This window comes from Rhipicephalus sanguineus, chromosome 4 (assembly GCF_013339695.2).
Source record: "Rhipicephalus sanguineus isolate Rsan-2018 chromosome 4, BIME_Rsan_1.4, whole genome shotgun sequence".
In the NCBI taxonomy this organism is placed as follows: Eukaryota; Metazoa; Arthropoda; class Arachnida; order Ixodida; family Ixodidae; genus Rhipicephalus; species Rhipicephalus sanguineus.
The window spans coordinates 154,912,521-154,973,468 of NC_051179.1; the positions used below are offsets into that span (position 1 = coordinate 154,912,521).

At 46.5% G+C, this 60,948-nt stretch overlaps 2 protein-coding genes across 18 annotated transcripts; both read right to left on the reverse strand.

Moving 5' to 3' along the window:
* Window positions 1–26,850: 26,850 nt before the first annotated feature.
* LOC119390833 (mucin-1-like) lies at window positions 26,851–32,258 on the reverse strand. 17 transcript variants are annotated; one of them, XM_049414945.1, is made up of 3 exons: window positions 31,681–32,258; window positions 29,594–29,685; window positions 26,851–28,168 (listed from the first exon to the last, which is right to left on the reverse strand). In XM_049414945.1, exons 1-3 carry the CDS (start codon window positions 32,226–32,228, stop codon window positions 26,979–26,981), a joined length of 1,830 nt encoding a protein of 609 aa, XP_049270902.1. In that variant the 5' UTR covers window positions 32,229–32,258; the 3' UTR covers window positions 26,851–26,978. The 17 variants fall into 17 exon arrangements, with proteins under 17 accessions (XP_049270902.1, XP_049270903.1, XP_049270907.1 ...); XM_049414946.1 differs by lacking the exon at window positions 29,594–29,685 and adding an exon at window positions 28,454–28,531 and having other exon boundaries at window positions 31,667–32,258; XM_049414950.1 differs by lacking the exon at window positions 31,681–32,258 and adding an exon at window positions 31,111–31,266.
* LOC119391768 (uncharacterized) lies at window positions 32,246–44,519 on the reverse strand. Its single transcript, XM_049415390.1, has 6 exons — window positions 44,366–44,519; window positions 41,694–41,764; window positions 39,665–39,766; window positions 34,281–34,416; window positions 32,298–34,078; window positions 32,246–32,254 (listed from the first exon to the last, which is right to left on the reverse strand). The coding sequence occupies exons 1-6, from the start codon at window positions 44,427–44,429 to the stop codon at window positions 32,246–32,248; spliced, it is 2,163 nt and encodes a 720-aa protein (XP_049271347.1). The 5' UTR covers window positions 44,430–44,519.
* Window positions 44,520–60,948: the final 16,429 nt, after the last annotated feature.

The following is a 60,948-nucleotide window of genomic DNA, read 5'->3' on the forward strand; positions in this document are numbered from 1 at the left end:
ACAGAACCAGTGTTTGTAATTATTGGGACGAGGCCCACAAACTACGCTACGTTCCTTTTTACCTCAGGGAAGTAGCTAAAACCTGGTTCTACAACCATGAAAGTGACTTTCCTGATTGGGCAGCCTTCACGGCACTACTCCGTCAGATATTTGGTACATCTGCAGGACGCTCTGAGGTAGCGAAGCAGAAGCTCGCAACCCGCATCCAAGGGCCCGACGAATCATATACGTCGTATATTGAAGACGTTCTGGCTCTCTGTCGCCGTGCCCAAAGTGACATGACGGAGGCCGATCGCATCCGTCACATACTAAAAGGCGTGAACTCTGTGGCCTTCAATGCCCTCGTCATTCAGAGCCCAAATACAGTTCAGGACATAATCACCACATGCCAACGCCTGGACGTGCTCTATTCCATGCGCCTTCCACACGCCTCCTCTGACGCTCGTTTTGCTGGAGAACATGAATTGCGAGCCCTGATCCGCACCATTGTCAGAGAGGAACTTCACGGCCTTGTTCCGGGCAACACAGCCACTTCGCCTGTCCGCTCTCCTCCTCCCAACCTGCGTGAAATTATCAAGGACGAACTGGCATCGATGACAAGTGTCGCACGTGCCCCGTCTCCTGTACTCTTTCGCATGCCTTCGTACGCTGAAGTTGCATCACGGGCCCCTGCACCAATCTCATCTGCGCCTGCGGACGTTGGGTGCGACCATTTGGCGTCGATGGCAGCACAGGCACCAGTGCAGTCACACTACTCTACCTGGCGTCCTTCGCGCCCCGTCTGTTTCTACTGTGGCATACGGGGCCATATATCCCGTTTCTGCCGCCGCCGTCAGCAGGATGAACGACGTGGCTATTCTGCTTATGAAAGAGACTTTGCCCCAAGATCTGATGCCTACGCTCCAGCACCGTATCCATCCTCCTCACGTCGGTCGCCCTCACCTCCACTGTCCCAAGCCATGCCTCGTCCTTCTCGTTAACCTCGCCGCCGTTCTCCGTCACCATTTCGGCGTACGACATCACCCTTGCGTCCTGCTCCGATCTCTCTGGGCAGCCACTCGGAAAACTAGAAGCTGCAGTTTTTGGAGGGGAAACTGCTCGTTGTCGAAACGTCACAACTCCTCCGTCTCGCCCAGCAAATTTACTGCCTGTTTGTGTGGAAGGTGTTTGTGTTGACGCGCTTGTAGACACTGGAGCCGCAATTTCAGTCATTAACCGCGAATTGTGTTTTCGTCTACGGAAAGTGCAAACTCCTTATGTCGGTCCCCTGTTATGCGGCGCTAATGACAATACGATTTGCCCGACCGGACAGTGTACTGCGCGCGTTCTCATCGACGGAGTCCGCCATCATGTACAGCTGGCTGTGCTTTCTTCATGCGCTCATCAGATAATATTAGGCTGGGACTTCCTATCGGCTTCGTCGGCTGTCATTTCGTGGGGTCAACCTCTCATTCGTATTACGGACACTGAGCTTTCTTCTGCTGCCGATTTTTCACCGCCCAACCTTGTCACAGCTGCGGATTTTCTCCTGCCTTCAGGGCAAGAACGTATACTCACGATCAGGTCACGAGACATTATAGATGGCGACACGGTGGTTACACCTTGCCAGCGCTGTATTTCTCGAGGCATCGCCATCGCATCTTGTCTAGTGCGGTTCACACGTGGTTATGCAAGCATCACCGCCTACAACACGACGCCAGAAGCCCTACTGCTGCCAGAGGGGACTACTGTTGCCAGCATTACCGAAGACGCACCGGTATGTGTCGTTACTGTTTCAACTGACTCGTCATTTCCACAGTGTACGCCCGCGGAAGGTTCATCGCGTGCTCTAAAGGCCACTTTGAGTACAGATCTCAATCCGACCCAGACTGATGCCTTGCTGACCATATTAATGAAACACAACGCTTGCTTTGACGTTTGTTCCGATGGCCTGGGTCAAACAACAGTGGCCGCTCATCGCATCGACGCAGACGGATCTCTTGTCATTCGTCGCCGCCCTTACCGTGTATCAGCTTCTGAACGCAAAGTTATAGAAGAACAAGTCAACGATATGCTCGCACGCAACATTATCAGGCCTTCGGCAAGCCCGTGGTCTTCTCCTGTTGTGCTCGTTAAAAAAAAGGATGGCTCGGTGCGATTTTGCGTTGATTATAGAGCGCTGAACAATATTACTCGTAAGGACGTCTATCCTATGCCTCGGATCGACGACGCTCTTGATACTTTACAAGGTGCCGAGTACTTTTCGAGCCTCGACTTGCGCTCTGGTTATTGGCAGATCCCGATGCACGAGTCCGATAAAGAGAAGACTGCATTTGCCACACCTGATGGACTCTTTGAATTCGATGTAATGCCTTTTGGCCTCTGCAATGCCCCAGCCACATTCGAACGAATGATAGATACGGTACTGCGTGGATTAAAATGGAAGACCTGCCTTTGCTACCTGGACGACATCGTCATCTTTTCGCCCAGCTTCTCACAGCACCTGGAACGGCTAGACGAAGTTCTGACCTGTCTAGCTAAGGCCGGTCTCCAGCTAAACACTAAGAAGTGTCGGTTTGCCAGCCGCAGCATCAAGGTATTAGGTCACGTTGTCAGCAGACATGGCATTGAGCCCGATCCCGACAAGGTTGCTGCAGTACTGCACTTTCCTACACCAACCACACCTAAAGACCTTCGCAGCTTCCTCGGCTTAGCGTCGTACTTCCGCCGCTTTGTGCGTGATTTCGCCACTATTGCAGCTCCTTTGCACAAGCTTTTGACCGCGAGCGCAACTTTTGTCTGGTCGGATGAACGCGCAGCCGCTTTTCACACTCTCAAGCGATGCCTCACATCGCCGCCAGTGCTTCGGCATTTCGACCCTGCAGCGTCTACTGTCCTACACACTGACGCAAGTGGACATGGCATCGGTGCCGTCCTGCTGCAGCGGAACCAAGCTTCCGAAGAACACCTGATGTCGTGGCCTACGCGAGCCGCACTCTTTCTCCTGCTGAGCGAAATTACAGCATCACCGAACAAGAATGCCTCGCCGTCGTGTGGTCCGTACAAAAGTTTCGCCCTTATTTATACGGCCGGCATTTCACAATCGTCACTGACCATCATGCTCTGTGTTGGTTATCGTCTCTCAAGAATTTGTCGGGACGCCTTGGCCGTTGGGTACTGCGTTTGCAAGAGTATGACTACAGTGTCACATATAGGTCGGGTTGGCAACACCAAGATGCTGACGCTTTGTCGCGGTGCCCGCTCTCGCCAAGCGCCCAAGTGTCGCCTTCAATCTGTTCATCACCGACCAGCCAAGTGACCAAGCAGACGGCCGGTAGTCCGAAAGAGTCCGTTGCCTCAGTGGACATTCTTTCATCCACAGATCTCACCTCGCTCCAACATGCAGATCCATACTGCCGTACAATCATCGATCGGCTTACTGGCTTATCCCGTGCCCCCAACAGCCGCTTAAGACGACAGCTTGAACGTTTTAAACTTCGAGATGGAACGTTATGTAGGCACATTTACCACCCTCTCGGTAACCAATGGGTTCCAGTCGTCCCTCGTTCACTTCGTCTCCAGGTTTTACAAGCCCTGCACGACGACCCGACAGCTGGCCACTTGGGTTTTCACAAGACTTACGAGCGCATCAAAACTCGGTGCTTTTGGCCTGGCCTCTCAACAAGTGTGGCGAAGTACGTCGGTACCTGCGCGTCATGCCAACACCGAAAACGTACCACATCTCTTCCCGCAGGCCCTTTACAACCTCTGCCGTGCCCGTCCGCTCCCTTTGAATTCGTGGGCATCGACTTATACGGACCCCTCCCGCTTACGCCAGCCGGCCACCGCTGGATTGTTACTGCCGTGGACCACCTAACTCGCTACGCGGAGACGGCAGCTCTTCCCTCTGGTGCTACCTCGGAAGTAGCTGATTTTGTCCTGCGCGCCATTATTTTGCGCCACGGTGCCCCTCGTGTTCTCCTTAGTGACCGTGGCAAGACATTTCTTTCCCATGTTCTTGCTGAAGTACTCCAGGCCTCTAACACCGTACATAAGACCACATCAGCATATCATCCGCAAACAAATGGTCTTACAGAGCGTTTTCACCGAACTTTGTCCGACATGATATCCATGTATGTTCAGCCAGATCACAAAAACTGGGACACTGTACTCCCTTTCGTCACGTTTGCATATAATACTGCCATACAACGCACGACGAATTACAGCCCGTTTTTCCTCGTGTTTGGCCGTGAACCGACTTTTGTTCTGGACACCACATTTTTATCCACGCCCTCTGTTCTATCTTCGTCCCTTCCAGAAGAGTTCGCTGCCCGCGTCGCCCGCTGCCGTGAAATTGCCCGCGCCAACACTGCTACCATTCAGGACAAGAGGAAAGTCCGTTTTGACGCGAAACGTCGAGTTGTTTCGTTCCGTCCAGGCGACGAAGTCCTCCTGTGGACACCTGTTCGTACCCCTGGGCTCTGTGAAAAATTTCTTCATAGATATCTCGGTCCATACACCGTGCTGGAAAGGACATCTGCCGTGAACTATCGCGTCGCTCCAGCCAGCGCGGCTACTGATCGTCGTCGCCGCAGCACCGAGATCGCTCATGTCTCTCGCCTGAAACCATATATTCGGCGTTCCTACCCTTAACCTGCTGCCCGCTTTCGCGAAGGGGGAAAATAGTGTGAGCGCTGACTATATAGTTCATCTTCATCTGTACAGAAACCATTGTAATCATCATCTTCGTTTGTCACGCGGGCTGCGCCGCTTTGGACATTGAAATATAGCCTTTCGAATACTGAACTGGGCGTCGTCTCATAATATATATATATATATATATACATACTTATACATATACGGTGCATGACGGCGGCGACGGCGTCATGCACCGTCCATATAATTATTATCGCAATAAAAAAAGGTTTTCAGCTATTTCGATTCGTGAGGAGAATGACTTCGTCAAAGCCACTCTTACCCATAAACGGCAAAGCAGAGTGGCATCATTTCGGCGTAGTCCAGTCGGTGTCTGAATACGTAAAGTGGTCGGGCAGTGGTGGTGGTAGTTGTGCAGTCTGCTTGCTGTATTCCAAGTGCTTGGGACGAACACTGGAGAGTAGTTGATCCATCAGTATACACACGCACGTGATCAGCGTACATCTCGTGCAAAAGAATCATAGATAGCTATCCGGCCACTCAGTAGCATCACCCATTATCAAATATTAAACTCCAACCCAACTCATTAATATAGTAAGAACGTACCCATATGATAACGCGCTGTGAACTAGTCAAGCTGTGTAAAAAAGAGCTTTTTGCCACAGTTTTTTGCGTGGTCCTTCTCGTTCATCCTCCTCCTCATCTTTTTTTTTGCCACCACGCCGTGCCTATCATGTAGCTCATGCCGAGAGCTTGAGGGGCGAGTTAAAAAAACGCGCTCACGATCCTGGCTGGACCGGACGCTGCAGCCACCGCCGCTCCGCTTCAGCTGTTTTCCTTCTAATGAAGTGGTGAAAACGGCACGGCCACGTAGACCACCATCACGTCTCTCGCCTTGCTCACTACAGTGGTTACCCGGAGAGCCCGCCTTTCGCCGAGCGGCCGCTGCTCTGCTTCCGCGACTGTTCCCGCCAATGAGGCCGTTGAATCCGGGCTACAGTCGAGTATGGTTTCTAGATGCCATCATGGAACTGAGTGGCGTCACCGGACAACCGGTGATGTATGCCATCCTGCTCAACGTGCTCCCGGTTACACCGCCTGATCTCGCTGCCTCCAGCCCGCAGCCATATGAAAATATCTGCGCTGCTGTGCTGGCCTTCTTTGACAAAACATACCACCCCACTCCGTGGAGCCGCCACGAACTCCCCGTTTCCCCTCCGTCGGCGCGAGTGGTACCCGCCGGACCGCAGCCTTCACTCGGTCACGACGCGACTTCCCTGATTCCGACTATTTCTACCTCACGTCCGGCCAGAAGCGCATTGATTCCTGCGCCCGACCCCCCGCCCAACGAGGTAGAGCACGTTCCTGCTGCGGTCGACCTGTCCTTCGAGAGGTGTGTTTCTTCGACGCTCTCAGCCCATGGTCCATAACGCGTGCCCGCCATCAGCACGTCATCCCTGGTCTCGATGGCTCGCGATACCTCTGAGACGTCAGACTCCACGACGGCTGCCTTAACGCACGCCCTGGAGTCTGCCGAGGACATCGTCTCACCCGCTGTTCGCCCTTCAATTACGGAGGCTTCGCCGTCCACGCCTATCGACCAACACGACTTTTCATCGGCTTCGACACTGTGCGTTTTGCCAGCAGCGACCAGCAACGCCCTCAGTCCATCGCAGCCGAGTTTCGAGCTGAGTTTCGAGTTATGACCGAACATTGCCTGTGGACTGGCTGTAGTCGTGTCCAGCCGGCTTTCTTGGTTCGCCTCAGACGTATACGTCCCCGATGCATTCGCTCCTGCCTGTGGCGTGCATTCATCGCGACCCTCGCCCGCTGCGCAGCTGCCGTTGCCGCCAGCCTGAATAATCAAAGATCCTGTTGCTGACGACCAGGACTGCCCACAAACCCTCTTGTTTCGCGGGGAGTGGGGGGCGCAACCTGTAGCGTCGTCGTTTCCTTTCATCAACGTTATCGTCATCATTTCTCCCGTCACCGCACCGCGCCTTTCGCGCAGCTCATGGCGAGAGCTCGAGGCGCCAGTGAGAAAAGAACTCGTTCACGAACTCGGCAGGAATGGACGCCGCAGCCGCAGCAGCTTCGCTTCGGCTATCGCCTTCGCAATAAAGTGGTGAGAACTGCACGTGGCTGCGGTCACGTCTCTATCTCTCGCTACTGTATCAAACAACAAACCTAACGGGCTGCTATAAGTATTTCAAAAGCCTAACTTATGCAACGTACGATCCACCCTTCTATCCCTTATTAAGAATACGCCTCACTTCGGTGTGTACATTTGAATAACGAAACGTAATCACTCTCTCATAAAGCCATTTTGGTGATCTTAGTCTGTCTGTGCCCTGCATACGAATGTACCTATCATTGTAGGATCGAGGCAGTCTCATAGTCGCTGAGGAAAGACAAGCAAGCACAAATGTTAAAGTTTACCTCTCTTTATTAAAATTAGAGCTTACACCTAATTGTTTTCAATATGATTCGGCCTTTGCCTACATATCCTCGGCACTACAGAAAGTAGCTTTCCACCGAAGTACGCCAATATTTTCAGAGTACAATTACAATGAAACCTTTTAAAATGATCTCAGCTAAATCCTTTCACCGATCTGCGCTACACATACATATTTATTATATAGGAACATAACACAAGTGGTGTATGTAGATTCACTGACATTTTAACAACTTGCACCTAGTATTAAAGTTACCATGCACAATTCGTTCAACGAACTTAGCTTCCAAACACCTTCAACATGACGTGATAGTGATTACATTTGTCACATAAATGTTTTTTACCCTCTCTAGATCAAAGAATATTTATATGGTGGAATGTTCACTTCGTCACGAGCAATACACTGGCGAAACAGGACTACCAATTGTTAGATTAAACTGGCATCGCGCGAGCACTCCGAAGAAATTACCGAAACCAGTGGCACAGGACTTTTATTTGGCACGTCACAACTTCGATGAACTCAAATTTATACATGTAAGTCAAGCTGCCAATCCTCGAGGGACAAAAAGTATTAAGAATCATATCTGATTTACAAGTTTAACGTGCTCAAGTCAATAGATATAAAGGTTTTAAAGGAAGCTCTTGAGTCTGCCCGATATAATAGGTACATAACCTCAACCAGCCTTGTCTGTAACATCTTTTACCCGTTTTCACCATAGAATTCTCCTGTTCAGCTGCTACTCACGTGCGCTGTATTTTTGGGCGAAATACAGTGGAAGGATTTTCCGGCATTCGACCTGATTTGTGTCTAAGCGCAATACGCCCTGCCTCCATCTACGCTGTTGACGCGAATAAAACCCGTAAAATCCGGCTACCTCGCCTCTTGTTTTCGTTTTCTATTGATGTTTAGGCTACTATTCAACCCATTTGGCCAGCCTCTCTCAATAGCCCCCTTATTGCCTTTCTTTAATACCTGCCCCACACCGGCTATTTCGAACTTGCTTTGTACGTGTAAACAAAGCATACAAATGCACGATGCATGGGAAAGAAGTAGCAGCCTTGACCATGGGAATTCCAGTAGTCGAAGCGTTGGCTCCAGCGAGATTCCCTGCTTAAGGTTTCTCATCAGCAACTAAGGATAATAGTGTGAGGTGCGGTTGTTTTAAGTGATTTTTTGCACTGCGAGAATGGTTAGCGCTTGAACATGCTTCTGTAGCGGCGACATTATAACATGCATAGTTACATACAAGAGGGAAGCTTGCGAAACAGGTTTGATGCGATCGGCTGTTTTCGAATGAAGAATGTCGATGGAGCTATCGTTTAGACAGGGGCACTTTTCTTTAAGCCCTTTACTGTTTTCCACAGGAGCATTTTTACGTGCGCCTAGCTATCTCCTTTTTTCTCTATAAGCCTCAAAGGAGAAGGAGTAAGGCAGTAAGATGGAGTGCAAAGATGGTTTACTGAAGTCGGGGTCACTGAGGCTCGGTTGTGCTTTACGGAGAAACCTAGAAGTACATACCTGTTGTGAGAAAGACTGTTCGATAATTAGGGCCGATGGTCGCTATAGCTGAATGACCTGGCCCACTGGTTCACAGCAGAAAGAATGTGGGGGTGCTCGCACCCCCTGTAAGTTGCTTTCGCCGGTGCCAGCGCGTCCTGCGGGCTGGCTTCACTGCTGGACAAGTATATCATTATACCGTATGGCGAAGCAGTGCACTTTTGACGGGGACAAAAGGAACAAGACACGACACAGTGTCGAGTCTTTCTTATCCCCTTTGTCCCCGTGAAAAGTGCGATACTTCACCATGTATGGTATACTGATCAGTCACCATCTAGCCCAGCTCTCAGCCCTATTGGACAAGTAGATGTCGGAGTAGCTCGCGCAGTACACGCCGTACTGGAGATGGTGCTGTGTTCGCCCGGTTGTGCCGCCTGGCGCCAATGTCCTGCGGGGCCATGAGGAGCGGAGCTCTAGATCTTGAGTCCTTGGCGGTGCTCGTCGACGGTCGTCTCTCGTGGTTAGGTCTGTGGGGCGATTCCGCGGGTTGTGCTCCCGGATTCCCTGCCGTGGTGACCCGAACGTCATCGACTGAATCGAATCACCACGTGGGTGTGTTATGTTGTTTTGTGTGTGTGCGATGTTGGCAGTGTAATAATGTGTTGTTTGTGGTGTCATTTTAGCCATCTTGTTCATTCGGCTGTCGGGCTCGCGAAAGTGTAAAAGGTGCTAATAAATGGCCATGCGTTTGTTGCATTATGGTCTGTACTCTGTCCGGTGTTCTTCGAGCGATAAAGAGACCCACTGACGTGAATTCATAGGTAGTGGTCGCTGTCTCTATGTGGTGTGCTTTATGTTTGTATGAAACGCCCATACGTTTTCACATACACTGCAAGGAGAAAGTGAAATCTGAACAAGAGGTAGCTTTTATCCTACATATATTGCTTAGGATTTGAATGATTACGCTGAAGTGTTGAAGCTTTCAAGCGACATGAAGAACAGATATATTAGCACCGAAGCGCAAAGGTTAGTGCCATGTTTTGTGTAAGATAGATTGTTTCTTTGAGCAGGGGACAAGCACATGGGAGTCGGAAAGGAAGAGGCAAAAATGATGGATGTGCTTCTAGACATACCTGCCAGGAAGAGTGTTGTGGCCGGGGAGGAAAGAACCCCACCGAAATATAAGCACGCCAGAAGACCAGGATCAAAGCGGAACCCCCATTTGCCCAAGATAAAATACCACAAAAGGCGTCGAAAAACCAGCAACGGCCTTAATGGTACCAATCCACCATAACGCCTATGACATAAGCAAAGTACATATCCTGAAATAAACGGTGTAATTTCTGCGAAATTTAGAAGACATGAACTGCGATAAACGCCGAATTTTTGCTAGAAATAAACCCCGAAATGCACCATCCGAACTTCAAGAAAAATAACCTCCGAAAACACGGAGCCCTAGCTATAAGTGTTCACGAAACACGTGTTGAAGTATTGGATTATTAGGCGCGATGTTGCCGCTGGAAACACTGGCGCCGCTGTCGGCTTTAGGCGATGTGCGAGAGGACGTGACACCATTTGCTAGGGTGACGTCCGCATGGCTTCGGTGAGCAGCCTCTTGACGTTAGTCAGCGGGCACACTTCTGTATTTAACTACATGTGCACTAGTTTGGAGTCTTGTCGCTTATGTTAGTTGAGTATCATATTACCAGCAATTACATCGATTTCGTACCTCGTATTGCGACATCCTACAGCTTCGAGCGTTCCTCCCGTAGCGTCTATAGCTACTCAGTCCATACCGATGCGTGCGCTTCTTTTGGTCGCGGCTTATATATTTGGTACAAAAGGTAATCAGCCTGCTTAAAGGGCTCATGAACCACCCCTCGGGCTTGGTGAGAAAAGCCATGCAGCACAAAGCAGATGCTTCTATGAACAGCTCAGCCAAATCTTGCAGCCCCGCGCGCCAAAGACAGCTCAGAAGCGGAGAGCGAAACACACTCTTTTGATGTGGAGGCCCGTCCTCGCTCTCTTCGATGGACGGGGCGCCTGCTGTTTGACGTCGACCAACAGATAGCATGCTATTTGCCAATAGCCGACATAAATTAACAGCGGCGTTTGCATTAGATGCGCTTCTTGATACGCGGTGCCACCACATGCCGGCGCCGCGTTCCATATTCTGCCACCATTACAGAGTGACCCACACTCACGCCCACGAATTGCAGCGGGAGGGAGGAATCGCGTTTCATCACGTGCGTTCAAGGTCATGAGGCGCTGACGTAACTTCTTTCCCCCATGTCATCCCTCCCTCTGCCCCAGCCCACTAGTCATGACGAGAGAAGACAGCCAGTGCTTAAAAAAATGTGCGAGAAATTTCTGAGTAACAGCGCTTGTCATTGACGGATTCGAGAAATTTTTGCGGCATTTCGACAGATTTTCGACAGGTGTGCCGATGTATCAGCATGCACGTGTTACCTTTCGCGTACAATCGGCACTTGCAATGTGCCAAACCAAAATGAAAAACATTCTTCGAGGCTGCCGCGTGACGCGGTTACTTTTGATGACATCCTTCTCACTGCCGCCAATGATACGGAGCACTTTTCCAGTACCAAGGCAGTTCCTTCCCGACTTCAAGACGTTGAACTTAAATTGGATTTCCATAAAATCCACTGGTTTCCCATGCAGGTGGAGTAGCTAGTGTTAGATGCAAACGATGATTCGGGAGACGTGAGGGAAGGACTGGCAAAAACAACAGTTCCTTTAATAGAACAACGTTTATTTAGATAGAGTAAAGAGAACTGCTGGAGAGACAAGAATACGGCGTCTCTCCCCTTGCACAGCCGTCCCTCTTCTGCCTTCTCCCGGGACCCGCGCACAGTCGCACACGCGCGCTCGCCACACGGGGTTCACTTCGGTGTCACAATGCAGCTCCGGCCACCGGCCGGCTCGGCTGGCACAGTGGTCGTGCTCTGGCGCCATCTTTCGAGCCCCGTCTCGCACAACAAGAGCGCGTACACTAGGGAACTCGTAAACAAAGAAGGGATATCTTGAAGCATGATCAAGGTATCTTCTATACTTCAAGTAGCAACATATCATGCGGTATAGCAAATTGAAAGTTTTTTTAGCGCGTGAATTTTTTCGGGTGTTTTCTTGCGAACATATCTGGGTGCCACAGCTCTCGGCCTTCGCGTGTCATTCACAAGGAAAAACTCCTGTGTGTAGAAGATGCATTCGCTTCAGTTAAACAGTTGGTAGCAGGGTGTCGGAACGAAAGGTTTTTCGTTTCGGTTTTAGTTTCGTTCCACCGCAAAATTTCCGTCCCGTTTCTGTTCCGGAATGAAAAAGAAGTGTTCCGTAACGGTTCGTAACGGTTTTGTTTTGGTATGCAAAAATTTGAAGTTAAGGTAATCATAAAGAACATTGGATTTGTGATGTAGTTACTTGCGCTCCTCTTAAGAAAGTGGGTCAAGGGTAAAACACTTTCTTCAGAGGAGCGGTAGTAACTGTACCACGAATTCCTACCAACTAGCACAAACCAGTAATAATGTCGAAGTCATGGTATTTATTTTGCAAAAGACTAATACGATTTTTTTTTGTGGGCTCAATGCTTTGTTGCAAGGGAGTGAGCACCATCTCAGAAGCAGCATGTCATTGAATGTACTCTCTGATGTGCGAGACCGCTGTTCTGATAAAAAGATCGCCAGGCCTGCGCGGAACACGTAGCACAGTCCCAGCGAAATCTGGAAGAGCGGGCTTTGTAGATCCCGTTGTCGAGTCTCTTGGGGCAACTGATACAAGTAAACATGCAAGGTACCCACTATGCCATAAATCACTGCAATTTTTATGAAGTAGTGAAGTTCGCACTATGCCATTTTTCGTCTTTCTTTGGAGAATCGTGGTACACGCTACACATCTGTGAGGCATTATGCGCACTTTGTGCTGTGGTTGATGATGATGAAGCATTATGGCTGATCAATTTGCAGTGGGTGGGAAGCAGTTTTGCGGAATGGGCGCCTCCATTACATTCCATTTCCATTTCGGGGAATCAGAACTTGCCGCAATTCCTCGTAATGAAAATACTTGGCCAATTCGCAGTGTGGGAATGGCTGGGCAGTTCAATTCCATTCCTGTAATTCCTCGACGTAGGAAAGGCATCTTGATATAGGTTTATCTAGTTAAGAATGAACGCCCCATAAAGCTGATGTCATCAGATGCATTAAGAACTGCAAAAGTACGCAAAACACGTTACCATGGTCTAGGGATAGTAGCTTGGTGACATATCACGTGTGTACAACTACCCTACCGATTCCCATGGGGGCACTTCTCTCGCTATACCTATAGTATTTGCATGGTCAGCATGTTTTGAACGAATGGTGGTGTTTTAATATTGTTGAGGTTCAAATGTCTTAATGCTAAAATGACGACATAGCGTATTTTTATGCTGATAAAAGTAGTATTCAAGACGACCAAGCAGTTTTGCCACGCGTCTGGAGAGGTCGTGAATATGGAGAAAACTAAAATGTGGTTAATGGGGAACAAAACCGTTGCTTATAAATGTACCGTGCTTGTAATCAGCCAAGCCATTTCAAAAATACTGCTTTATTGTTAATTTTGAGGCTCTGACTTACTAATGTTTGAAGTTTGAAAAACAGAACATAGGGGAAAACGTGCTCTATTTTCGGAAAAAGACGTAATTCCATTGCCATTCCATTCCGTGCAAAGGCGCTTAATTCAATTCCCATTACATTCCTCCAAGCCTTGTCCCCGTTCCATTGCGGGTCGCGAAAATGTGGAATGATTCCGGAGTCATTCCAATTCTGGCGGGGCAACTCCGCAACACTTGTGGCAAGCATTAAACCACACACTCCTTGCGCTATTATCATTTTGTGATGGCTGGTTCTTGCTTTACTCTTCTGCCCTGCTATATTACGCATGTTAACACGATTCCTTGCCCGACATGACGCCCGTATAGAGTACTTTTGCGAGGGAGTTACAAGCACCAGCGTGGCACGGTGGTGGAAGACCCGACTGCCACGCAGAGGGCGCGGGTTAAAATCCCATTAGATCGCATGTTGCTCATTTAATTTTTTTCTTATATCATGCGATAGCGGTCACAGAAACAGGCGGCGCCGCACAAACTACGGCACCAAAATCAGCTGTTGTGATCTCATAAAAGCTCTCGCACCGAGAATGTGCTCTCCACTTTGGCCTGCGTGACAGGCGCGTAAAAGTCCACTTGCGGTAATATAAACATCTCTGGTTGCCACTGCTTTCGTTTTCTGGTACAATTTCAACATATCTTTGCTTTGGAATTCCTGCGTAAGGTACGCGATAATACTGTACCCTGAGATATGCTCACATTGCATGAGCTCACTTGTTCCGGATTGCGAAGTTTTCTCGCGAACCGAGAAACGATTGAAAAAATTTCGGTTTCACTCCGGAACGAAATAATAGATAACGTTTCGATTACGTTTTCGTTCCGGTCGAAACTATGAGTTTTTTCGTTTTTCGTTTTCGGTTTTCGTTCCGTTGCGACACACTGGTTGGTAGTAGTGAACTCCGGTAGCTAGCACACTGCGATCGGGAGAAAACGCTTTGCCTCATTGGAGACGCGTTTCCGTAATGGAAATGTAGTGATTCATTTCTATGATCAGTAGCGATTTTTTTGCGCGGTGAGAATGATAAATATTTTCAGTATCGATGGTCTCTCCTATGTTAAAGTAATAATCAGCTACCGTAAGAAATACAGGGGTCTCAAAAAGTGTTAGGGGGCCCCTTTAACTTGTTGCCTAATGATCTGGTCGCGCGGGAAGCTCGAAAATGATATCCTAAGCAGACGCGATCGCATTCCGCGCATATTAGCAATGACAATTACAAAATAATGTAACGCTTTGGTGGTGAAAAAACACAGGGCGACCTTCTACGCGGATATACACGTATTAGACACGCACAACTACCTCATGACGTGCCAGAGGTGCTCTGTCGCTTGTCTTTCAAAAATAGGCGCTCAATTTTTTTCCACCCCGCGTGTATTCCTACTCATCCAAATGCCAGATCTGATGCAACTACATTTTATAGGATAAATAGTGAAGAGCTTAGTGGTTGCCGAAGGAGCTATCTGCAATACCACTGCAGTGAATTCGGTTTCCTAACATTGCAATAGTTCTGGTACACCTAAAAAAGCTGTTCGGACGGTTGTCAATTAGTGGCGCCACGACACTAAACGTATTGTACACCTTTGCACACACTTTCACGGCGCACAAAGCGAGAAGAACGTTTGTGCATGGACCCGGCGCCGCGCGGCAGGCTCTCGCGGTGTCGAAGACGGTGCCGCTATCACGCCCGAGGGCTTGTCGTCGATGTGTGCAATACTAGAGTTTGAGAATTCGGGCCCGATGGAGCTCGTGGACACAATACATTTGCGAGCCGCCAGGGCACATGCGCAGAACCAAAGCCACTCTTGGGCTCTTGCGCTTGCGTTGACCTAAGGCCCAAAATCGAAAACTAGCATGGGTCATCAAGGCGTCTTGGTTCACCGGCGAGACGAGGCAGATGCACCGAGGGTCACGACGCAGTATGGCCCGCGCCTCGCATGTCTCGCAATTTTGCCACGTGCGGCGCCCCGTGCATTTGACCCAACGCAACTTGCGTGTGACGCAGTTCTCAAACTCCGCTGCTCCTCCGAACGCAAGAGTGGCCTACCCAATCGCAGCTTGGGAACCCAGTGTCTTGGGTCCCCAATTCTCAAGCTTTCTACTTCTGTAAAAGCACTTTACGTGCCCGTTGCAAGCAGTGGTGTAATATACTCGTAGCACAATACACAATCATGGCATGAAGAGGTGAAATGGTCCGTCGATACATTGTCATAATAAGCAGAACACTTCAGAATGAATAATTTTTAAACGAATGATAATTAATACATCAGTAAATGAAACTGAACTGTCAGTTTTTTTATAGCCCGTTTCTTCTGGCTGCTTATTTTTTCTTTGGAAGAAGAGAATACATAAGGATTTATACGACATTGTGTGTGGCCACTGCCAATTTGTGGAGCGCCGTATAATGCAGGCCAGGTTCGGAATGTTTTCGAACTAGTCGAAAGCATGCAACCAGCTCCAGCGTCAATATAGATCTCCTTACTACATACAGTTTAGGACAAAATGATCATTTCACTTAGAAACTTTTAGAGGAGCGTAGTTTTTGTACGCTGTGGGGTTCCCACGATTTTATCTGTAAACAGCACGCGAAGACTTATCATGTTTTTCTGTAGTGCTGGACGGGGCATACCTTTAGGGTGAGTAGAATAGGGCAATAAATAAAAACATGGCTGATCCCCCTTTCATAGGAATTGGTATCACATGAAAGTGGAGCGTGTCTTCACAGGGGTAGTTGAGCGATTATTGTGCATTGCTTCGCCACAAGGGCGAACGAATGTATGCTGTAGCAAGGAATTGTAATGCCTCGCGAAGAATGCCAAACAGCTGGAAACCTGCAGCGCGCTCTAAAGCAGAAAGGACGCACGAAAAGAACATACACAGGACGAGCGCGAACTAACAACTGTCACAATTGTTACTTATTTGTGTATGAGCAGCGCACTCCTTTCGAAAACGCGGTCGCTGGAGTGGGCGAAGTGGTCTTCGTGCTCTCTGTAACGTGAACGGAAACTTACGGTGAAAACACAAGACGTACAAACCGCCTCCATCACGAGATAAGCATGCACGCACAAGAGACACGCCCTGTAGAGGCGCGCTCGCATCGCAACTTGCGGAGCGGTGACCTTCAAAGCGCGCCGTCCGAGCCGTTCGTGCCATTTCGCTAGTGATGACAAGAACACGCTGAAGCCACCGAGCTCTGAGTACCGCCAACGGTAAATGGTGTACATGAATAGCTCGCCGTTAGTAGGCTGAATAACGTACGCTCTGTAGGCTTCCCAAGCATCGCTTAGTGGCGCTGCTGCTCTTGACAGGCAGCGCCATCTCTGGCAGAAAATTTCACCATTTCCCCCTAAAGTAGACACTGTGCGCCGGACCCAATATCACCGGCGGCGGCGCGCCGGTGTTTCCACCTCCGGCGGCGGCGCGTCAACGGCGCGGTGTTCATCGGGCCGGCGGCGGCGCGGCGCGGCGCGGGGGCGTGGGGGGGGGGTCGAAGCAGTAAATGCGATAAGTGCAAGCCGTAATGTTACATGAAGAAGGCTAGCAACTAAGTCTTTTTGCTCCGATATCACTTAACTCTACAAAACGCTGGTGTATGGCAATACGGGCGCTCCCAGGAGAGAAGCGGTTTTCGGTCAGCTTGTCGCATCAGTAGTGCGATCGCGAAGCAGTGAGATCACAGCGCTCACAGCGCGTAGAAGGTATACGAGCCGTTCGCTGGGGGATGCCTGCCAAAATAGCGAACGTGCGAGTGCTCTCGACCGCGTCCTTAGAGTCAAAGTTCACAGTTGCTGCTCGAGTTACGCAGTCCCTCTCGCCAGAGATCCCTTCCTGCTTTTTCGCCCAGTAAATGACGGGTGGGGCGTTTCCTTCTGCTTGAGGAGCAATCGACGGCAGGCCTCGCACGCGGGTTGATGTTATTCCGTGTGACGGAGATGGCCAGCTTGTTTCACGTCTGCTTTAGCCATGTTCCTTGCGAACGCTCGCGAGCTTTTACTGGCGGGTAGAACATACAATGCGCGATACAACATACAATTTAGAGTTGATGCGGAACATTACGGCGACGGTGAAAACATGTCCTGAGTGTCCATACAACTGGTAACGCAATAAAAAATATACAAAAAACCGTCGATGCGGGCTCGCCTTTTTCCTGAAAAGCTGCATCGTCTCCGCTGTAAAGAGTGCGTCCGTTGGAAGAATCATATAATCCGGCACCTTTTCCATTGGTTTCGTTCTCGCCTTCAATACCCTTCTTACAGGGGACATCTCCTCGCCACTTATTTCTTCATTTAGCACGCGTACAATGTCAGCACTAAGCGTTGAACCTATCATGATTTCGCGCTTGTCGGCTACAGTCTGTTATCTCTGCATGCGCGATCGCAAACGCACAAAATGGAGCGAAATCAGTTAATCGCGCAGGATAGTCCTGCTAGAGAAGCAAGAGCGGTTGGGCGGCATCATAGCAAAGCAGTATGGGGACAATTCACAACTGTTATTTCTCGTATATGGACCAGTCGAGAGTATGTACCCTGTAGATGTCACGCACGTGAATCACTGTTCTGGCATCACATTGTCAAAAGTTCGGCGCCTGCAATCGGCAAGGCTGGTTTATCACACCGGAAAACATGCTGTTCGTGCAGCACGTTTTATACGCCTGTAAAGTCGATATTCTCATAAAAAGAGAGTGCAAGCATGACGCGAGAGCCGAAAAAATGAGGCGAGCAGTTCAACTTTCCTCGCAGTGGTTAAAGCTTAGCTAGCTGCCTCGCGTCTAAAGCAGCGGGTGATGCTTCAGCGGCACGGAGAACTTGACTCTAACCTTCCCAGGTTTTTCTAGTACCATGGTCGTACAATTTCGGCACGCCGCGAACGTTTGTCCACGAAAGTACACGGCTGCTACTGCAAGCATGCCATATCAAAACAATATTCATATGCTTCATACTGCACAACGCTCAACATCGATAGCACCGAAAGACAAGAAATACCAAGAGAGAATAACGCGCTCGCTGTTTTTTGTTGTATTTTCAGAGGCTGTTAGGGGGCCCTTTATAAAAACAGGCCGTGCAAACACGGACACAGGAGAGTAGTCAAGACACCAGAAACGCCGCTAACAACGGAAAAATCAGACAGTGGCGGAACCGAAGGTAGACACAAATATTTATCTGCGCATTCCCACGTAAGGGGCCATATGCCTATCAATCAAGTGCGAGTAGTGGTCTACATGAAATATAGCCGTTCACTGTCTCGACATGTCTCTTATGTCCGTGTTTCCACGTGATGTCTTCTTAACATGAATACCTACCAACTAGCTCAGCTATATTCTAAGTTTTCCATTCTCTTTACTTCTGTATTTTTTATCGATTTACTCAAGTAAGAATGAAAGAAAATTGTGTACTAATGCACCAAGATATATACATTACTTATCTATTTTATTTTTTTATGCACAGTGTACTAAGTCCAAGACTTGAAGAAAATGCCATCCAGCGAGTTGGGTCGTCGCCCTTTAAGGCTGGACGGCGCGGCAGCGTTAAGGTCAGGCAGTACTCGATAGTTCTGGAGAATAAAAAGTTAGTAAAACTTCTGGGGAGCTATTCTCGATGCATTCATCCCAAAAAGATGTCCGCGGTCCATTTCGGCAGAGCGCATTCAGTGATTCGAAAAAGCGGTGAGCCGTGCTGTCAGCTCGCTCTTGACTACGTCGCCGCACCGAACCCGTCAGCACATTCCTAGCGTAAGCAGAGAGTGGAAATAAACAGGAATTTTTCAAGTCTGAATTTGCATATGAATGTCTCCCAGATGTGTGAGAACGATGCAGGGAATGTGTACCGACCTTACAGCTGCTTTAGACAAGCGGCCGCATTAAATCTAAATCGATGGCTAACACGATCAAAAGATATGTGCACCGAAAATCGGATCTCTGAGGGCTGCGTTCGTTGCATTGAAGCGCATTTCGTCCCTATCTTTTGTCCCGAGAGTGTTTGAAAGCTTGGTGATATCATGATAGCGCTGCAGAACATGAACCGGAAACAGGGGGCGCGCTTCTCGCCGAGCTCAGCGGTCGCTGAAATGGACAGTTCATTACATGGACACACTGAGAAGAGCTCCTCCGGCGAAGTGCTGTATTTTATTTCGAGATTCCCCATTCGAATTAAAAGAAAAGACTAACGGCGGTGCGCCGTAATTATTGCGCAGCGGCGGCGGCGGCGGCGGCGTAATCTCTCTTGGGATATCGGTGGCGGCGCAAGCGGCGTCACCAGAAACACGCGGCGGCGGCGGCGGCGCACACCTCTACCCTAAAGGGAACCATGTGGGGATGCGAAGGAGCGCATAGGTCGATTTAAGTTTCGTTCATAACGTGCACCTTGCCCGATGTTAACGCGTCCTTGCATGTGTAGCACACCACGAATTCACTGTAGTTGCTGTTGCTGTTACTCCTCCCGAACTCTTGTTAGAGCACGCCACGCGGGTTCATCGCGCGTCTGCAGAATCTCGTTCCCCGACGCCATCACATGATTACTGAGAGAGTGTAAGGGGGAGAGGCCACAGCGTCTTACCCAGCCCCTCACACAGGCCCAAACGCGCTAGCCAGTGCCAGCGCGTTCTCACTAGGATACAACGCGTCGATTCATCGCGCGTCTGCAGAATCTCGTTCGCCGACGCAATCACATGATTTCTGAGAGAGTGTAAGGGAGAGAGGCCACAGCGTCTTGCCCAGCCCCTTACATAGGCCCGAACGCGCTAGCGCGTGCCAGCACACGTGGTTTTGTCTACGTTACGCCAAGCTAGGAGAGCACACGGCAACCCGGACCCCTAAAGTGCTCTGCACGTATCATCATCAAGGTGGTCGAAGAACAAGACGAAGACTCCTCCTTGGCATGAGCGCGCGCTCAATATCTTACAGATGGCTATGGTAGGTTTCATAAAGTGGACGGTCGCCAATGGAACTACGGAAAAAGCCCAGCGCAAAAGCTGATTCGCATCTAAAATAGAAATTGGGAGCATGCAACGAGCGTTCTTCGCTCGCTTCCGCGCACGTCCAGAGCTCTCGCGGTACATTCGCATCGCCTCACAATGTACCGCCTGCAGGGCGGCTACAAAAAGATCTCCGAGCTGGACAGGCCCTTCAGAAAAGCGAACTTTATAAAAGAAGAAAGACTCGTCCATCACGTTTTAAGGTGAAGAGCAAAACAACGATCGACGACAACGACGCCCGACTCAACGCGAAATGCATTTTCAAAGTCGCGATAACACCCTGTAGGACGTATACCTCGATGTACGACTCATTCTGTCATGTTGAAGATACGTAATGGTTCATATAACTGTGAAGTGAAGCCGTGCACGCTATCGACGTTGTGCGTTGTGGAGTATGAAGCATATGAATATTGTTTTGATATGGCATGCTTGCAGTAGCACCCGTGTACTTTCGTGGACAAACGTGTGCGGAAATTATACGACCATGGTACTGGAAAAACCTGAGAAGGTTAGAGTCAAGTCCTCCGTGCCGCTGGAGCATCACCCGCTGCTTTAGACGCGATGCAGCTAGCTAAGCTTTAACCACTGCGAGGAAAGTTGAACTGCTCGCCTCATTTTTTCGGCTCTCGCGTCATGCTTGCACTCTCTTTTTGTGAGAATATCAACTTTACGGGCGTATAAAACGTGGTGCAGGAACACGCCTGTTCCGGCGTGATAAAGCAGCCTTCCCGAAGCGTAAATTGCAGGCGCCGGACTTTTGACAATGTGCCGAGTTCAGTTGAATTCAACCAACCGCGCAACGTTAACCGCGGTATAACGCTAGTGTGAACGTTCGACGACGACGGGTGGTCTCACGAACACGGGGAATCAAAACACAAAGTTGTTTCAGCTACAATCGTAACTGGAACTTCACAGTGCGAGAAGACAGCGAGTAATCATTACTGTGGTCGTTGCGTGCATGCGCCGCGTTACGTACTGATACAGGTAGTCGAAACGAACGAAATCGATGAACTGAGACAGCCAAAGCAGAAGGCGAGACAGTGCTGTCATCTTGGACATACTTGATTCTCCTTACTGCGTAATCCACGCTCCTCGCCTTTATTTCTCGTTCGATATGCCTGGGAACCGATATAGTTTCACACGTGAATCGCGTGCCTTGGTGTTGTCTCCACTGTTGTGGCAGCCCACGACAAAGCGATACTTTGGACCTCGCTTACAGGGGTCGCTTCTGCCAACGTGCAACTGCAGCTTTGCACAGCAAGCTTCTCGGTTCAGCTTACCAAGCTGCCGGCACGACACGCAGTTCCCCGCACCAACTTAGGAACGCGCGCGACGCGCGCGCGAGCGTGTTCCCGCTGCCGAGACAGGCTGAGTCGGCCACACATGCCGCCAGTCGCACCACAGCTTCTCTCCAGAGCTGCAGCGTGACGCTGTCGTCGAGCTGCAAACTTGAGCTTGGGTTCCCTATGTCTGAGCGGTTTCGCGCCGCGCGCTGCGGAGCGGAGGGTCGTACGTTCGACTCCCGGCAATGGAACTTCTTCCACTCTTTTTTCTTTGCCATCAGTTAGTGTACATTTTACAATGTCATATCTGTGACGGAAATACGTCAGTGGAGTCGTGGTAGACGCCGGCATAAAACACTTTCGTGTTAAAAGAGAATGTCCACTTGACCCGCATGGTTCATGTACCCAGCAATTGACAATGAAGATGGCGTACCGTTTCACGTACTCATTGTGAATGGCATCCATAGTGCATGGCGCTCACGATGATTTATGCGTTCCAGCTATGATTTGTGCGCGTTGAAACGTAATTTATATATTCTCCTGTTATGCATGCTTTGTAGATGCAGAACCGTAATTAAAAAGGAAAAAATGAATAAAAAGTTTTTGAAGAACTCATTTTTTTTTTTTGGAGTGTGAGGACCTAGGTTGAAATCCGAGCACCGTCGAGAAAGTTTATATCATATATTATTGCTTTATAGCGCTTAACATTACGTTAGATTAGCGAAGACGGACGGAAGGGCAGTTTTATCGCTGAGTCGGCACAGGAGAAAGCCTTACGCATTTGAGATCGTACATCTCGTGCGTGTACATGACAATTATCCCACAGTGGTTTTACTTTAGTGCGTCTGGTCATTCTGAAAAAGTGCCTGAGGTTGGCAGAAATCGCAATGACACTTCAACTGAGCTACATAATAACTTAGATTAAAACCTGCAAACTGATTGCATTTTTTTGTATTTTTCGGAAGCCTTCGATTGCGTAGCTCACTGCAGACTAATCAATAAAATATCTTCCATGTGTATGAATTCCTTAACGCTGTCATGGATACGGAACTTTCCTTTTTAACCGGCTGCAGTTCACCGCTGTTAAAAATTTTCTCTCTCCTCGTTCTTACGATTCCTCCGGGGTGCCGTCCGGCATTGCACTCGGTCCGCTACTTTTTCTGAATCATATTAACGATTGCCGAAGAGCATATCTTATGAAGTAAGTGGTTTTGCTGATGCTTATATAATTTACCGAGCAATGACTAATACTGTTGACCATGTGATAGTTGAAAATGACCACTCGTTTCTTCATCGTGCCTTTGGTAGCTCTCACTTTGTCAGACCGCCCCCCCCCCCTTTTTTTTTTTGCAGCTCCCTTTACCTCTGAGATGAGAGGCCTGAACGCCGTTGTAAACTTTCTTGAAATGATGTGGCAAGGGCTACACTCTTCTCCTTTCTAGTTTTCTGTTTCCACGCAGCAATTAGCAACAGCGACAAGCGCCACCGCTGGACATGGCGTCAACACTAACCCCTTAAAACTAACTCGCCAAGGATGACAAGGCGCCTTTGACAAAGATGGGTCCTCGTATCGAAACGTCGGCCAGCCTGCTCTGAGGCGCTTTCTCCTGTTTGTTCAACCTATTCCACTTCGTGTATCCATCTGTCGGCTCCCTTCTTGACTTTCTTGACCTTATGGGGAGTCGGTGTGGCTGTTGGCTTATGTCCCCAAATCCAAATAAATCCAAACCAATATCCTCTCGCAAACATTCCCAACTCAGAATTTTCATACTATATTAATTACAAACTTCTATCTAACGGCAGTTCTTTCAACTATTTAGATGTAACCTTAACATCTAACTTCTTCTGGACTACTCATATCAATAACATCTGCATCAACGGCTCGCGGTCATTAGGCTCGCCGGAAACGACGAAAGACGCACACTAATATAGGCGCGTAAGCCGACTTAGCATTTGTTCTCCCTCAGCTCGAATTCGCTTCTTTAGTTTGGTTCGCTCATTATAATTGTTAAACTAACATGCTAGAATCAATCCAAAAACAATCCAAAATATAGCCGCTACATTCATCTCACGAAATAACAATCATAATAGAAGCATAACGCAAATTACAAAAGACAAGCTTGTAATATAAATTTTTTCTTTGAGTAACAGTTGTGACATAACCGTCCTATCATTGTTTGAAATTTACGTGCACGGACAAGGCTATATAACAAAAACATTGCAAGTATCTGCATTCCTGTGCCGAAGATTACATAATCGTCTTTTTTCACGTAGTACATCTACGACAAAACAGGCGTCTTCAACTCATCTGCCCTTCCACGCGTCATCCGCATATGGATTGACCTTCCCGATGACATAGCAGCTGAACGCAGTCAAGATAAATTTTGACGCCATCCTAACACGCGTTTCCAGTACTAACCATTTGTATTATTCGCGTCTCGTCTGGTATTTGCACATTTAACTATAGGTACTTTTTTGATAATTTTATTAGTGATTTATTGCGTTTGAATACAAACATGCACTTTAGTTTTAATGTACTACTCTGAGCAATGTTTTTTGCTTTTTATGACTTCTGTAATGCTATGCCTTTTTAGCGTCTGTATTCACGTTTTTTAGCCTGTTGCTAGACAGGATCTTGCATATTTCATCTTCTGTATTTAGTTTCAATTCAATTTATTTATCGTCATACCTGTTCTGTACTATAATTACCGAGAATTTTTCCTTATTTTAATTGTTATAGTTTGTATAAGTAATTTCTAAGCCATATACATAATCTTAAGGCGCTCCCCTTACACAATGCTCGTTGGGCCAGTAAGGATCTCTGAATGAATATTCGATCAAATGTTACGTAGGAAAGCCCCAAGTACACTCGAAGAAAATCGCCATTTTAATTCTTAAAAGACAGGGCGTGCAAACACGGACACAAGAAAGAAGTCAGGACACCACAAAGGCCGACTAACAACTGAATAGATGCACAACGCCGGAAAAGAAAGAAGGCACGAAAACTTATCTGCGCATGCCCATGCAGTAGGCGAACCTATCAATCCGGCACGCGTGGAGGCCTACGCGAAAGATAACTGGTAAGTCATTTCATTTCGTCTTTATGCAAGTTAATCGACGGTTGGCTCACGCATGCGCTACCACTATTCTCGATATGCCATGGTTCAATCATCAGACGCGTTTCTTCATTCCTATGTCGGTGCAAAACTGCGCATTCATTGAATTTTGTCGTGCATTAACACTCTCGATAATGTAACGATAGATTAGAAGGTGAGCCTCCGGTTAGTGATCTTTTATGTTCTAATAATCTCTGGTTAATGCAACGGCCCGTCTATCTTACGTAGAAGCGGCCGCAGCTGAAAGGAACCTTATACACCACTCTTGTACGGCAATCAGTGAATTTGTGTGTTTTACGAAGCAAATATCGGTTTGCTTCTTGTCTATTACCCGCTCATTCTTCCTCTGCACAGCGGCACATATCTTACCTAGCTTAGTGGCAGCCGTGAAAACAACATTAACGCCGCATATACTTCCTACCTTTTTTAGCCTGTGAGATACGCGATGAATGTACGGTATACCTACGACACGTTTCTTCCTATCGCTTTCTGCAACCATGCTCGGACTTAACACAATAGACTTCTTTAAACGTTCAGCGACAGTGGCCACTGCATCACGGGGATAACCTACATCTAAAAGACGCGTAAGCTGTGCGTTAAAGCTATCACTCATTTTGTGCTCACACGTCTTGGTGAGGGCAGACTTAAGGTAAGACATGGCGATGCCGTTTTTTACAATCTTCGAGTGCTTCGACGAAAAATTTAGCAGCGGTTTTGAAGATCTAGGATCATACTGCCAGCACACGTGGTTCTTCTGAAACGTTAAGGAAATGTCTAGAAATTGTTTTCCATTATTCTGAGGCAACTCATTAGTAAAGTTCAGCCCTCCTCCATTTAATTCAATTTTTTTGCTCACTGAGGTTACCATGTTTTGAAAGCCCTCACCACTACAAAAAATTAAGTGCTCGTTCACATGACGAAAAACCTTAATGACAGAATTACCTAAGGCACCTTCCAAAAGTTTGTCAATCTTGCTAAGATATAAATCACGAAGAACCGGAGCAACTTTAGAACCAATACATATCCCTGATTTCTGCACATAAACGCCTTCCTTCCAACCTACCAGCGTCGATTTTAAACGCATGGAAATAATTTATAGAAAAGCCCCGGTAGAAACACCACATTTATCGGTGAAAACCGTCTCGTGCCCTTGTTCGTTAATACATTCATTAACACATTTCAACAAGTCCTTATGCGGCAAGGAGTAATAAAGGTCTTCAATATCCATACTGAAAGCTTTACAACAGCCGGGGTTCTCCTCTGAGAGGAACTGAACTAGCGCATGAGAATTATGCATACGAAAAGGGGAAAAACTCAACGAAGTTAAGCGGTTCTGCAAATAGCTAGATACAGCGATATTGCCAGGTGCCTTTCTCTGAAACAATTGCTCGAAACGGAATCTCGTTCTTATGTGTTTTCGCTAAACAAAACCATTCTAAAGTATGTGATTCAGCCTTCTTGACATTACAAGCTATTCTCTCGAGATTATGTCTGAACAAAAGGTCAACGACACGTTGCCTAACTACTGATGGTTTAAGTTTTACCGTCCTAAAATTCTTTGTTATGGCTGTTAATGCTTTTTCCGAGAAGAAACTGTCCGGCATAATTACAAAATACCCTTCCTTATTTGAAATTGCTGGCCTGAGTTTCTTCTTCATACAATAATTATCCAAAGGACGGATAGGATCAGTACACTTGATGTGCGTATTAGATCCCTTCATACTAGCAACGCAGTGTGAAATGCATTGGGAGCGCTCTTCTTCCGGAACTAGTCTAGTGACTGTATGCGGCAAACCTATAACGGCTATTGGTTTAAGGTTCAGCTTAAAACAGTATTTGGGACCTAAGGCTAGGGTTTTGCCGTGACTCTCTTCTAAGGCACGCCCTATCTCTTTAGAAAGAATACACACCAGCTAGCTCAGCTCTCTGTTATTCTAAGTGCGATTTTAATGTAAGTTTAAAAGGAAATCGCACACTTTTTGCGACAGCAAAGTGTTAGCTGTACGCCAACGTCGTTGTGATATAAAGAAATATTCGCCCTGTTTGAGCTCGAATAGCACTATAAAAACGGTATCTGCTTAGACAGCTGGCCGCTAAGAGTCACAATTATTTCACAGCAAGACAAGTCATAAAATTACATTTTATTTCCTCCTATCGCCACCTGTTTTGTTTTCACTGGTTCTGGTCGATTCATTTCGTGTCGTGTTCTCAGAAGCTGCAAGTAATAGCAATATCAGAGAATGTGTAGCAGCGAAAGTAATCTTTATTGTGAAATGGCTGATATTGAAATATGTACATTCTGGGAAGTCTCAAAATTTTTTAGACATCTAGCGGAATGTGAGAGAATGAAAACAAAATAAAAAGTAAGCGATTTTATTCCGTGCTTTTAAAGAAACTAGGCGTAATTTTCTTGAAAAATTTTACAACGGAGGCCCAGAATGAAGCGATGCGATCTCGAAAAGATTTGGTATTTCCCGCTGTGTGGTTCTTATGGAATTCAAAAAGTGTTTGATTCAATGATGCTACAGGCGTTCCACTGGGCGACAAAATTGACGGAATAGCTGCAGCTTCTGGTTTTACTGCTGTGTTTCCAATCGCTTGAACGGTTGCAGGCTCAATATTTCCAGTCATATTGAGCTCCATCAATCGGGATTTGCTGTGCTCCTTACCCACAATGCCGAAGTGCTGCATCAATGGCAAATGCACTGCCTTTGTTCTATTTCGCATGTCCCTTTCGAGGGAGCTTGTTGCCAAGACTGGAGTATTGGTTAATAGTACATTTATTGGAGACATTTGCACTCTACTTGTATAAGTACGTAATGAATGTGGGTGGATCGTTGAAAGTTCTCTTTGAATAGGTGCATTACCGGTGGCTTCATGGATAGCACCCTCATAAGTTCCAGTTTTCATTGGCTCTATAAACCCGGCTCCATTCCGACCTTTAGCTGACGTGACCAATTGCCGCTCCAATAGCAAATGTAGTGGATTCAATATATGTCGCTTTTCGCTTTTTAGCGGGCCAATCTTCGGGATGTCTGTAGTCGCACCAGATAATGACGCACTTACTAACGGTGGCTGCGCTAATCTTGCAGTACCAGCAGATGATAAGACTGGGTTAATAGCGGCAGCTTCTGCATTTAGAGCTTCACGTCCTGTGGCTTGCTGAATAGGTTGATTAGTACTTGCCCCTGTTTCTTCTTTTAACACTGCGCTTCCTGTGGCTTCAAGGCTAGGTTTCGCAGTAAGTGCAGCCATATCAGGCTCGCTAACAACGCCTGTATTTCGTCCCTTAGCTACGATACTGATGTGCGGCTGCAATGGCAAATGCTGCGGTGGAGTCATTTTTTCTGTACCACTTCCCACGGACCCTGTCTTCGCGATGGTACCCGAAGGCATGCCTGTTACTGGAACATTTTCTAAGTCTGGTTTTGCAGCACTTGGCATAAAAGTGGGGGATATAGCTGGGGGAATTGCCACTGTTTCTCCTTTCAATAGGGCGTGTCCTGTGGCTCTAAGACTAGGTTTCGCAGTAAGTGAAGTCCTAGTGGACTCGCTAACAACGCCTATATTTGGTCCCTTATCTACGATACTGATGAGCGGCGGCAATGACAAATGTTGCGGTGGATTCATTTTTCCTGGACCACTTTCTAGCGACCCTGTCTTCGTGATGGCACCCACAGGCATGCCTGTTGCTGGAACATTTACTAAGACTGGTTTTCCAGCATTTGATGTAAGAGCTGGAGTCAAAGCAGGGAAAATTGCCGCTGTTGCTCCTTTCAATAAGGCGTGTCCCGTGGCTCTCAGGCTAGGTTTCGCAGTAAGTGAAGTCTTAGTGGACTGGCTAACACCTATATTTGGTCCCTTATCTACGATAGTGGTGAGTGGCTGCAATGGCAAATGTTGCGGTGGAGTAATTTTTCCTCGACCTCTTTCTAATGACCCTGTCTTTGTGATGGCACCCGTGGGCATGCCTGTTACTGGAACATTTACTAAGGCTGGTTTTCCAGCACTTGACGTAAGAGTTGGAGTCGAGGCTGGGAGAATTGCCGCTGTTTCTTCTTTCAATAAGGCGTGACCCGTGGCTTCAGGGCTAGGTTTCGCATTTTGTGAAGTCTTAGTGGACTGGCTAACACCTATATTTGGTCCCTTATCTACGATAGTGGTGAGTGGCTGCAATGGCAAATGTTGCGGTGGAGTCATTTTTCCTGGACCACTTTCTAATGACCCTGTCTTCGTGATGGCACCCGCAGGCATGCCTGTTACTGGAACATTTACTAAGGCTGGTTTTCCAGCACTTGACGTAAGAGTTGGAGTCGAGGCTGGGAGAATTGCCGCTGTTTCTTCTTTCAATAAGGCGTGACCCGTGGCTTCTGGGCTAGGTTTCGCATTTTGTGAAGTCTTAGTGGACTGGCTAACACCTATATTTGGTCCCTTATCTACGATAGTGGTGAGTGGCTGCAATGGCAAATGTTGCGGTGGAGTAATTCTTCCTGGACCACTTTCTAATGACCCTGTCTTCGTGATGGCACCCGTAGGCATGCCTGTTACTGGAACATTTACTAAGACTGGTTTTCCAGCATTTGATGTAAGAGCTGGAGTCAAAGCTGGGGGAATTGTCGCTGTTTCTTCTTTCAATAAGGCGTGTCCCGTGGCTTCAGGGCTAGGTTTCGCATTAAGTGAAGTCTCAGTGGACTCGCTAACACCTATATTTGGTCCCTTATCTACGATAGTGGTGAGTGGCTGCAATGGCAAATGTTGTGGTGGAGTCATTTTTCCTGGACCACTTTCTAATGACCCTCTCTGCGTGATGGCACCCGTAGGCATGCCTGTTACTGGAACATTTACTAAGGCTGGTTTTGCATTACTTGGCATAAAAGTGGGGGATATAGCTGGGGGAATTGCCACTGTTTCTTCTTTCAATAAGACGTGTCCCGTGGCTTCAGGGCTAGGTTTCGCATTAAGTGAAGTCTCAGTGGACTCGCTAACACCTATATTTGGTCCCTTATCTACGATAGTGGTGAGTGGCTGCAATGGCAAATGTTGTGGTGGAGTCATTTTTCCTGGACCACTTTCTAATGACCTTGTCTGCGTGATGGCACCCGTAGGCATGCCTGTTACTGGAACATTTACTAAGGCTGGTTTTGCAGCACTTGATATAAACGTGGGGGATATAGCTGGGGGAATTGTCGCTGTTTCTTCTTTCAATAAGGCGTGTCCCGTGGCTTCAGGGCTAGGTTTCGCATTAAGTGAAGTCTTAGTGGACTCGCTAACACCTATATTTGGTCCCTTATCTACGATAGTGGTGAGTGGCTGCAATGGCAAATGTTGTGGTGGAGTCATTTTTCCTGGACCACTTTCTAATGACCCTGTCTTCGTGATGGCACCCGTAGGCATGCCTGTTACTGGAACATTTACTAAGGCTGGTTTTGCAGCACTTGATATAAACGTGGGGGATATAGCTGGGGGAATTGTCGCTGTTTCATCTTTCAATAAGGCGTGTCCCGTGGCTTCAGGGCTAGGTTTCGCATTAAGTGAAGTCTTAGTGGACTCGCTAACACCTATATTTGGTCCCTTATCTACGATAGTGGTGAGTGGCTGCAATGGCAAATGTTGTGGTGGAGTCATTTTTCCTGGACCACTTTCTAATGACCCTGTCTTCGTGATGGCACCCGTAGGCATGCCTGTTACTGGAACATTTACTAAGGCTGATTTTGCAGCACTTGATATAAACGTGGGGGATATAGCTGGGGGAATTGCCACTGTTTCTTCTTTCAATAAGACGTGTCCCGTGGCTTCAGGGCTAGGTTTCGCATTAAGTGAAGTCTCAGTGGACTCGCTAACACCTATATTTGGTCCCTTATCTACGATAGTGGTGAGTGGCTGCAATGGCAAATGTTGTGGTGGAGTCATTTTTCCTGGACCACTTTCTAATGACACTCTCTGCGTGATGGCACCCGTAGGCATGCCTGTTACTGGAACATTTACTAAGGCTGATTTTGCAGCACTTGATATAAACGTGGGGGATATAGCTGGGGGAATTGTCGCTGTTTCTTCTTTCAATAAGGCGTGTCCCGTGGCTTCAGGGCTAGGTTTCGCATTAAGTGAAGTCTCAGTGGACTCGCTAACACCTATATTTGGTCCCTTATCTACGATAGTGGTGAGTGGCTGCAATGGCAAATCTTGTGGTGGAGTCATTTTTCCTGGACCACTTTCTAATGACACTCTCTGCGTGATGGCACCCGTAGGCATGCCTGTTACTGGAACATTTACTAAGGCTGGTTTTGCATTACTTGGCATAAAAGTGGGGGAAATAGCTGGGGGAATTGCCACTGTTTCTTCTTTCAATAAGACGTGTCCCGTGGCTTCAGGGCTAGGTTTCGCATTAAGTGAAGTCTCAGTGGACTCGCTAACACCTATATTTGGTCCCTTATCTACGATAGTGGTGAGTGGCTGCAATGTCAAATGTTGTGGTGGAGTCATTTTTCCTGGACCACTTTCTAATGACCCTGTCTGCGTGATGGCACCCGTAGGCATGCCTGTTACTGGAACATTTACTAAGGCTGATTTTGCAGCACTTGATATAAACGTGGGGGATATAGCTGGGGGAATTGTCGCTGTTTCTTCTTTCAATAAGGCGTGTCCCGTGGCTTCAGGGCTAGGTTTCGCATTAAGTGAAGTCTCAGTGGACTCGCTAACACCTATATTTGGTCCCTTATCTACGATAGTGGTGAGTGGCTGCAATGGCAAATCTTGTGGTGGAGTCATTTTTCCTGGACCACTTTCTAATGACACTCTCTGCGTGATGGCACCCGTAGGCATGCCTGTTACTGGAACATTTACTAAGGCTGATTTTGCAGCACTTGATATAAACGTGGGGGATATAGCTGGGGGAATTGTCGCTGTTCCTTCTTTCAATAAGACGTGTCCCGTGGCTTCAGGGCTAGGTTTCGCATTAAGTGAAGTCTCAGTGGACTCGCTAACACGTATATTTGGTCCCTTATCTACGATACTGGTGAGTGGCTGCAATGGCAAATGTTGTGGTGGGGTCATTTTTCCTGGACCACTTTCTAATGACCCTGTCTTCGTGATGGCACCCACAGGCATGCCTGTTACTGAAACATTTACTAAGGCTGGTTTTCCAGAACTTGATGCAAGAGTTGGAGTCAAGGCTGCGGGAATGGCCGCTGTTTCTTCTTTCAATAAGGCGTGTCCTTTGGCTTCAAGGCTAAGTTTCCCAGTAAGTGAAGTCTTAGTGGACTCGCTAACACCTATATTTGGTCCCTTATCTACGATAGTGGTGAGTGGCTGCAATGGCAAATGTTGTGGTGGAGTCATTTTTCCTGGACCACTTTCTAATGACCCTGTCTGCGTGATGGCACCCGTAGGCATGCCTGTTACTGGAACATTTACTAAGGCTGGTTTTGCATTACTTGGCATAAAAGTGGGGGATATAGCTGGGGGAATTGCCACTGTTTCTCCTTTCAATAAGGCGTGTCCTGTGGCTCTAAGACTAGGTTTCGCAGTAAGTGAAGTCCTAGTGGACTCGCTAACAACGCCTATATTTGGTCCCTTATCTACGATACTGATGAGCAGCGGCAATGGCAAATGTTGTGGTGGATTCATTTTTCCTGGGCCACTTTCTAGCAACGCTGTCTTCGTGATGGCACCCACTGGTATGCCTGTTACTGGAACATTTACGAAGGCTGGTTTTCCAGCACTTGACGTAAGAGTTGGAGTCGAGGCTGGGAGAATCGTTGCTGTTTCGTCTTTCAGTAAGGCGTGTCCCGTGGCTTCAAGGCTAGGTTTCGCAGTAAATGAAGTCTTGGTGGACTCGCTAACAATGCCTATATTTGGTCCCTTATCTACGATAGCGGTGACTGGCTGGAGTGGCAAATGTTGTGGTGGAGTCATTTTTGCTGGACCACTTTCTAATGACCCTGTCTTCGTGATGGCACCCGTAGGCATGCCTGTTACTGGAACATTTACTAAGGCTGGTTTTGCAGCACTTGATATAAACGTGGGGGATATAGCTGGGGGAATTGTCGCCGTGTCTTCTTTCAATAATGCGTGTCCCGTGGCTTCAGGGCTAGGTTTCGCAATAAGTGTATTCTTAGTGGTCTCGCTAACAACGCCTATATTTGGTCCCTTATCTACGATACTGCTGAGTGGCTGCGATGGCAAATGTGGTGGAGTCATTCTTCCTGGACCACTTTTTAGTGACGCTGTCTTCGCGATGGCACCCACAGGTATGCCTGTTACAGGAACATTTACTAAGGCTGGTTTCCCAGCACTTGATGTAAGAGTTGGAGTCAAGGCTGGTGGAATCGGCGCTGTTTCGTCTTTCAATAAGGCGTGTCCTGTGGCTTCACCGCTAGCTTTCGCAGTAAATGTAGTCTTAGTGGGCTCGCTAACAACGCCTATATTTGGTCCCTTATCTACAATACTGATTACTGGCTGCAATGGCAAATGTTGCGGTAGAGTGCTTTTTCGTGGACCACTTACGTGTTTTGAAAATGGTGGCGTTGGACTTTGAGCAGCAAGGGTAGGTAGAGTCGAAGAAATTACAGCGCTTTGCGTTTTGGGAGGTGGCCTTCCCGCGATTTCATGGGATGTCGGATGGAAAATTCCTGGATTGTTTTTCTCATTGAACCCGTTTTCTTCGTGTCTGAATACAGCCACGGGTGTTGTCCCTGTTTCTTCAGGCTTTTCTTTGCGGGTTCTTACTTTACTCATGTGAGTAGCCATCGACGCCTTCTTGTTTGCTTGTTGTTCTTGTTCGGTCGTGGTTCGTAGACTTTTAGTGCTATGTGGCCCCATGTCTGGTGTTAACATCGTGGTGCCTTTGCTTTCTTGAGACTGTGGTCCACTTACAATGCTCGCAGGAAAGTTGGGGATCGTGTGTATCCTGCTATCCTCTATTTTAGCTCCCGTTGTAGTATTCTGGTGTCGTTGCGCTCTTGGTCGTTTTCCATTTTTTCTCCTTCTTTTCCTCCCACGCTGCCTGTTACTATAAGCGGTGCTTTGTTTTCCTCTTCTGAATTTCCTTCGCCGCCTCTGCTTCTGTAAGGGTTGTCCATTCACAGTAGAGGGCGATGCTTGCTGCTGTAGTTTTGGAGCTACTCCAACTCCCGGTTCTCGGGAACCTCCAGCTGCAAGAGATGTGCTTTTATAGGGTGTTGATTTTTGAGTGAGATGTGATTGGTTGGATGCGGCTGCAGAGCTTGGCCTACCATCCAGGATGTTGGAACCGTTTGGGAGTAGACCTGCTTTTGGTATTGGGGCGTTTTTTTCTGGTATCAAACCGGGCGTTAGATTTGCATCTTTTAGCCCAGGTGCAAGTGACGATACTGGTGGAACAGCATCCCATTCTTCATCCTCCTCTTCTTGACTTGAGGTTCCTTCGGCTGGCCAGGATGTCGGATTTTCGGCGAGTGTTTCGCCCCAATCGTCTTCTTCATCTTCTGTGTCAGGGCCTGTGTGTGAAATACAATAACGTGGTTCGACTTTGCAGAGAAGACATTGAAGCGGTAGAAAGTGACGTTTTACGCAACAGATTTCAGGGAGGCGGTTCTGCGCCATCGTTCAACCAGTCATCTTTTATTCTATATCTGGCTGCATAAACAAATTGTTTGGCGGGAGTAGAATATTTATCTAATGTCTTTAGTGGTTACTTACCTATATACGTGTCCCTTTTCTTACGATGAAGAATTTGCTCCTGGGTCTGCAGTCGATCGCCATGTGTGGATTTGGTGCTTTCTGAAAGACTCCGCTTCCAGCAGATGCCACCGATGCAGTTTCCATATTGATGATCCTACAGTGATTATCCGAAACTGCAGATCAGGTACAACAATTCTTCTTGAGAGCAAAAAACAAAAAAAAAATATTGTTTTGAAATGGCATTATGATTGATTATTCTGCATTTAAAAGTCGTGCATTCATTTTGCGGCAACTAGTGTGGCGGTAGTATCGCATTCAGGCTTTCTGTGTAAGGTTAAAAAAATCTTTTTATTACGATTGCAGTAACCGTGTACAATATTTGATTTGAGGTATGCGAACGGAAGCATGTTGGGCAAAAACATTTTTTATTGCTTATGGTTCAACAGTACATTTATGTGTGTTCCAGTTCAGAAGTCTTATGTATCGGGCACATGACCTTTGCGCTTTTGCAATTAGGCTTCCAACAGACGCGTGCAGGCAGGCAAAGATCATATTTTCTCAAGCATTACTGCACAACATTCGCTGAACGAATAGATGAAAGTCCTGGCGTGCTGAATTGTATCCAGGACATGGAGTGAGCATCGGGAATATATGAGAAAAGGAAAAGTGACAGCCACCTGCTGGCAGCACGAATCCAAAGGAGAGCAACACGCATTTGTAAGAAAGTAAGCTTCTTAGTTGCCGAAAAATTTGTCCTGGTTCAGGGATCGAACCAGGGACCAACAAGTTTCCGGGGCGGTCGCTTTACCATGTGAGCTAGCGATGAAGCTAGCAATCTGCATCGCAAGGGCGAATTCATCGACAACTGGACTCGAAGTACATGGACACATATGCGATGTGTTATGTGTCACTAGAACAGATCATTTAACAATTTCTACGCAAGTACTTGTGACAAGTGATGTTTTCAGTAATCGACCAGGTGGAATACCTATATCACTTGTAAATAACGTTGCGGTATCTTTGCAGCAAACGATTCCAGGGAGGTGAAATATTATGAACTTGCATTAAAGAAAAGGAGCAGCTTACTGTAGGCGTTGCGTAGTGTTGTTAGTGCCGGGACTTATAACATTGTGCACATACAGAAGTACACACAATGCTTCGTTCCATAATTTCATGGAAATTACTACTCTATGTGCACCTTTCGTTTCTTTGTGTTAATGTACTAGTTAAGACAGTAAGGAATGCTTTTTTGATAACGTGCGAAAGATCAAAGTGTGCAAAGAAAGTTCCGCAGCTGTCCTGCAGACTCTTCACACTTATTCATAATGGTGTAATAGTAGCGCAAAAAAAAGACGAAGACAAGACAGTGAACACCACAAGCGCTTTCTTGTCTTCGTCTTTTTTTTGCGCTACTATTACACCATTATAAATCAGTACCAACTAGCTCGCCTTTCCGTTTTGCTTCTCTTCGCACTTAGTTATGCACTAGCATGTTACACACACAATTACAAAGGAATAGAGTCGAGTGCCCCACAGCAGTCATGTATACATGTTTCTTGTCGGGGCTTTTACTGTAACGTGCTAGTGAGTGTCGATGTACGAAGGGCTCTCGTTAACAAAGGTCAACTTTGCAACACTTTAAAATCAGCCAGTGACACCGGTTTTCTAAAACATACTCATGAATATTACTGCGTTCAGAAACGTCGAAGTAATAAAATAAGTGGAACGTGGTGTCCAACGTGAACAAATTTTATTGGTGCAGGTATAAGTAAATGGACATCGTCAAGAAGCTGTCCTTCTTCGCTGCTGTTACCGTTCCTAAAATAGTGGAAGATTCTTTTAGAACGGACCTACTATATGTGGCTGCACTTTCGTTACAAATTGTCTGATTTTATTTCAGTCTGCGGTAAAGGGTTTAGAGAGAGTGAAATTTTAATGCTCTCTCCGTATTTTGATGTGAAACTTCAAAAAGGAAAAGTACAGTAAAACTGAAAACATCACTGCCGACACATTGCGGAGTGTTGCAGCCAACATGGAGCGCCGAGTTCGGTTATGCCTACGCCAAGAGGGTGGTCATTATCATACCTGTCGTAGGGTAAGCGATTATAAATCTATACAACTTTTACAAATTTCTGCTAGTCACATTTGTTAAGCCGCATGGCAATCAGTTTTTAACAACGTTTGATAGGTAGAAGCGATCCCTCCTTGTATAGCAGGAGTCTCAAACACGCCACCCACTGACACGTTGCTAGCAGCCCGCGGTCCGCATATGACTGGCTGCGTGTCATAATTTTGAAAAATTTCTTAATGACTATGTTCATATGTTACTCACATATGGCTAGTCTCGAGCATTTCTCTCGTGAGGCACTCCACGCCTCCACCATTGGGACAAAAACTGTATATTTCTGAATCGGCGTACAGATTTCAGTCATCTTGGAAATCGGTATTGATACGCCAAATGCTCTTCAGAGATTGGGAATGAGATGAAATGCGGGAAATACCTTCTTCTCCCCTTCCCCCGCTACAACCTTCTTTACTGTCCCGGCCCTCTCGTGACTAAAGTTCGTGACAGCGGCCAACTATAGCTGAGGTGACTTTCAGACCCCTGTTGTATAGTATTTCGTGGTTTACGTTATCCCTTACTTGTACTTTTCTTCGGCGTTGCACATCAATTCATAGGGCGGGCCATTACATTTTCAGCGTTCCTGAATGTTTTGCCACAGCCCGCATTAATGTTGGATACATTGCAACAAAACTACAGCCCACTGAAAGCGGTCCATTCTAAACAAATCACGCTTTAGTATTCACGCCGGACTACAAAAGTATATGGAGGTTGTGAAGCTGTAGCACGCAGAAAGCCATAAAAATGGTAAAGTGCTGCTGCCTCTCAACTATGCTTACTCTAGTACTACACCGGTACACTTATAAGCGGAAACAAACTGCTCAGATATATTAAACAAGAGCGGCTGTCTCCTTACCTCACATTTAGTAGAGAAAACTCCGAGTTTGTGAAATTTCGTTCGAAGATAGCGCTATCGAACCCTGGCTGAAGCAGTCCACATATTAGGGAACAACGTAAGAAGTTCAATTTTATCTTTTGAGTTTCACGATTCGGGAAAATAAGGGTTTCTGTGAGCAGGAGCGAGCACCCGCGGTGAGGACGACAACGTGCGGACAAACGCACCCACACATTTTCGTTGCAAATCAATGAATACTTTCTGCAACACTGATGCATGTGCCCATCCGTCATATGCATACATCGCTGCATCAGGGAAACCATCATCAGGTTTTCTCTTCGCGCACTTACTTGTGAGGTGACACTTACGGAGTATATATATATATATATATATACAGGGTGTTTCAAGAAATGTGTCCAACCTTCCCAAAAAAACAGGAAATTACGATATTTGATTGCTGCCTTCAGAATTGGTTTTTCTGTAGTCGCAGGCATTTTAAGATGGTTAAAGAAATCATTTGGAACTGTAATTAACAAAGTTAAATTAATTAACTTTTTAATTAGCGGAGTTAGGTGGTTGTATCAAATGAGAGAATTGAAGTTCTTCATGCCAGAAACCCAACCCAACTTTGAGATGTCGAAAAAGTGGCATCTAGTAATAATTACGAAGTAATGAAATTCAACCAAATTCAATGGCGAAACCTAAACAGAAACATGGAAGAACGCAACTGCCATATTCTTCTGAGACGTACAAAATGAGTGGATGGCTTTTTCTGTAGCGCTAGGCATCTTAAGATGGTTAGAGACATGACTTGAGACAGTAATTAAGAAAGTTAAATTAATGATCTTTTTAATTAGTTGAGTTAGGTGACTGTGTCAAGTTTGGGAATTGAAGTTCTTCGTGCCAGAAACACATCCCAACATTGAGATTTTGAAAAAGCGGCCTCTAGTAATAGTTACGAAGTAATGAAATTCAACCGAATTCGATGGCTTTCGCTGCTGAAAGCCGTTGCATTTCGTTGAATTTCATTACGCCACAACAATTACCAGAGGACACTTTTTCGAAATCTCAAAGCTCGAATGGGTTCCTCGCATGAAGAACTTCAGTTCTCTCATTTGACATAATCACCTAGCTCCAATAATTAAAAAGTTAATTAATGTAACTTTCTTAATTAGTGTCCTAAATTATGTCCTTAACTACCTTAAGATTTCTGCCGCTACAGAAAAAGCAATTCTGAAAGCCCCGAGCAAATATCGCATTTTCCTGATTTTTTGAGAAGGTTAATATATATATATATATATATATATATATATATATATATATATATATATATATATATATATATATATATATATATATATAATATATATATATATATATATATATATATATATCTGTTCTCACGTTTCCCAGCTCGCGCTATAAAATTTGTTGTACCCTAGAAAGAACTTGTGGCCACTTTTCAGCAGAAATTTGGTCCGAAAATATATATTTCCAAACTGTCCATAGAGGCAAAACTTAACGGGAACCTGCAACAATTTTCTAAGGAATCATAGAATGACCTCGCTATCAGAGTTTATTTCCTTACGAATCAGCTGCCGGAAGAAAAATTCAAATTTGTGAAGTGCGGTAGGAATTGCATGGCTTTGTACAATGTGACAGGTTATTTTGGGCATAAAGCAGAAGTGCCCTAAGAAGGATTTCGTTGCTCCATCACTGTGATGAAGGCGTTGTACTAATTGCTTTCGATCTACGCTTTTTGTTTCAAATTAAATTTCTTATTTTGGAGGCCTGTGCACATAAGAACGTATCACGATATTGATGTTGGTAACATAATGTTCAGCCTATGCTGATGCCGCGCATGTCATTGGTCAAGCCAGCTGCCCAATTGGGAAGAACGCTTGCAAAAGAGATGCTTCGGGATTTCGACCCATGATCTGTAGTACCATGATATTCTAAAGAATGGCCGAGTTACGGCTATTGTTATGTGAATTATGTATGTATTTTATATGCTGCCAGAATACCGCGGCGTCATGTTTTACAGTGATTAACCTATTTCATGTCGGTAGATGTTTCTTTCAAATTCGATCGGTACTGCTTCGACTATCCTGTCACTACGAATCACGGGTCGAATCCACGAAGCGCTTCGGTCGTAAGCGGTCTCCGCCAATGGGCAGCTGATTTGACTAAATATATGTGCAACATCGGAATAGGCTGAACATCCTTTTAGGAACATCTTTAACGAAGTATGTTCTTTATGCATACGGCCCTGTATCTCCTTAAATTGAGTTTTATAGTAAAAGTGTAGATCCCAAAAAGTAGTACAGCGATTTCTTCACAGTGACGGAGCAACGATCTTCTTCACAGGACAATCCCGCCGCATACTTAAAATAACCTGTCACATTTATGTTCTGGTTGACAATACAAAAATATTCTGTTACGTACCCAGCAAGGCGTTCCATCGACCTCGCGGCGAATCTCTGTGTGGATAGGTCCATTTCTTCCATAAATTACGCACATGTAGTAGCAGGGCATCATTTTCAATGTCTAAAAAGAGTACAATTAGTGCCGTGGGATGTCGGAATTGCATACTTCACGGAGTTCAGTTCAATCCCCGTGGTGTACAGGAAAAAGTTCGTGAACATGTAGTTGCATCACCACTTTTACAAACTACTTACTGTAGGTTACTAAGGTCGCGGGATGGAATCCCGGCGGCGGCGACCGCAATTTCGGTGGAGGCAAAAATGGCTGAGGTCTGTGGACTTAGATTAAGGTGTATGTTGAAGAACCCCAGCTGGTCTGAATTTCCGGAATCCTTCACTACGGCGTCCCTCCTAATCATATCATGAGTTTGGGACGTAAAACCCTGATAATAATAATAATAATAATAATAATAATAATAATAATAATAATAATAATGATAATAATAATAATTATTATTATTATTATTATTACTATTAGTATTATTATTATTGTTTTAACCAGATTACTAACACCATATCACGCAATAAACGATAAGTTACAACCTCGTGTAAAATGCCAAGCTATATCAGAGGGAGTCTGGGAAGCCATGCCAGAGTGTGTTGGACTGCTTGTGATGTGACAAAAACAACAACAAATAAATGCTGCGTTTGTCTGAAACGCCATACCATCACTTCTCGCGCGTGGCAATGCTATTTTGAGGCCACTGACATTTTAACTCAAATTGTGATTACAGCGCAAGGTAAGACACGAGGCAGAGAGCAACGAAGAGGAGCGCTAACTTCCAACTAAAATTTTATTGTGAAGAACAAGCAATTTTTTAAACATGACATGCGGTAAAAACCGCATACGATAAATGACACCCCCTCCGAAACACGATGCCAACATGAGCAAGCACTCTAAAACAATAAAGCAGGAACAGCCCTGTCAAGAAGAACAGGAGCGCATGTGTGGTTGCAAGAAAGCAAGTTCCTTCTCAGTTAAAGCTATTGAAGGCTTATAACAGAGCCATCTTCAGCGATTGCTGCAGCTTCTATGTTGAGGTTGTATTCTCGTTAGGATGCCTTGCTAATATAGCCGTCTTTTCAAAGAACGGAATACAGCCACATTGTGCGCAATGCACACCAAGAAAGCCCTCTCTCCCTCTCCTCACTTAGTTGCTGTGTTCCCGCAGTCGGATGCTTAGACATCTACCTGTCTGCCCTACGTAGGACGGACCACAAGACAGGGGTATCTTGTACACAACACTTTTGGAACAAACAACGCACTTCTTGTGATGGTTAATACTACATGGACTGCGCCGCTCTAAAGGTACATTCACACCGAAGGCGGGGCGGCAAAGCGGCGAAGCGGGCTTTTCAAGGCGGCGAGGCGGCGAGCGCGCGTACCTGTTCAGACCGCATGGCTCTCTTGGCTGCCCGCGCGGCCGAGGAGGCGGGGCCTCTCGCGCTTTAGCGCACGTGTCGCTGTCACGTGGTACGGCTTCTCCAAAAGAGACACCCGCACCACCGCCGCGCCATCGCTGCAGCGCGTTCTGATTGGCTGCGGCAAAGCGGCGAGTAGCGGCGAGCGGCAAAAAATTGGTCCGAGAGCGATCGGACCTGCCGCCTCGTTTTCCGCCCCGCTTTCGCCGCCTGGAGAGGAGGTTTTGCCGCTTTCCGCCTCACCGCTTTGCCGCTTTTGCCGCCCCGCCTTCGGTGTGAATGAGCCTTTACCGTTCTTGCCTTTAGCGTTGCGGCACTGGATCGAGGCGCAACATTTCAGTGTGTGTTCTGGTTATGCACGTTCATACGTTCATTCATATACATCAGGAGCTAAACAAATAAAGCGCTGTGACACCCATACAATGCCTTTCCGACCACTCAAATCATTACATTGCGGTGCCTCTGTCAGCTGGGAAGTTGGCAGAAGCACCGTGTGTGCAAAGTATGCGAAGTGACATATATATAAGTTATGACGCGAACCTGAATACAACGAACATTGAAATACTTACAAGGCCTTGGGGCCACAGACGCTTGCAAGCGCCATGCTGCGCCCTATTAACTGGTGTCGCATTACAAAAACCTAAAAGCAAGCAAAAAATTAACTTTTTGTACACTTACATGAGCGATATGAGTGCTTGTTTTATGAACAGTGTTGCATTTGCGTTTGTTAAGAAGTGTTTTAATACGCGTACGCTTTTTTTCTCTGCACGCGGTACTCCTTTATGTACAGGCTTACATTAATGTACCAAAAAGACCCTTTTGAAAGAGCCGAAAACATTCCTAAAGAGGGTCTTCGGGACGACTCCCAGGTTTCATGCGATTATCATTAGAGCAATGCTACTAAGCATCGCGGTGCTACCGTAGAAGCGTTCCGCATATGAGGCTTGTTGCCAGACAACACCTCGTCAGTTACGCCTTCACACGCTGCTCACTCAAACACTTTGACGGCGCGAAGTACACTTGTCGCGTATATCGACACACACACACACACACACACACACACACACACACACACACACACACACACACACACACACACACACACACACACATATATATATATATATATATATATATATATATATATATATATATATATATATATATATATATATATATATTGTCTAGACGTGGCCCCACTTTAGGTAAAACATTAATTGGATTGGTGTAATATAGGGAAGTCTTCGTATTTATTCACAAAGTAACGTGACTTTACAGGTTCGTTGCTGCTGTTCATGGCATTCAAGAAGTCGGTACGTGCCTGGGATTTGTCTCGAAACATTGCGCCTTATTTCGATTTCCAGTATAGCCTAGTGTACATATCGCACATTCGCATTTACCGCACAGTGGAGTGCGTAGTGTCGATTTGCGATGTGCGTCGTCTTTCGCATGTTATAGCGGCATGTGTGCAGAAGAGACGTTGGTGAAAGGAAATATTAACGTATGTACGTAGGACCTACATTTGTTCTACCAGGGTGGATTATTACTATTTACTTCAAGGGTGGATCATTTAACTGTCCTTATTTCAATGAATACACATGATTGCCCTGATGTTGTAGACCAACGACGATACCGGACTCCTCGCTCGGTCTCTAGCACTGCAGAAGACATTCGAGACTCCGTTTCAATACAAGAAAGCAGTACTATGGTAAAAATCTTGGGGAAACTTATTCGGTGATTTCAACCGGAACAATGAATGACAAAGTATTTGTACAATTCACAAGTAGTGGATGGTAGATATAAATAAAAAGAGAATACCGAAAACAAAGGAAGGCATAGAATTATTTTACTTTTACAAAAAAAAATTAAGAGCACAAGCACTGAGGAATACTTTGCTAATTCCGGCCCCTGCATACCGTCCACATTCTTATACTGCTCCTCAGCAACCCTGAACATTGATTTGTAGCCTGCGGTGTCGTTTGATATGATACTTTGAAGCAATCTATGGCTATATGTAGGTCATGGAAGTGATGACTTTTACTTTATTCTGGTTTTATCGTAATTTTGTCGCGTTTTTTTTTCTTTTAGCCCCAAACGGTAATGTACGTGCGCTGGCAGCCTAACTTTGTGTACAACTTCAACTGTTCAAGTGGTTTGGTGTTATTGAAAGGCAACATCATATGAATGAAAAGAAGGAAGAAAAATCAAAAGACCTGATTTGTGAGACACAAAATTACGGTTGCGATAAGTAATCAAGCGAAGGAAAAATAGCGCCGGTATTTTCAATAGCTGATTATTTACAGTGTTAATGACGTAAAGGCCATCTACGTGCATGAAAAAAACAACTTGCATCCGATGGAAGCCGAACCCACAACCTCCGTATTACCCGCAGGCGGTGTGCTCTTCCATTGTGCCACTGTTGCGGCTGCTTCTCAGTAACTCTTCGGCATTCGTGGGTGTGTAAACCTGATAGCGTGATCCAGCGCTCGTGGTTATCGCGGCGAATGCGAAGGACAAGTTTTTGCCAATGACGTCATATGATACGCGAAGTTGAGGAATAGGTAAATAAGCAATAAACCATCACATGCTAGCTTACGCATGACCTTATAAAAGCGCCAGTTCTATAGTTGAAATGACTCCCTAAATTATCCCACAACCACGATTTTTTAGATAATTATCTGTGTCGTACGGCGCTAATATACTTAAAAAATTTTTTTTTTTTGCGTTGAAGTAGTTGAGAGATGCATTGCTTTTTGGGCAAAATAGAAGAGTTGGCCATACAAACGAAGTAAGAATTATAGGCTATTTTTACATTGATGTCCAACAAAAATACTGCTTTTATATAATGCAGGTACTACCCGTAGTTTCTTTCATCATGCCTATATTGCTGTAATATATATATATGCCGGCACATAGCTAAGTGTATGCTATTTGCAAATACTCCTCGAAGCACGTCTAACATGTTTGGGGCTGAGGTTTATTACATTGTAGTTGCAAGATCACCACACAAATATAAAAGAATTTGCTCTTTCCGGGACGTCGGCGTGCAGTAAAGACACGAATTACGCAATAGCACATCTAGCGTTATTGTGGCATGCACCAATAGCTAGCATGCTGATATAGCTCTCATATCAGCGGCCAGAAGTGGGGATAGAAAGTGCGAAGTGACCATGATTTATACCTGTATATTACACACTAGCGAAAACGTTCACCGTAGTTACATCAGTTTTTAGTGACTCACCTTGTAACCAATAAATGAAGATAATACACGACCAGCAGAGCCCAGCTACTAGAAGCACCCTCATAGCTCCCTTAACGCTATTGTCTCAGGCCCGGCGACGCATAAATGCGTGACAACTGTCCTCTGCGAATCGCATCTAAAGAAGTGTCGCCCTTCGTTCGTACTGTACAGTGTGCTGTCAAGTCATCTTGGCCGGTTGGCAGTGTTTGAAAGACATTCATGCATTCTTTGTAACATTCCTTGATATCTTCTAGCGCCTGCACGTCCTATTGTAATGCATGGGAAGGACGATATTCTACAGGTTCTTGCTGGAAGTGAACTGCTACTGTGTTTGACTCTAAGTACATATCGCTAATCTAAACGCATGAAATATACTGCGGAATGTGTAACTAATGTGGGATATTTATAGGCATTTGGTGGCCGAAATTCTCCTATTCGTTGTTTTGCAGTGCGACGGAGGCAACACGTTGCTGTCATTTATCGTTGTTTATTACGACTCATTCGTAGCTTTCAACGCGTACAGACGGTGCATGCCCTAGTGATAACCCGACTGAGCGCTTAACTTAATCTGCATTTGTATCTCGTATGGCCTACAACGTTCTCGAACTTATATCGCACTCAGGCTGCAAATGTTAAAAGTTCCAGTGGTAGATTTTGACTAACAATATGAACTGATAGATGAAGGTGCCAGTTGTCGAGCACAGAGTGAAATGCACGCAAACGGAGGAACGTCTTTGTGCAAGGCGTAAAGCACGGCGCTACGTTGAATAACGATCGCGCAGGTGACTAGCATCGAAAGTAAATGTTGCAGCAACAACCCGTCCGAGTAGCTGCGGTTTGTCCCCACGAGGCGGCAATCAGACATGCTTTCGCTGCTTCTGCCACCTTTTGTCTACGCTTCACTTCTCCCTTTGTGGCTCGGTGCACATCGCCTTCTCTCCTCCTGATCGCTTTCTCAATGCTCAAGTGCCTTTTCCTCATGGAATAATGGGGCGCTATTTTACTTGTAAACAGAGTGGCAGTCTACTTCTTGCTATCAATGTGTGAACTGCTTCTTTCCCACTGCTTCTTTTCATTCCTGAAAAGCATTCGATATTCTGGCAGCGGACACAGGTTCATATACAGATTGAGTCGTGTGATGTGTTCTAATAATGTAATACCATTTATTGGGATATTCCATGCGATTTTTGCCTTCTTCGTGAGGCTTTATAATTTCCATGTCCAATGGCATATCATATGACCTCTAAAGTGTAGTGCAAGCTTATTGTATGGGGGCACAAACGAACGCAGGAGACCGGGGCAAAAACATAACGCGTGATTTCGCGTGAAAATTGCGGAGTGTGTCATGTGGCATCGAGAACCTTTCGGGCTCATCCAGAGTGGCTTCTGTCCATTCAACTTTCTGGACTCGCGTGGACAGTTTATCGATTTAGCAGGTTGTTTTGAGGTTGCTGATTTTCCATTCACAAACAGTTTCACTGTACTGACATACCATAGAATCTTGTTAATTCGTTGAATTTCGAAGTTCATACAGGTTTACGATAGGGCATCAAATAAGATCACGCAGTAAATGATGCCAGCTTCATTTCTTAATGAATGGCTGCAACTAAATTTCAAGATTTATGGAGGATTTTATCTGCTACCTGGTATTCTGTCTGAGACGGTTGGAGACGTGGGAAGGGGCATGTTGGTCACCTTAACTATTGTCACATATAATTGTTGTCGTTTAGCACTAGGACACTATAGGTACCGCGCTTTGCGGCGTTGATTTCATGGTTGGTTTCATAATTGGATGATTTCTAATAAAAATTCTCAGATAGGTACTCGGTTATCTTTTCAAAGTTAACTGTGAAAACTATATAAAAGCGCAAGTGCATTTATTTCGTACAAGTAACTGACGTTTAACAACGTTAGAAAGTGGGAACGTCGCTATCCGCGGAACGTGTCTGCGTTGTGTTAAACAATGCACTCGAATCGACGCCAAGAAAAATTCATACGCTAACTTCTATCTCAAGGTTAATATTGTGTGGAGCACAATTTAAATGAGCAGCCATGCGCATAAGTGAAAATACAATTCCACAAATGGTCAGAAACCAACCAGCAAAGAAGGCCGCATGATTTGATGAAAATATGATAATGATACTTGCCGAAATATGCGTGCATTGCGGACGCACAAAGCACGTGTCATATCTTGTTCGTCTTCGCCCTACGAAAGCACATGAATAATGGCTGTGATAGAGCATAAAATTCCTCACTATAGGTGGTACGCAGTTCATTCATCTTCCACTTTCCTTACATTCAACGCATTTACGCTGAAACGTTGCTTCTCGATTAGACGGGGCAGTACTAGTGTTTCAATCATTATAACGAATAATAGGCCGTATAGCTGTCAAATTTCTGCAGACTTCAATGGTAAATCCGTGTGACCGTATGCACTGTATTAAAGTGTATTGTGGGCGGTGCTTATGCCAGCCTTTCATGCATTGCCTTGCGGTGAGGCTTTCTGGGTGCAGTAACTAAATATACAATATAGTATGCTATATTTGTGTTCAAGAGAGATTACTAGATGTCCAGCAGCTGTCATTTGCAGTCCAGTGCGGGCTGTGGCGATTGAGAAGCTGTTTAAAAGGATTGCTGGTGTATGCTCTGCCAGTGGTGTGAAGTAAATGCGGCCAAAATCGTCGCTTACTCTACGCATTCATTCCACGTCAGTTTGCTGTGGACTGGAAATATTATGCTGATATCTATATTTTTTTCTCCTGCAACACGGTGTGGAGTCTGTGGCCTGTGGTTTGTAAGCAAATAAAAGACGAACACTGGTGTTTTCGGTGAAGATTATGCAGCGAAGCATATGAGTCGCTTGGTGAATTGTCAGAGTGCACAGTTAATGGCACTACTCTATCCTGCAGCAGAGCATATAAGGCGAACCAAGAACTGGTTGAATGTGCTTTTGTGATTCAGCTCCAAGATTGCTTTTGCCAGGAAACTGCGTAAAAGCGACCGCACTCTTGCTGTTGTGCATAATTAGGAATAACCAAGAAGGAAGTCGTCGCTGTGGCTCAGTGATTATAGTCCTTGGCTACTGGCCTGAAAGAAAAGGGTTCCACCCTATCGAAGTCGTTCACGTTTCGATGGAGGCGGAATGCGATTGGTCCGTATGCTTTGCCATGTCCGTGTGTGTCAGAAAGAACTCCAGGTGGTTGAAATTACTGGAAGTCCTCCGCTACGATTCTCTCATATAGCCTCAGTCGCTTTGCGATGATAACCCCAAAAGCCAAACAACCAATAGACAAGAAGTGAAAGGTAGCTGAATATTTTTCAATAAAAAAAATTGGCCGCGTATCTGCGTGCTTCGCTGCAAATGTCGTCTAAAGACGATAGAAGAGGCGCTGCGTGAGATATGGACGCCATCTGGCAATACGTCGGGAAACATGAATGCTGTGTTGCGGGCTGGTAGTCCCGGCGCAGCAGCAGGCGAAGACCGGCGGTGACCAACGCGACCGGCGGGGACGCCAGCCAGCCCGAACAAGCGGTTTGGCGCGAAGCGCTGAAGCAGAAGAAATGTCTGCACTCAACGACTACTCTCCACACACTCTTTTATTTAAACGTCGCCTGGGTAAACAGGAATGCGAGAGCGGCGCCCCATGGCATTCGTACAGTGCAATACAGAACCGAAACCGAAACACAACAATGAGCTCGTGCAGAGGGCACGGAGGAAGGCAAGTTTCAGCGCAGTCGCTGTCACGTATCTCGGGAGCGCTTGCAATATGTGATGGAATTGGGAGAGAGAGCGAGGCCGGTGACCGTCGCGTCACAGCAAACAAACTTTATATCCCACACCACGGCAAACAAAAAAATTAACACACTAAAAATTTACAATCAGGAGTAACATGTGCAAAAACGCCAAGCGGTACAAAAGATACAACAAACACTTCTAACTAGCTCGGCCCTACTGGCCTGAACGTCTGGCCACTATGGCGTCCCAGTCTCGCTACGCGAATCGAACGTTCTTACTTCGGTGTGCTCGTCGCCTCGATCCAGTGCCAAAGTCGACGTTCGGCCCCGTCGTCGCAGCTGCTGTCGACGTCTTGGGGTCGTCGTCGTCGATCCGCCGCCTTGCTAGTCCTCCTCGTCGCCGATCCTCCGGCCCTTTGTCGAGAACAGCTGTCTCGTCTAGTTAGGCCTAACTCCTGGCCTCCCCTTGGTGCCACCGGGTCGAATTGCCGATGTGGCTCTCTGGTGATTGTCAGCGGGTCGCCGTCGTCTTGCCGAGCTGTGGGAGTGCCGTAGGTTCCACGAGAACTGTGTGATGAGGCTGCCGCAAGCCCGGGAAGCCTCGCTCGGTAGGCACCAAGGTCGACAGCGACCCTCCCGGGACATGCACCACGCTGACTCCAGAACTCAACCCTGCTGCTCTCGTCGCGGGTGCGACGCTGGCTTGCACCACCTTGCTCCTCGACAACTCCACCGAAGAATGCCCACTTGTTCCTCTGGGGTTCCGCACCTCAGTTCGGGTGGCGTGGCACGCGCCTTTTTCCGGCCAATGGCTTGCGTCGACGTGGCGGGGGTGCACACCATCGGGTACTTTGCCATTCCCCGCACACCATCGACGCATTGCTCTGTCCGGCATGCGCCCCGTGCCCTTTTACTCATGACAGTCGCATTTTCAGCGCAGCTTAAGAAACTAGGGTCTTTAGAATTACGTATGTATGCATTTTCTATTAAAGGAACACAACACCTAATACTTACCTAGTGATGTTGCGCCTCAGATGTGCGTAATGTTTACTTTTTGATCGACAATGTACACAAGTATGAACCTAGTCAGCCGTTCAAGATGGCTGGCCCTTGGGCAAGTGGTTCAACTTTGGCCGAGTGGCTGAATCGAGGGACGTGCCGACAAACAGAAAGACAGACAGACAGAAAGAGAGACCAAAATTTCTCCGTTTAAGTATCCCAAGAAAGACTATCGTCTTTAAAAATACCACAGTTTGCACTAAGTCGCAAAACGCTGGGTTACAGCAGAGCTGGTCTGCACCTAGCTGGTCCTCGCTTGGCTAGACTTTTACCCACACACCTCTCTCTCTCTCATCCCTTGCTATACTACGCTATACATGACTATGCTTGCTCTCTGTTTTTCTATCTTTTTTGTGTCTGTTGCATTCTATCTGTTTCTCTTAGTGCATATACCTTTCTCTGTCTTTCTGATTTTCCCTCGCTTTCTTTGCTGTCGTTCTCTCTAGTTTTCTTTTTACCTTTCCGTCTATGTATTTCTTTCTCTCCCTCTCTATCTGTAGTCGTTCTCTCGCCTTCTATCTTTTTCTCTTTCTTCTCTCTCTTTCTATCTATTTCCCTCTTTCTCTTGCTTTGGGTATTTTTTCTCTCTCTTCCTTAGCTCGTACTCTCCGCCTCTTTTCCCTCCTTCTCACCCCCACAACTGTCCTAACCATCGCTTCACTTTCCCACCCCCTTTGCTTTAGTATACTATAGAAGGCTATGCTATGCTCAGCTAGCCTGCCTGGATAGCCGAGTGGTTACGTTGCTCCCCTTCGGATCGAGGGTACGCGGGCGTTCGAATCTCGCGTCGCCAATTTTTTTTTCGCTAAGAATTTATCTCTTCGTATTTTTACTCGCACTCTTTTCTCTCTCGCTGTGTGTACGCGTTCTCTCGCCCATCAGAGTTATTGAATCCCACGCCATACAAATCGGCGAACGTGTTCTGAAGCGAAGCAGGTGAGGAAGAAGAGAAAAAAAAAAACCGGGCCGGTTCATGATGATGATAATTTTTCTCTCTACGGCACGCAGCAAACTTCGATCTTAACTCCTTGGCTGCAAAATAAGAGTAAAAGTATTCTGCCAATATTTCAATGAGAAGTCGGGATATTTTTTTCTTGGACAGCATACAATCAGTCATATTTCTGCCGTATTGTTTTTTTTTTGTTCCCGTCTTATCTATTGTTTTACTTTTGAAATGTTTCTACGTTTGCATTATCAATTTATGAGTTAATGCCAACTAATATAGCTCTCTATTCTCTTGCTTATTGTGGAATTGCGCGCGCTCATATTTTCAAGGGCAACTTCATGCAGGACCTCGAGCGTACCCTTGCGTTTTTCTTTGTTGTATTCCGCTAGTAATACCTTCCTTAGACTTCTTTTATGTCCGTAATATCAGGCGATTTACTCGAGGGCTCCGTCTCGGTCATATCTTGTACAGTAGAACTTCTTTTCTTTCCTTCTGTAGTAAATTCACGCCACCCAAAGCTTGCGCCTTGGGAGGCTATCCTCTGTCCCTGTGAACCTCGTTCTGGCAGGCTTTCAGTGGGTGAGCACGAGTGGTAGCGAAAGCGAGCTTATAGTCCCAATGGCGACAGGGTGGTCTGAGGCATTAGTCTGCTTCACGCAACCGCACCGCATGCACAGCTATTTAACAGCTGCTTTAGTCTTTATTAAGAGGCGTCCAGATATATTTTTTTCTCTGGGGGGGGGGGGGGGGCTTTTTCCAAGATGAGAGTACTCTGTTTACTTCTGAGCGCCAGGTGAGATATACTTCTACCCATAAATAGAACGGTTGCATTCCGGGCGGCACTGAGATTCGAGCCTTTTACCAGCTCCGCTGAAGGCGGAGGTTGAACAATTTCATCGCTACAGCGCTTGACGTTTTCATTTCAATTTTTGCAGAAATTTTTGCAGAGAGGCAACACGAAGCATTTTCACACTACTGCGTAGAGTGTTCGCAAAACAGGGTGTTGAGATAACTAGTTCTCGTGGTGTTCCGGGGTTCGTGGCGAATGTATCACGAATGGTAGTACGGCTTGAGTCCCCTGGCAAAGTGATCCCTGTGCGGATATCCGTGATGTCAGGGAAACGATTGGTATTCCAGATTAGTTAAACTCGATGTAAGTTGCGACCGTCTTGGTCGTGGGACATAAGTTCTTCAGAAAGACGGATAGCAAGAACCTTCTGCATCTTTGAGGTGGCTCGATTTTAGGAATCACATCTGCCTACTTGGAAAACCCCAGTATTGTTTTGTTACTCTCCCCAGAGAAGCACTCTTTCGGACACCCCTGTACCCTTTTTACGACAGATATGCATTTGTGGCGTGCACCCGCCCACCAGCTCAAAACTGCCAGCATCGAGATTCACGGAGATGCGTGTTGAACCGTTCGTGCAGCAAGCAGCAGCATGCTATTTCTATCTATCTACCTTTGGTTGGTCTCCGCGGAAGTCACATGACAGATGTTAAATAAGGTAGAAGTTCAGGGAAAGAATCTTAAAGCGATGAAAAGTCCTAGGAACACTGTTATCGCTGGCGCCGATATTCCAACAAGCAAGTCTTCTTGAAGGCTGCAAGAAAAGCCCGCTTGTCGAAAAGTTTGCTCCAGCGGTACCCAGCGTTCAAAGCATTGTTCACGAGAGGGGTTGAGATTTAGTCACCATTTCAGGCGTGGTAGCTTGATCTCTTCTACTCGTACACACGCTGTATGGAAAGGGCACGCAAGTCCACTTAAATGGCAAGAGATACAACAGAGATGAAGTGTGACTAATTAATACACGTATTTCGGGTACGTCACCTAGTCATATAAATGGGACCATCAGGTACTCAGCGAAATTGAGAATGTGCTAACAGCCAGTGCTGCACAGCGCCCATAGTCTAGAAGAGAACATGAAGTCCCATAGGTTCACGTTCCGGAAATCGAGGCGTCTGTAGTGAGATACCATGCTGTTTCAGCGTCGTAAGCTGTGTGCTAAAAAAATGTGAGTGAGGGTCTTGGCTACTTGACAGGGATGGAGTTTCGTCGAGGTAGTCCGACCTAGAAGTAAACCTTTTCAGACGTACGTACGTGCGGCACGAGACCGCACGCAGTTACCTCTGACATGTGTAAATACCCACATTTACTACAATGAAGTGTTGAGTTTGTGAGCGTTGGCTAATAATCTTTCTTAAGAACTGTGGCTTGGCACTCAAGTCGCAAAATATGTGGATACATCTGTATTACTGGCACTGTAAAATGACTAGATGGTCCTTTGATTAAAAAAAAACTCAAAACTTGCACTAAACCGTGCAAAGCTCCATACACTGCGAAGCTGATTGGTCTCCTGCTTATTCATTGCTGTATCTAGGAGGTAGAACTTGGCTGTAGCGAGGTTGAACTTGGCTTGAACTCGGCTGTAGCCAGGTTGACCTTGCCTTGAACTTGGCATCCCAAGACGGACTTTTGTCGGATATGTGTCACATGGCCATAAAATTAATAATAATAATAATAATAATAATAATAATAATAATAATAATAATAATAATAATAATAATAATAATAATAATAATAATAATAATATCTGGGGTTTTACGTCCCAAAACCACGATATGATTATGAGAGACGCCGTAGTGGAGGGCTCCGGAAATTTAAACCATCTGGTATTCTTTAACGTGCACCTAAGTCTAAGTGTGTCACATGGCAGTGGCGCCGCTTTTGGCGTTTTTATATCATATGACCAGTGGCGGCACCTTTCTTTTCGGCAAGAACATGACACGTGACTCGCCGCAGCGTCACATTTTTTGTCGGGAACAGGTCACGTGACATCAGTTCTCTCTCTCTTTCTTCCTCTCTCTATGCACCCGTTCTCTTGCTCATCCGTGTTATTGCTTCCCACGCCGGGCACACTCGCGCACTCGTTCTAAAAGCCAAGACAAAGATGAAGTGGACGAAGAGAACGCGTGCTCGCCGGGTTATTGCGGTCATGATGATGACAGTTTTTTTTACACGACCGACGTTGCTTCTCCTCGCGAAGAAATTTGATTTCGTTTTTACTTGGTAGTGGGGCTTCCTAATTTCTGTGGCACATACCGGTCTCAGTTTTTTAATTCGCCGGACAAGGAACGATTTGCTAAACAGCTTTGCTCTTAAAAGTATTACTCAGGAGTGATGACCTGCTCCAACAACACCAGCGCCTTTATTTCAGCAATGGCTTAGTCATACTTCAGCGGACTCTACTACACCATTTAACACTTGTTGCGCACTTAAGATGTTAAGAAACACATTGTGACGTCAATAGTAACATTTTACATTTCTAGGAGCCGTAGCCTCTTTAATTACCTCGAGCTGCTTCAATCAGCTCGAGTTTTTGCTCAAAATTAGATTACTTAATACGCCATCAGATATTACAGTTTAAGAGCATATCGCAAAAATTGCATATTTCTTTCCTTTGGTGTAAACGAACTTGCATTACTCATTATATTCTGTCATGCTGCACTTTTTGCTGCTTTCGGAATAATTAATATCTTTGCTTCTGACCCGAAATCTGAAATATTTGGGGTGCGAGACATTGTTTAATCAACACTTACATGCATAGAAATTAGCTTTCGACGGTGGCCTGTAACGACTCATCGAACAAAACTTTGTAGATAGCCAAGCCTGAAGCGTGATTGAGTTTCGCAATTACCAATTTATTAGCATGTGCACCTTGAAGCGTATTTCTTCATCTAGCGCAGTATTATGCGATATTTTCCGAATACATCTGTTGGCTTGGTGTACGCAAAAACAAAACGCTTAGCTAGAGCTGCTCAAGGCTAGTTCGATGGCCTCGTCGAGGAGACGAGCATTTGAACTGAGGCGTCTTTTCATCCAGGTGCCTTTGTGCGAGACCGCGTTCTTCGTTTCATTGTGGCGTCTGTATGTCGGCTACCTCGTCAGTCATTTATATCAATTTATAGAGATCTTACCTCGCGCAACAATGACTGCGGCTCTAAGCAGGAGAACAAAAATACCAAAAACAAAAGTGGACTTGTGCAACGTGTTTCCATGCGGTCAATGCAGACATGAGGTCAATTTGATAGAGCACATACGTCGTTCTATTCTTCAGCATTTTTGTAGCGATACGTTACAAAAAGTGTTTGAGCACGTTACCAAGTGGACCTTCAAGAAAAACGAATTAGACTGCCTTCGAGTGCAGACTGAATCTTTCTCCTGTCGGTGCACTTGTGTTACTACAACCTGATATGATAAGGCCCTAACAACACAAGGCTAATGACTCAAAAATGGCACACCAGACAGAATATTGGACGACGAGTATATCGAAAAGGAAGCTGCTGATGTCTAACATAGGAACTTTCAGGTTAGAGAAATGATGGTGGTGAATTTCCTGGAAGAAACTCGTCCATTAACAAGCATTGACACGAGTTATTAAGTGCTTTCTTGAAGACAGCAATTTTCCGTGGCTAAAAACTGTCACTGTACTATCGTTTGAAGCAAAACGCACCTTGATTTATTTTCAACGGTCAGTGCAAACGAGAACACTACTTTAGTTTGCGATTTATTCACAATCTCTCACAGTCATTTACAGCTTTCAAATTGGTGCTTGGAAGCGGTTAGACGCATCAATCAACCGGGATGTCCAGATTGCTTACATGCTGTGATGAGTGAGTGCGCGAACAATGCGAGCGTCGTGTATCCAGTGCTGTGTCTTGGTGTTGGTGGCGCAAGGGCTCCAAACGCGGTGGGTGACGCTATAGAAGCACCGCGCAACGGACACGTGCGACACATCAAAAATGAAGACGTCGGCGGGGCATGGCACGTGTGGCCGCCGCCAATCGGAAGATGGCACGGCAGACGGGAGAGAAGAGGAAGACGAGGAGATAAAAGGAAGTCAGTCTGACTCGGACAGCTCGGACGAGACGCTGGTGTCAGGGTCTGTGCCGTCGGGTTTCGGACTCGAGCACAAAGGGCCCGACAGCGTCTGCCTCCAGACGTCCTCGGAGACGGACACTCCTGGAAACTAGGCTTTCCCATAGTCCGAGCAGCGGATTCGGGCAGCTGAGCAACCGTGGGGCGCAGAACTCACTGTCCCGGCTGCCGAGAGGACTCCTGCTGCCAGTTGCTAGCCACGGGACGAGCCCGGGTGCCTACCGCCAGATTCCACGCTCGGTACGTGGGCAGGAAGGTGGCCAGCCGCTTTGCCAATGCCAACCCCTCCTGTAAGCTATGCGCCGACTCGACCCATCGTCCGCTCCACGAGTGCCGTCGCCGTCAACGTGTCAGCGACGACTCCGCCGCCTGAAGCCACCACCAGCGACTCAAAGCCGGTGATTTTGTTTCTTTTGAACGTTCCTTGGAACTGAGATACATCTGATAGCATCGGTCGCCATGGTGTTAGTTTAGGCGTAGCGTGACTTTATTTGGTGCTGTTGCCTGTTTTTTTTTCTTTTCTCTTCTTTCCCTTGTGTGCTATAAAGTTAATTTTTTGTGTGTGAGTTTGAAAATGGCTCCTTCCTTTTCCGTCAGAGGCCTTGCCTCAATTAAAACAATCTCAGAACACTAAACCTGCGCAACACATCAATTTGTCTAGAAAGGTCAACATGCATGAAGGACGCAAGTAGTTAGCAGCATTCTATGTTAATAACTTCATTAGAGTCAAAACAGCCGGTAAAACGCCTTTGAACAGCGGAGCAGATCAAGCTCGAGCTAAGTCTTGTGGCGTCCGCAAAAACTAGAGCGGTTATGCGCCACAGGAATCGGGCAAGCCCCACTGCAGAGTGCAGCAGGTGCAAGGGAAGCCAAGGAGAGTGGAGGGAGCGAGCGGTGCGGAAGGAGATTGGAGCCTGGGGTGGGAGAGATTAAAGCCTAGTAAAACGAGGAGTGCTGAGGCAAGGAGCCGGAAAGGAGGAGGAGGTGAGCGTTAAACGAAAAATCTGCTCGACGAAGTGGAGAGGAGGAAGAAAAGGAGCAAAAGAGAAGATGAGAAGCGAAGACGAGGAGGAGAACAAATAACAAAAACGAAATAAAATTTCTTGGCGAGGCGAGATTCGTAACCTGTACCCACGGTCCGAAGGCGAGCGTCGTAGCCACTCGGCTAGTAGTAGAGCAACACTTACGGTAACTCTACTGGCTGTCTCAGCTAACGTGGACAAAAATAAAAAAAAACAAAAAGACATGAACTCTGGGAACGTTGTACCTGTTCTTTATTAGTCGTAGTCGTGTGTACTACAAAGAATGTGTATTTTTTAAATGCGAAGGATTTCTCAGCGAAGCTGTGGCACTTTGAGAGTATCTATCTATCTATCTATCTATCTATCTATCTATCTATCTATCTATCTATCTATCTATCTATCTATCTATCTATCTATCTATCTATCTATCTATCTATCTATCTATCTATCTATCTATCTATCTATCTATCTATCTATCTATCTATCTATCTATCTATCTATCTATCTATCTATCTATCTTCCACCATCCACCATCCATCTTTCCACCATTTCCACCATCCATCTTTATGGTGGATTATGGTGCTGGAAGGTTGTGGCATGTGGTGTATGCTGGTTGCTGGCGTGTGATGGATGCTGAAGAATAACGGAGTTAAACGGCTGTACAGCGTCAGGATCGTCATTCCAAGCTAGTCACATATAAATGATTCTACAGAAGGTTGTAAAGAAAGCATTAGTACAAAAAAAGGGAAAAAAAGCCGCATGCAAAAAAAAGGAAAGTTCCGCCCATGGGAGTCGAACGCGCCACCGAGCCGAGTACTTTTCCACCACGCCACGCTGACCCGCACTTTGCTTTCTGTAGTATGACTAGTCAACGTACGAATACTCGTTTGGCTTCACCTTTCTATGTCCCATACTCGAGACAGACGCGATCTTGACTTCTTACTAAAATTTGCATAGTTATTAAACGCAAACTGCTGGGGGTAACGAATGGCACGCCGATAATGGCAACAGCGCTAACTTTCTTTAATAATTGACAACATAACTCCGGAAAAAAATATCAAGTGGACCGGACCGGCTGTTACTGCGAAGTTTAATAGCCGTTTCTCGCTTCGTCCAAAGGGTCACATGTGCGGAGGCTTTGTGTTAACTCTAATCTCATTCGTTAAATACGCGCTTACAATTGATTGAGTATTGTGATGTTTTATCGCGTAACGTACGGCGCTGCCATGCCAGCGTCCTGATCTGTCGCTGTATCATTAGCTACAACTACATAACAGCTGGGCCAAAAACGCGTGCAGTACGCGGGAAAAAATATGCCATCATATTGGTTCAGTAAGGCGTACGAATTGACAAGTCTATGTCCTCGCATACGAGTCAGAGAAGTGCCGGTGAGTGCGACCGGCAGCGGTTGGTGAACGGAGGCGTTTGCTGGAAGCGCGTCGCATCGATGCTCATCGCTTGTTGTGCGGACACCATACACAATAAAAAATGCCTCATTTAGGTTAGCCGATGTCACAGCTGTGCTGTGAAGTTATTCGTACTCATCGGAATCGTACGTGTATTCTGAAACCCAGAAGCGCCGATGACAAGTAGACGGACTCGGTCAGTATGCTATGCCTAACCTTTGGTGGAAATCATGGTGGTAGAGTATGATGGTGGAAGTCATACTTGGTGGGGCTTATCTCGATGTGCATTTTAGCTTCGCATGCATTTTCAATGTTACCTTAAAGGGCTGCTGAGGTAAGTGAGTGTGCGAGAAATGCCAGAGTTGCGTTTCTAGCGCGGCGGTATCAAGCGGCGGCTGTTTTCTGGTGCACCCGTCGGAAGGGGTAATTGTGCAGCAAGAGCTCATTTACTTCTCGACAACTGCGCAGCTGCGTAAGACAGTTGCTTTCGCTGTTCACAGTCGACACCTCTACACTTGTAAATATCACAATACAGCAGCACATCGCGGATGTAAACCTGATAAGTACGTGCCCAAAATGTAAACATTCACGGCTGATGTGCTCCACGAGACTTCAGGCGGTTATTGACGCCGCAACAATAAAAGAAAATGTTCTAGAAAGCGTAATGATCGGCGTTGGCTTCATTGAACTTACAAACTTATTTTTCGGCACATTCAACAGGAAAACCTTAGAAAAGAGGATATTTCACATAATCTCACCTGCATTTTCATCATGTCACCATCATCCACCATGCTTCCATCATGCCACCGGCATCCAGCTTGTTCACCATGCCATCAACCAAAACATGCTTTGCTCGCCACCATCAGCCAGCATTTTCCTCTTAACACCGAAAGATGCTCGCCTCAACCACCACCATCTGCCACCATTTTTAGATGTGAAGCATCTTATAGCGGAGTTCAATCCGGTGGTGGTGGTGGTGGTGTGCGGCGTGACCACCCTTACTGCGCATGCGCAAACTTCTCCACTTCCCCTCTCCACTCCTTCTCTCTCCTTTCCATCTCCACATCACCTCTCCCCTTCCCCTTGCCTTTCCCCCTCTCATTTCCCTCTCCCACCCCCTCTCTACTCCTCCTCTCCCCTCCCATCTCTCCTCCCCTCCCCTACCCCCTCTCCTCCCCCTTCCCCCGACCCCTCCCCCTTCGCCCCTTCCCATTCTCCTACCCTTCGCCTCCCCCTCAACATTCCCCTCTCCGCTTCCCCTCTCCCCTTTCCCCCTTACCACTCCACCTCGGAAACGCGGGCTCTACATGCCGAAACACTGCTCCGCATCGCCTCGTGGTCCCCTTTAGCGGGAGATGGTGTGATTTTTTCACTCTCGCCATCATCAGCCATTATGGCCGCCACAGCCTCCACAACATCCACTATTCTTTCCACCTTGTCCGCTGTTGTTTTCACCATATCCACCAACAATTCCAGCATCCACCAACGCAAGATTTTTATAGCGATATTGCTATTGCGTCGCCCTTATTCGCAGGCCTAATTACAATATATGCTCGACGGCTCAGGCACTTCAGTGACTTGCGCTCTTCCGAGGAGAGGTTGTTTCGATAGCGCTTTGCATTTGAGGAAGGCATCATGATGATCTTTTGTACGGCCTAGATATACACGTCTAGGTATCTTTCCCACTGCTCAGGCAGCGATTAAGTGTTTTTCTGCTGAACCGTGGAATGCTGTTCGGCTCGGTTCATGATCGTGAAATTACTCCCGTAGGCGAAGGTTTTTGGTAAAATTATCGAAATCCTGATAAAATTGAAATTCATTAAATTTACCACTTGTCGGACAGCATGTAAGGTGCTTGGAAGTAAGGCTAATTTCGGAGGCAGATAACTGTGCTGAAGAAAAATTAATTACACTGGAAGCGCTGTTTCTACGCCCTCATTGATATTTATCGGTGATTAAAATACTGCGCTACATTTACTGGGTCAACAGATGCTAGGGAGGACACGCGTTACGAAGTGGACGCGACAAGCGCAAACTATCAACTGAGTTTATTGAAAAAAAATGAAGGACAAAAGAACAGTGGGAATGCAAAGGAACAGTTTACGGTGGGGAAGGGGGCGACAATCTTGCGGAATTGTCTTTTGATGCCACACGTGGGTTGATTATTCTTCCCTAACTTTTGTCCCAGTAATTGTAGCGCAGCATTTTAAACATGCAAAACAAACTAGCCCAATACCTCAATTTGCTAAAATTTATCGGTGTCGTCGGTATATTTGCACTTGTAGTGATTGCCTCAATTGCCGCATTCCGTCTAGCTTGCAACGCTTGCGCTCTTTTGTCACTGTAGTTCTCTGATTTTCATATTCCACCAAGTCATTAAGGTCATGCACGCTGAGATCGGACTGACACCCCAGTGCAAGCTCTGCCTCTTTAAGTTCACAAGATTTACGTTCACTGTGCTGGTGCAGTAGCTGCAGCGATGCATCTAGAGGTGCTTTCTCCCATTGTTCAGTACTTCTCAATTTAATGTTGCCACTGCCGGATTTAGTTTGATAGACAAGACTTTTGGTACCGAATTAAATGTTAAATATGGCTTCAGCGTCGAATATTCGAGATCGCACTTCACGCGTTTCTCAAGCTGCTTCCTAATTTTCTGAAATGAGGGTGACCGCGGTTTGCGGGAAGGGACCATACCTGATCTATATGGCAGTCAGCTAGTTCCCTTTCGGCTGCGCCGGTCATTGAGCGGCATCGGAATGACCGCGGAGGTTGCAGGCCGTCGTCGGCGATGCTGGGGCAACAAGGGGCCTCTGAACGGGTGGCACGGGCGTGCGCAATGAGTGAGACTCCGCGGATGCCGTGTTTTCGGAATGGCATGGGGGAGCCGGAACCCGGGAGGCCGGTGTTTCTGGCCAGCTTAAAGTTCTGCAGGTGCCAGCGGCTGATCCTAGTGGTGAGCAGTCCTCGGGAGTGGGGAGCCAGCATCGCCACGCCTTCGAAGTTGGGGTGAAGGCGGCGAGGATCCTCCAAGGCGGCATCTCATGGAAGGCGTGGTCGAGATGGAAGACACCGCAACCCAGTTTCTTCCTATGACAGACGCGGCGCACTTGGTTTACGAGGCGGGATACTTGTCTATTGAACCAGTCTACAAACCTCGTGTTCGCTCCTCGGCGTCAGCTGTTCGGGGCTCTGGTTAGCGGCAAGCTGACGCAGAGTTCGCTCCCTCTTTAATCACTGGGAATCGTTTCCGTTTTATAGTAAAGCGACGTAGCCTTTTCTGAGCTCTCGGCACGGTTGTTTGTAATATATTCTCTACGCGTGTTGCGGCGTCTAGGAAGATATGTTCAGTTAACCGTGATGAGTATATGCTTCCAAAAATGGAGATGCAATAAATTCTAGTTGTCACTATTTCTGCTATGCCACCGGGCAAGACGTTTTAAAATAGAAAGAGCAAATATCTGGTATTTGTTCATCTAAAG

Excerpts from the sequence above, each read along its gene's own strand:
- LOC119390833 (XM_049414943.1), bottom strand. The coding sequence starts at position 30,284 with ATGCCTACGGGTGCCATCACGAAGACAGGGTCATTAGAAAGTGGTCCA. Across the intron at positions 28,169-29,593 it reads AGATAAGGGACCAAATATAG|GCGTTGTTAGCGAGTCCACT; the intron begins GTGTTAGCGAGT and ends GACCAAATATAG.
- LOC119391768 (XM_049415390.1), bottom strand. The coding sequence starts at position 44,429 with ATGAGGGTGCTTCTAGTAGCTGGGCTCTGCTGGTCGTGTATTATCTTC. Across the intron at positions 41,765-44,365 it reads CTTCATTTATTGGTTACAAG|GTTTTTGTAATGCGACACCA; the intron begins GTGAGTCACTAA and ends GCTTGCTTTTAG. Across the intron at positions 34,079-34,280 it reads GAAAAGGGACACGTATATAG|GCCCTGACACAGAAGATGAA; the intron begins GTAAGTAACCAC and ends TTTCACACACAG.